This window comes from Humulus lupulus, chromosome 4 (genome assembly GCF_963169125.1).
Source record: "Humulus lupulus chromosome 4, drHumLupu1.1, whole genome shotgun sequence".
NCBI lineage: Eukaryota > Viridiplantae > Streptophyta > Magnoliopsida > Rosales > Cannabaceae > Humulus > Humulus lupulus.
In genome coordinates, this window is record NC_084796.1 from 149,947,468 (window position 1) to 150,019,556 (window position 72,089).

The window sequence follows — 72,089 nt, forward strand, 5'->3', positions numbered from 1 at the left end:
CCCGAATTTAGTATTAAGGCTGAGTGCCTTGTTTACGGTGCTGGAGAGAATAATTAGATTAATTATGTGGAATTAATTGAATAAATGTGTGAGTACGTCACATACATGATTTACGTGGTTGAATATGTGGATATGTGCATGTTTACGTGTATTACATATGCATGTGGGTTCGTTATTGTTAATAAGGCCATGTTCGTAATTTTGACTTGTTGAGGGTATAAATTTGAGTATATGTGTTAAATGATTGAGGATCTGATTATTTTGTGAATGCATTTTTGATGTCGGCTTAAGGCGATTGTAACGCCCTGGTTACTCCAGGACCGTTACTGTGAACTTTGAATCGTGCTTAACTCGCTAATCGAGCTATTTGGTTATAAACGTGGTTGTAGCTTTTATTAATAGGTTAAGGTGGAAAACCATGTCGCGGCCCGCCTCCCCAAATAGAGACGGCCACAAATCCATTTCCCCAACACAGGGCGCAGCCGTCCTTCTTCATGCCACGGCCCAACAACCCAGCAGCTTCTCCCTCCCTCTTCAATGAGGTTGAGTCGTGGTGCTTTGAGAACAGATCCGCGGCCCCACTTGAAACTCAAGCAAAAATCCCTGTTTTTCCCCTTTGAACTCATTTCAAAACCTCTTCACACGCCCCAAGGGCAAAACCGTCCTTTTACACTTATCTCGTTAATCATAATTAACACTCTCCAATTCCCACTATTCTCAAATACCAATAAAATCATATCCCTTTACCCTTTAATTCCCGAAAATGCTCTAATCATCGAACTACCCCGAAACTCACCCCGAGCCCCGAATTCAAACCTGTTATGACCAAACCGTTAATTTATATTCAAATATTGTGTCATGCCGAATGGCTCAAAAAAATCCACATTGTGATGTGGCATCAATAATAGTTCACCAACATGCATGAAAATACACAATTACGCCCTCCACAGGTCAAATTACCAAAATGCCCCTATCAAGAAATGTGGACCCACATGCATGCATTTAACATCATATTATAATATAATTGAGATAAATATGCACGAAATCATTTAATGGCATAATAAATTAATTATGGCCCTCCGGCCTACTAATCTAACCATCAAACCGCATTAAGGATTTCAGGGCATTAGAGCGATCCTACGGAGTGGATTAACGGAATAGTTAGATGCTGGTCTGATGTAGTATCAGGGTGAGCATAGTGTTATTTTGGGGAACTTAGTGTACATTTGAGATTCAACAGGTAACGGGTAATTATTTAGTGATTATTTTGGTATGTCGAGATTAATTGGGAAATTATAGGACTTTTTCAGGATTAGTGCGAAATGGGAGACAAAGACTGTTTTCCCCTTGTGGGAAAGGCGGGTAGTAAACCTCGCTGTGAGTACTTCGCTAATCTGCTCCATTGTGTTCCCTCGAGCCATGTACTGCAAATATATCCACATAATAATATGGTCTCAACCATTTATCACATATAACTGCATTTATTCCCTTAACGGGCCAAAATTACAAGTATGCCCTTATGAACAGTAGAGGGCCCACATGCATATTTAATAACCATAAACATTCATTTAATATACTCACATAATCATATTAATCATACATGCCATCAATTTCACACATTTAACCAAATAAACACATACATAAACCAATTACCTGATCCCAACACGCTAATGAAGGTGTTAAACCCTATTACCAATTTTGGGTCATTACACATGGAGTGAGAGTGTCGTAGGGCATGAAGCTCAGGCAATGGTATCCCCATTTGTGGGATCAGGTAGGGGCGAATGCGCAGTAACCAGAAAAAATGTCCCCTGATAGTTCTACTACTCATGCTCCTGAGTGTGCATTTGTCTGTCAAAAATGGACAATCATGGATTGTAAGAAATGATGTAAGATAATGAGAAGGTAACAAATTGGTGGTTGATTTCATGTTTGTTGACCCATAAAAGTTAATTTGTTGATAATTGAGTGGTACAATTATTAATTTTGTACATGAAAGGCGTAATCATACAATTTATTTTGTGAGTAATGTCTCTATTTTGTGAGTAATGTCTTAATTTTGTTCATAACGATGATTAAAAATTTAGTTTTTGGTTCTATTTGTACTGCCTTCAACCTATATATAGGCTAGGTCAAATGACCAAAATACCCTCCATGCTTAATTCATCCTTAAAGACCCCGAAGGGCAAAACAGTCATTTTCCACCTATCTCTTTAATCATAATTAACACTCTCAAATTCCTGTTATTCTGAAAATACTAATAAAATTATATCCATTACCCTTTTATTCCCGCTAACTCTCTAATCATCAAATCACTCTGACACTCACCCCGAGCCCCGAACTCAACCCTGTTATAATTTGAATTCGAAGATCGTCTCATGTCGAATAGCTTGAAAAAATCCACATTATAATGTGGTCTCATCAATAGTTCACCTACGTGAATACAATTGTACAATTACGCTCTCAACGGGGAAAATTACCAAAATACTCCTGAGAGGAAATTTTGACCCGCATGCATGCATTTAACATTATCTTATAATATATTTCACATAAACATGCATGTAATGGTTAAATGAGATAATAAATCAATTACGGCCCTCACGGCCTACTAATCTGACCCTTAGACCTCATTAGGGATTTCCAGGCATTCCGTTAGTGAATATTTATTAGTGACTTTTAGTTAGTAAATGTACTCATACACTTCATCGAAGCGAATTTTTTTGTTTTTTGGAACTTCAGTGGTATGATTTATGTTCATAATCAGCAAAAGCTTATTAGTATGGTAGACATATGTTTAATGTGTCCACTTTATGGTTGTTGATGAGAAAATAGGAAATAGGTGTTTAATTTGTGATTAAAGTCTTAATTTCACGTGTTCACCTTTGAAGATTCAAACTAAAATTGCTTTATTGATACAAAAGTACAAGATGGTACACAGTTTAGGCTTTACTCCAAAGTGTAAAATAGATATCTCTTCTAAACTCCAATGGCTCAACCAAGTTCTGTGCGAAACCTGTAAAAGTGAAAGAAAAAACAAATTCAATTATTAAGTATCAAATGAATAAATGAAAGAGAGGGAGAGAGAGGGAGAGAGAGAGAGAGAAAGAAACGTTGCAGGAAATGATAATAGAGAGAGAGAAAGAAAACTAAGGTGCAGTGATAATGCTATAATTAATTCCCAACATATATATTTATATATGCAAGCGGTTTGTTAGATAGTGTTAGTGGTAGTGGAAATAAAGTGTGTGTGAGAGAGAGTGTGCAAGTAATTGACAGTTTTATGGTTAGGTATGTTTTATTAACATAGTAATGTATTTATATTAATAGTAATATATATTTAAAATTATTTAATTTATTTTATACATAGTTAATTTATTTGATCTTATACGAATACAAATTTTTACATGGATACGTATAGATGTATTATTTTATATAAATTTAGATGATTAAAATATGGATATATAATTATCTTATAAAAAATTAATTATTAATATGTTCAAAATAAATATGATTTATTAAGTTTTTATATTTTATACTTTTTAACTATCGATATTTTAGTATAATAATATTAGTGGTTGAAATACTTGTATTGCTACAAAATAATTAGTAGCAAAATATAATTAAAAAAATTACTTTTTTTCTACCAAAAAACTAGTAGCTAAAAATTTGAGTTTTGCTACCAAAATAAAATGGAAGCAATTAATATATAAAGTTAAAAAATTTATATTTTGGCACCCATACATTTAGCTACCAAAAGAAATTAGTAGCTAAAATTATTCATTAGCTTCCAATAATTTTGGTAGTAAAAATAATTGGCGTTCTATTTTTAGATTTTGCAACTGAATTCTTTTGCTACCATAATTTAGTAGCAAAATATAACAAATTCCTACCAAATATATTTGGTAGCTAAAACTTTAGTAGGTAAAAATTATTTTCTTGTAGTCAGTAAGTATAGAATAGCATGGCAGGGTAAATATATCATATCCTATCACTTGTTTTAATTGTTGAGGTCATTGGTCAACACAACACATTATGTGGGATGTTAGGTGAGCAAAAGATTGCAGTTGGAAAATGTTCATGATAAACTGAAAAAATTCAGTTATCCTATTGTTGTACTCAATAACTATGCCACATGTTCATCCTATACTATCAATATACTATTTTAAATAGACCCTACGCATAGGGTACATATTGGTACCATCATCCTACCTCTCTTCATCAAACCCTCATACTCATAAAATGAAGTTCACTACTTGCAAATTTCGGCCAAAGCTATTTGCTCGAATATTTTTGTTTAAATCTCATATATTCCTATTTAACTATTGTTGCATGTGCAATATAATGGATTGTGATTCATCAACAGACTCGTGTAATCCCTCAGTTCTCCCTGACGTACAACAACCCCAACCACACCCGCCGAAGTGGGAAGAGTTCACTCATTATAGGATAACAACCTTGCCAGCGGAACCTATACAATACATCAACGATCTTCATGAGAAATTGGAGGTGAAGGCAAGCGAAATATTTTTTATAAATTTAGAGAATTTTAGGTTGGAACAAAGGACCCGTTCATTGAAAGATAGGATATCGCAATTGGAAGCCCAAGTGGAAGAGAAGACCAAGGAATTTGAAGATCATAGGTCGGGTTGTATCATGGCTGATTATCAACGGATATCCCAGGCTATTGAAGTACTTAAGACAGAAGCCATTACCAGATACCAAGAGTTTCTGGATCTGAAAGTGAAGAAAATCATGGGTGGTGATGTGATAATGGATGGATGTCCGTGCTAAAGAGAGGACTCTGTTGTTTCATGTACATGTGGTTCTTCCTTGTTCAAGTTAGATGTGCGTTCAGATGCAGTTGGCAGGTTCAGGCGACCGATTATATCAAAACTTGTCGTAAATCATAATCTATTCAGTTGACTACGATTTTGTAACATATTTATCTTATTAGTTCTACCCATGTTGATGATCAACTCTATTGTAACATATTTATCTTAATTTAATAAACTGTCTTTTAGTTGCTTAAACAAAGTGTAAGTAATTATTCTTATACTTGTTCATTGCTCAGGTTCATGTGAATACATTTATTTTTAGCCAAATGAGTAGCTACTACCAGCCTACTAAACGTAGGAGTCTACAAGCCACCTAATGCAGAAGCATCACTATACCATAGACTGCTCAAGGAACTGACAGCCGACTAGACAGAGAATGGAGTTGGATGTTGACCCTTAAGTATGGTAGTTGAATTTTAGTCTATAGCTTTTGCTGATGTTGGTGGTCTATCAAAAATGGTTTAGTAGCAGGATTAATTTAAATTGGCTTCGGTTAAACCATTGCGCTATGTTTACAAGGAAAATTTGTCAAATAATGCCAACTCCAATAAAGTGCTACCACACATGCATTAGTATTGGGAAAATAGAGAGGATACAGAAGGTGACATATCAAAAATATTGGATAATGACATACTAAGGTCAACTAAAAGAGAAAAGGTGATAACCCACATACATAACATTCAACTACTAGGTGATACATCTTAAGCTTTGGCTTCTTCCCTGTTGTCAAAACTCGATGTCCTCCAACTCTTGGAAGCAATGACTCATAGTGTCTAATGGGTCCTGCATTCGACCAATGTTCTTGTAGTTCAATCCTTTCTTTTCAATTTTTGCACGGACGAATTGTACATTCTTCATAGCCTCATCAAACTTCTGAATCTCCTCACGAATGAAACGATCAACATCCAATGCTTCTTTCTTCTCTGGTTCTTTGTACGCTGGTTTAGGAACAACCTCCCGGGGACCCAGGGTAGTTAACTTCATTCCTGGTGCCACTTCGGTCACTTGAAGGTTCAATGACTAGGGTACATGAAGAAGGTAGGCATTCCTGCTACTACCCCATATTGATTTCACGCGTTCATCGGCCTTTGAGGCGGATTCAGACATGTTGACATCCTTCACCTCAGTTGAATCTTTGTTGGAGCTCGCCATGACGTTCTCCAATGGGAAAATCTTATATTAACCTCTCGGAGTCAGAAAGAAAATGGGAATGGGATGCTTGTGTTGTTTGCGTGCATGCAGTTAGTGGGGATTGCAAGTTCTTTGGGCATTATATAGAGTACATCGCCAAAGAATAACTTTTTTAATAAAAAAAATTCCGAATCATGGAAAAACATGTGCCACCACCTTTTCATTTAAAATTATTGGTTCTTGGAAAGTAATTTTTAGCTTAGCAACTTAATTTTGATTTAAACGGATGTGCCATATAGTCTTAAATATATATATTATGTTAACCACTAGTTTGGAGTACGTCCCATCATATAGATACTGAAAATATATATGTAAGGTTAAATAGTTCATATGGTCGCATTATAATCAAGTATATGATAGTGAACTAGTTTTTTAAAGGGAAGTGTTAGGTGAACAAAAGATTTTTGTTTCAGTGTTCCTTAGATATTCACTTTCTTATGGAATTCCGAATATTCCACCCATTATTATGGGTGAACTTATTAAGTGTAGTGAGTACTCCAACCAAATAACCAACTAATGGGTGGGGACCAATTTCTTCACTTCAGATACAACAAAATTATGGAAATTCCAAAGACTGAAGTATCAGTTGTCCATACCCTGAAGATATTGCGGGCCCACGTCTTCAATACCCTACGTATTGGACAATAAATGATCATGTACTCCATTCTTCAAAATATCACCTCCTCCATATTGATTTCTCAGTTAGTTTAACATATTTACCTTCAACTCTCTTTGCAGACGTTGGCAATGGATTATGATTCATCAATTGACTCATGTAATATTGAGGTGTTCCCCGAGCTCAACCGAAAACGTCTAGACCCGCCGGAGTGGGAAGAATTCAGTCACAACAGAGTAACAAACCTACCCCCAGAACCTATACAATACATCAATGATCTGCATCAGAAATTGGAGCAAAGGGAAAGCGAATTTTTTTTTATAAATTTTGATAATCGTATGTTGGAACAAAGAAACAATTTCCTGGAAGAGAGGATCACAGAATTGGAAGCAGAGATGGAAGTTAAGACAAAAAAATTAGAGGAACTTCGGTCGGGTCTTCTCACGCCCGAGTATCAACAGATGTCCCGAGCAGTGGAGGAGCTTAAGAAGGAAGCGGTTAGTAAATACGAACAGTATCTTCACATGAAAGTGAAGATTATAGTCGGACATGATGTGCCAGTGGATCGACGAACATGCTGAAGCTATTCGAGAGAAATTGTAGAGCGTGTAGGTTGGTGACTCTTTGTTGAAGATTGAGAATGAGGGTAGTGGACTCGTTTATTTTGTTCATTTCAACTTCTAGTGAAAGTGAATGAGGAATCTATATTAATGACTTAATTATTGAAGATACTACCCTTATTAATAATTTTTAATTATGTGTTCCAGAGACTTTAGTTATCGCAGATACATCCTTAATATTGACGAATGAGTATTTTTTTATGTAGTATTTTTAGTGTTGGTATTGAGTACAAAATATCTGTAGTCCAAATAAACTTGGATTAGCTTAATAGACATCATGGCTAGTTTTAGGTAAATGAACACCTATTACGACCCTACTGTCCATAGGTCTGTAGAAGTTACATAATTAACTGAAAACTTACATAAACATCGTGTGGCGCAATTTTAAATATTAACTGTTAATGGAGCTGATTTCATAGATGAATAGTGGGGTGGTACGATAATGTAAGTTAAGTGCCAAAAAACAATTACTCAATCACTGAAAGTGTGTGAGGAGTGATAGAGTTCTTTGTCTAAAAATATGGGCAACCAACGGGTAATGGCGTTAGGTTACTATTAAACATTGAAACATATAACATACTCTTTTTCATATATGATTTAATTCACATGAAAAATGGATCATTCATAAACTAGGATACTGGTGTAGTTTTAATTTTCCCAGGTATTTAACACTACTATAACAAAATGCTTACATGAAATGACTACTATCATCCTAGTTAGGCCCAATATTAGAACTAGTGGGAATATCACTATACCACTGATGGAATTGAAGATTTTTGTCTCCAGTGAAGCTCAATTGAGACTGCATGAGGTATAGCCATGGTTCTGCTTCAGTGGGTGGACTATTACAAGAAGGTTCGTAATCTTTTTCTATTGTGTGAGCTGTGGGATTAGATTTGCAAGTAGCCTTATTATGCCCTAACTGGTTGCAGTTGCGACACCTATTTTTGCTGGATCTCCCATTTTCTGTGTCCTTCTCTTTTGATTTTGACTTGTTTGTTTCCCTCCCCTTTGTTCTTACCACAGTTGGGTCTCGGATTCCTCTATTGGCGGGGTGGTCGCGGCTGTTAGTAGGAGCCACATTTGAAACTTGGTCTACAGATTGGACCTCCACTGACATTGACATAAATTTTTGTTCCATACGTGACATTTCATTCATTGCCTCTTCAAAATTTTCATTATGTTTTGTGGCATAGTATCCCATTGCATTGAAACGCGAAGTTAAAGATCCCCATCTTGTACAAACTAGCACATTCGGTGGCACCCTTGAGTGGGATAAATTTTTTAACCCAATCGTGTTTTTCGCATTCTTCTTCCACTGGTCCTTATAAAGAGATTCAGGAATGCATGGTATTTTGAGGTGCTTCATAACTGCAAATATATGTCGACATGGAATTCCATCCGACTCGAACAACATACACGTACAGTTTATATGACCATCGACAATATGGTAGCGTACCCTACTTTGTACAAGTCCCTTTGGAAACCGCGTCAGTGAGTAGAACCTGAAGTCAATGGATACGTTGGTGGAGTCCACTAAGTAAGCCAGGGCACTCGTGATCTGTTCCTAAACTTTTTTGTACATGTTCCTTGTCAAAATCGAAGCCACCTATTCATAGGATTGTCGGAGGATGTTCGATGGTAATTGTGGCTACTATGGTTGCTGATGAATTCGTCTTCCCGTTCTGTGTGACGAATACTTTGTATGGCCTTGTCTACTTGGCCAACCAAATCTCTAAGTTTCAGTTTGCTCGTCAGGAAGTGGGACAAGTAGGAATTAATTGACTCTGATCTTTGAGCAGTTCTTAGTCCCTCAAAGAAATGCCCTCGTAGGAAACATTCTGCCCAACTCCTCCTACTATTGTAGGTAGTTGATGCCCATCAACTATCCTCAAATTCGAATTCCGAAACCATTTTATTCCATGTATCCTCGAAATCTTCCTCGGTACAGTATTGATAAAGTAGTTCATTGAACTTGGACTTGAATACAGGATGAGGCCCATTAATAGTTACATTATTCTGAAGATACCAAGCACACAACTGGTGAACAGAAGTTGGGAAAACTTTTTGTATTGCTTTCGCCATAACATGATCACCGTCGGTGACCACCACAGGAGGTGGTTTGTTTTCATGCACTCTAGACATTCCTCTAAAACCCAAGTATATGTCTCCTCGGTCTCGTCATATAGCAAAGCAACTGCAAAGACTATTGTCTTGTAATGGTGATTCAACCCGACAAAGATAAGCAGGGGCTTATTGTATGAGTTCTTCTTGTAGGTGGAGTCGAAAGCCATAATGTCCCCAAAATAAGCATAATCACGACAAGAAATTCCATCAGCCTAAAATAGGTCTGCCAACCTATTTTCTACATCAATTGTGTGTGTCTCAAAAAAGTCAGCATCAGAGCGGCCCATACATGCCAAGTACCCCAATGCTCCTTCAGCGTCAGTTTCTTCTTCGTCTTGAACTAGTCTTTGCCGACCATTCCAATTGTAAAGATCCTTTTTCAGGAAGGGTACATACTCACATCCTCCTCTTTCTTGTGCTAGGTGGTTGAATATGTGGCAAGTGCGTATACCTGATCGTCGCATCGACATTACCTGGGCTCCGATTGACTCTGGTATGGCTCGATTAGATCGCAAAAAGTGCAATTCCCTTTTCGAAGCTAATTCATGATTATGTTTCGGATTGAAGTCTTTCGCCACCCAAGTGTTTTTCGTCCTATCCAAGTTCACGCGTAGAAGTGCGAGACACCCCGTTCTTGTGATAGATCTTGGTTTTTTCTTACAGTTTAGAAGGTTCGTCCACTTTTCGCATCGAAAACCTTGGTTTGAGCAAACCCAATTACGTTGCCACGGGTTGTTTTCATGGTCACGTCGAACATCTTCCTTGTGAACACTAAACCCCATCCATTTCGAGTATTCGGAAAAAAATTCTTCCCATTTATCGAGACTTTCCAAGTGTTTGCCTATGATGTCTTCTTTTGACAGATCATGTGGCTGCTTGTTGTAAATTTGAAGTTCTGCAAGTGTTGTGACCATTTTATTCTCCACATCTTACATTTGTATTTGTCTACCTGAGTAATTCAAAAAATTAATAATTTATATGGTAATCAGTTAGAATTTTTGGGGCGGTAAATACAACAAGCATCAAGCTGCATTAGGTGGTTACTTTTGTTTTTCTTAATAATTAATAAAAAACCAAAAAGATGTAAATGAATACCCTGACGAAATTTTTATTTTCATCTTCGTATGTTTTGGTCAAATAACTTATTTTATTTAATTGCATCATGGGACATGTTATATACAATATTATAATTCAAGGGTTTGACCTACCATTTCACTGCCTCAAAGAAAGAGTTATTTAAGTGTACATTAATTAACATTCAACTTAATATGGTGGATGAGGTAAATATACTGTGTACTTATTTTATTGGAAAGTTGTCCTTATGTTTACAAGGAAAACATATCTTTTACTTGACCTTACTATAAAGTTATTGTAAAACAATAGAAATAAAGGTCCTTCTAATTTTTTTAAAAATGACCATTTTCGGTGGTCATTTAGTTGATCTATATAGGTGGACCCCATTCTTAGTTATGTCACGTAAAATAAAAACAAGGGGTTTGAAAAAGAGAGTTCAATAACATAGTTGAGCCATGTACAGAATGCATAATATGAAATATACATTCATCAAACTTTTAAGGGCATTGATCAGTACGACCATATAATTAAGACACTGACTTCAAAAGACCTTCAATGGGTACTTCCATTACCGAAAACCATTGATTATGGTAATCTCAGTACCTGGAGGTGATAGATACTTAAGCTTACGTGAAAATAATTACAAGCATTAATAAGAAAGGGGAAATGGACTTAAACATACTACAACATGAAGATAGGACTCGTAGTAGTCCAATGTACTAAGGTAATAACACATAACAAAATGCAGTACATGTAGAAAAGATTAGTCCAAGAAGATGATGTCTATGTCGTTTGGTGACTGATAATTAGCTTCAACACATAACTCACTACTTAGTGCCTCTTGGCGTTTCACCATGGAACCAACATGGTCTATTATTTGGCGCTGCTGAAAAAGGAAAGAACTAATGTCCATTGAATCCATCCTTAAAGTGTTGCCTTTCTTAGCAACTACATTTTTTAAAGTTGTTAGCTTCTCAATCTTTAAGTCCTTTTTGAAGCAGTTTTTGCACTTCCCTCTAAACCCGGCCCTTGGTGTTTTCTTCCCTGCATGAGTTGGTGAGATTGTGTCCCCCAGACTTACTGAGGACTGATTTTGGTGGGGTGTGATTTCACTAGTTTGTGTGGATGGAAGTGGAGTGGGTATGGAATTAACAAGGAAGGGAATTGAAAATTGTTTGGTTGGTGATTCAATCTCTATTTTCACTTTAACATCACCAGGGAATAGATTCACGCATAACTTAGAGGGTGACATGGTTTGGTAATGGTAGGAATGAAGATAGTAGTACGTGGGGGTATATTTTCTCTTAGACTGGTTCACTTAAGCAACTTATAAATACATATATATACACATATATATAGTGAGCATTGTGAAAGATCTAGTGTGTTCACTAAATTCCCGCCAAAACACTACCTATGGATCTAGGAAACAGTGAATGAGAATAAATTGATTAACCCTTAATAATGGCCGATTCTTCAATTAACTCTACTAATGTATTGTTTTTAAAGATGTTATATGCAAAACAGATGAAAAGTTGTAATGGTTTCGCACATTATCAAGTGGAAACCTCACTTGTCGCCTAGGTCATGATTGGATAAAAGTATGGGAATAGTAAGAGAAACTCTGACCTGTATCTCAATGTGGCCCCATGCAATCTTCAATGTGGATATCGGCGATACTATTACAAACTAAGGCTATAATTTTGCGCCTTAACAATTAGTGGAGGGTGTACGGTAAATCATGGAAATAGAGTTTGAGAACATCCTGCAACAAGAGAGGAGGTGATTTTATGTATAGAAAACTAAGAGAGTAGTTCAATGCACTTGTGTCATGAATACGTCCTCCTCGTAGCTTAACATTTTTGCATATGCTCAAGATCAAACCATAGGTTTACATAGAAAAACCGCAATGAAAATGGCATTTTCATCATACATTTAGTTAGCTAAAATTAAAAATATGATAACTAAAAAATGGAAAAGTATAAGAGCTAGCGAAAGTGTAAGGTTTGAAAAAAAAAAAAGCGAAGCCAACATAAGTAAGTGTTTTATGCAGCAATGGTTTTTGATGAAAGTTGGTGACATATACCTCTTAATTTATCTTCAACAACTTACAAGTAAAAGTGAAGAATAAAAAACAATGGGCCTTCCTATCACACTGCATCAACAAAATCAGAGCAATGGGTTAAGCTAGTGTTTTTTGAGATTGAGTTCACGCATGTGACACCTATATATACAATTTATCTTCGTCATTTAATGAGATGGTTGTTGTTTGTTGTGACCTGTTATGTGGCATTAATAATTCATTGAATTGGACAGGCTGATGTATTGGGTGCATTTATTTAAGTAAATAAGTTGAAAAATGTATTCTAAGTAATTTATATAAATTGTGTTAGATGCTATTTTGAGTAAGTAAACATGAAAAAAAAAACTTGATTCTTCATAACAAACATTCACATTAAATACTTACAGTAGTTACATGACATCATATATTAGGAAGAAGTAAACATTGACCATGGACAAGGGTTGCAATGGTCTTACACATCAAGGAAAAGAGTCTTCTGAACTCATTAAAACAGACCAGCAACACTAGGAGTTGCGAACCCAAAAAGAACATTCTACTAGTGTGGTTGCTCGAGCCATGGACCCAAAATCAAATATAACACATACACACAACTACAACGTACGTAGTATAAAATTATAAATATGTAACTACTGCATGGGTGGCTTCTGACTTGGGACGATAGTTGTGTTCTTTGCCATGTACCCGGTACGGAGCTCCTCGATCGTGGCAACCATGGCTTGGAGGTCTTTTCTCCATTCACTTGCCATTTCCATGGACTTCTTCTGCATCACCCCTAAAGCCATTTCTAGCCCATGTATCTCTGAATTTAGCGTAGAGTAGTGCATGTTTGTGGCGTTGTACATATTCTTCAACTCACTCCGCTCGGTTGCCAACCTCAAGTTCTCCAACAATATGTAGTTGATGTATTCCATTTGCTCAAGTCATAATTCATCAAAGTATGGGCACCCAAATACATTACCATCTCCAGGGGGTGTATGATCCATGGTAGATAGAAAAATAAAATTGAAAAGAGGAGAGGGTAATATGATTCAGATAAAAGGTGAGCATAACACAAGGGCTACACGTATATATATATATATAACTTGTGGCCTATGGAGTTGATGTAGTGCATGCTAGTATATGATAATGTGTATACAAGTTATACTTGGTAGTGATATTTGATTTATCAGTAAATGAGGCACCATATATTGCATATGATCTGAATTAGGTGATAACACACAGGTAATAATGTAATGACCCACTACTCTAGACTTTTGAACCATTAACGAAACTATACATACAAATCCTTAATAAAACTTACATTTGCGAAAATACCATAACTTTATTGGAAACTTGTAGAAATAAGAGTCACTTTCATAAAATAAGTAGGATATGGGATCCCATTGTCTTAAAAACAAAACATAATTTAAAATAAAAGGAGTTACATAATAAGTGCGAAAAAATACATGTAAAACCATAAAACAAGACTACATCCTCGAAAATCGAACTCTCGACTCCTTGACTCCATTCCCCACCGATACACATTCTCCCAAGCATCCACGAATCTTACCGCCACTATAGCTATTTTCCTGCACATATAAACAAAAAGGAATGAGCCTAATGCCCAGCAAGGAAAAATCTAACACATAGTTCCTATACATAAATTTCATAAGAAACATAAAAACTTAACATAACACTTATAACATACACATACTATAATGGCCATTATTACTTGGGGTCCCATAGACTAAACAAGTCATATGCCCATTAGATTAGTGGGGTCCTACTAGCTAAGTAGGTCATATGCCCATAATCTATTTGGGGCTTGTTAGTCAAATGGGTCATATGCCCAAGCCTACAAACATACATATTTCATAACATATTTTATAACATATTTCTTAGCATAAAACATAAGATAACATAAGCATATAACATATAGATTCTATCCTATTTTCCTTACCAAAGTTACCGGGATGTGAGGACAGAGTTGGGACTTTTGGAACACTCCTAAAACCATATATAACAGGGTGAGTAGATTTGAAGAAAAAGAAATGAAAGGAATGGAAGGACTAAACCTTTGAGAAACATACTTACCAAAACCTTTTTGCTCAAGAACTTAGATTTCCTAACCAAAATAAAAATTAAGGTTAGAGGCTGAGTAGAAGACTATGAGAACTTGAAAGAAAAGTACAGAATTGAACTAGAGTTTTGGGTTACCTTGAAGACTTGTAAGACCAATCTACACCTCAAACCGAAATACTATAAAACCTTACTTCCCCAAGTGTTTGATAAGCTTATGATGATTAAGCTTATGATTTCCGCACCCAAGTGTTTAACTCTCACACTCACCTAGCAACTTGCAGCCTCTGAACTTAGAGTAAAAGGTGAATAATGGCTGGGTACTAGGTCCTTGTTATACCCAAAAATTGGAGAATGCATCCTAGGAGGCTAAGGAGAATGCATCTAGGAGAGTGCCTCTTAGGAGAGCTAAGGGGAGTGGTCCTAGGAGACTCCAAGGAGGATGTGGTCCTAGGAGACCCCAAGGAGGGTGTGGTCCTAGGAGACCCCAAGGGTGTGTAGGAGGCAAGCCTCCCAAGGTTTTCTAAGTGTTGGCTCGAACGTGTCCAAGGTAAATAGCTAAGGAGGAGGAGTCTCATGCAAGAGAATGGAGACTTAGACTTTCATAAGGAAAGTCTATACAATGTTCGATCGGACATGTTTGGGAGATGCTAAAGAAGGTTGCCTCAATATTGTCCAAGGTGAGGTTGCCTCAATGTTGTCCAAGGTGAGGTGCCAAGGAGGTTGCCTCGGACCACCTTAGTCCGAGGAGAAGCCAAGGAGATTGGTTCAAGGAGGAACATGGCATGCTAGAGGAGAGTGCATGTTAGAGGAGAGAAGTGCATCTCCTACCACCATGCACGTTCAACCTACCACCATGCACGTTCAACCAGCCCTTGCATGGGTAGCGAGTAGGAGGTGGACCAACTAGCTAGAGGAGACTAAGTCAGATACAACTTCAACAACATGCGCGGGAATCTCTCATTCTTCCCACAAATGGGGAGTTTGTTACATTTTGAATGTTGAATGTTTATTTGTAATATAAATATAATAAATATAGTAAAATATCCCTATTATAAGGGGATATCAGTTGAGGATCCCATCTCTATAAATAGAGAGCTTATGAGATGAGAGGGGGTCCCTTCTGCTTATTCTTTCTAGAGAGATAAAATTGGGTCTGTCTATTCTAGAGAGAGAAAGTGCTGAAATTAGAGAGAATTCTTGTATTTTCACAATTTATACTGAAGAAACTCAGTTGGCATAGTCCATCTGATCTTGAGTATAGATTTATAAATCACAACTCTAAGTGGATTAGGCTATTACCGACAATCGGGGCTGAACCACTATAAAAATCTCCTGTGTTCTTTACTTTTCTTGTTGATACCAACTGTTGTCGTTTTGATTTCTCTTGAAGGCTTGTCGTATTTGACGTTCTCATGTCGTTGGCTAAAAACGCGGTCAACAGTCCTATTTATAGAGTTTAGGAATGAATGGATCTTAATTTTACTTGAATAAAATAATAGCTTTTTAGGTGAAAATAATTTGAATTATTGTTCAGCAGAGGCTGAAGACTCGTTCAAAAAGATGCTGGACTTATCAAGAGGTTGAATGGCTAAATGGAAAACGATTTCAAAATGTTTCAAAATATACTGAAGGAGGCGATATATCGCCCCCTGTAGGCGATATATCGCCTGGGCCAGTATGCCCGAGGCTGTCGTGCATCGTCTCATGTTTTCCGTATCTACGTGCTGCGATATATCGGCACACGCTGATTATTTAAACACGAAATTACACATTTTTAGCTAAATTTGAATGGGGTAAACAGCCTTGACTAAGCCCTCAATGTATTCAAAGCTGCTGACTGACCTTAGAGCATTCAAACTTTACCTTTATTAAATTTAATCCTCAAAGTACTTAATCCTTAATCACCCATTCATAACATGTGCTTAAAATCCTATTGGTTGTTGTCTAAACCTTATAGTATAATAAATATTATCCTTAATATCAGTCATATTAATCAAACCTTAGGTTAACATTAATATTCTTAAACTATAGGTTAAACTTAGAAAATCTACAAGTACTACTATGAGTGTCCAAATAATTCCCGGTCTGAACCAAAAATCCACAGTCATAAAGATAATACTATAAATGCTATAATACTACTATCTAACTAGCTAAGTAAAGTTCTTGGACTCTACAAATAAGTCAGTTACTTGAATATTTAACATGTTGACTTGTCCGTATGTGTTACTTACTTCCATAAGGTATGACATTACTTGACAAAAAAAATTCTCAAACACGTAACCCGTTATGGGAGTGAGTCAAACGTTGATTGGCATTTAACTTTTAATATGTACAGTTAAAGTAATTAGCACACCGTTAAGTTTTTTTTGTTATATAAAAGGCTGCCCTTATGGACCCAATATATATAAAAATGGGCGTTAAATATCTTCTCTTCCATCATTAAACTAAATTCTCAATAACACCACATGGAGGCAGACATAGTTGGGTCCACCCAGCCAATAAACTAATATGGTTCTATGTGTTGTATCTTTCTCCCCCTTTACAAGTTATGTGTGCTATAAGAAGAAGTTCAATAGTACACAAGGGCCCACGTAATGGATCTAATTGAGATGTGTCATCAAATTCATCATTACAAGATATAGAGCAGGTAGTTGGAGTAGACCCTTTATTGAACATTTATCACTTGATAAAAAGAATTTAATTTCGGAACCAAATATCAATATTATTTTTTTGTTTTGGTTGCAGGAATTGGTTATGGATTGTTACTCTACTGTCAATTCGTGCAATGTGAAGGTGGTAGCTGACTTACGGTGGGGAGAAGCATATCTCCCGGATTCGGAACAGTCAAGTGAGTACAGACTCACAACCCTCCCACCTGACCCAATCAGATACATTAATAATCTAATGAAGACATTACACGAGAAGGAGCACGAGATTTTCTCAATCAACCAGGACAAGCACCTATTGGAGGAACACAACAAGTCAGTGAAAGAGAAGATATTGCAGTTGGAGGCAAAGCTTGGTGAGAAGACGAACAAGCTACAAGAATTGATCCATGATGCAGTGTACTCATATGAGGAGTGGAAAATATATTATGAATGACTTTCGCAAGTGATCCACCACCTGATGGAGGAGCCTATAAATCGATACCAAGAATACCTAGAGCAAAGAGTAGATAACATTGTCGGCCATGAGGTGTCCATGGATAATGGAAGGGGATAACCACAAATATTATCTACCTCGGGACGATTACTTTTTTAATATTGAGGTAATTAGAAATACTTGGTAATCTTATTGTTGTTTGTTAAGTCCTTGCTTTAAGTTAGATGTTGTAACTAAGTTATTGTAAATTATAAATTAGTCTACAACATGGAGTTTTAGGACTACTATAGGGCGGTCTTGAAGTGGTCAGAGTACGATAATGAGCTATATTTTTTATTAGGAAGACAAAAATTAGATTTTGGCTAGGTCATAACTTATTGAAGATGAGATTTTTTTTTAGAAATTTAATTTTTTTTTTTTTGGAGTAGTTCATTTGCCACCTTACCTTGTACTGTTCCAATTCGTAGCACATATCAATACATTAGGAGGCTATTGTAGTAGTGGGTGGACCTAACACAAAATAACAAGGGTTTATACTCAATGTCAGGAATATATTTACTCTTCATGGTGTACCTGATTTTGTGGGATACACTGGCAAATCAATGGATTTGGGTGCAAATCTAAGATTTTCATATTCTTCTGTGGGGGCCACCAAAGTAATGTACAATTGAAGGAAAAATCCTTCATACTACATGTTTACCATGTCAAAAAAAATTAAAAAATAAGAAATTTTAAGATATCAATTTTGAGTCAGAGATTGAACCCTCAATTTTGTTATATTATCTGGTATAAAATCTTACAAACTCTTGTGTTGCGGATGGAACCAATAATAACTGTTTTTTATTAAATTTTATTATTGTTCATTCATATAAGCTTAACTAAAGAGGTGGTTTGTTTTGACTTCAAAAATTAAAATGCAAACATTACCATTATTAAAAGTTAAAGAGACGAATGCCTTGCCATTATAATTTCCAAGAAGTTCCATATTATCATCACATAACCCTAATCTGGGCCATTTCTTCAACTATAGGCATTGTAGGAGTCAAAGGAGGTCACCTATATTGTTAGTTTTTGTTGATGACCTAAATTCAAATATTGTGACATTCTTCTTTACACTCATTATCCCTCCCAGATTTGTGAAGGAAAAATATGTGCAGGAAAGAGTAAATTGTTTGTAAACAAATACTAAAGTAATAAAGTTTTAAATTTGATGGTTGCGCCTACGAAATATAGTTAATTTAATGGTAAATGAAAGTAGTGCCAAAATTGTACAAGGCGGGCGGATGGTGGTTAATTTCAATCAGTTCTTCCTCTTTCTCTTACCCAACTTGGACCAGTGTTTGTCTCTAGCCTTTTTCGTTGATAGCATGGGAGGTATAGCCGAAGCTTTTGGAGGATAACAATACCATTCTTTTAAGTCAGGGGATTTCTCAACGCTACTTAAACAAGCTTTATAATAATTCACTGCGTTATCTTTCACTCCCAATCGAAGCCTATTGGACTCACAGGTCAAGATATCTATTGCAATGTCGAGTCTAGCAGCATCCTCAACTTTCTGCAAAATCAGAACAAGGCGCTTAAAAACTAAAATCTAAAACCACTATTTTAGGACTTATTTAATAATGCGTTTATAAAATATTAATTAACTAGTAAAAACTTACATAGGACTTTGGGGGTGATTCCCCATCCACAATCCACTCCATAAACTTCATGACAAAAACACCACAGTCATGACCATTATCTTGTTGAGGTACTTGACCAGAGGGCACTACACTAAAAAGGGAAAAAACGGGACCACCAACACGAGCACTACCCATGGTCGTATGAAGCAACACGTCAAGCTTCTTTAACTATATCAAAGAAGTATATGTAGATTTAATATAATGAAAAACAACATGTCACAAGACTATTAGTATACTCAGGAGACACCCATACAAGTTTGCTTAGTATATGTGTCCTGACCCGTGTCCTATATTAACCAGACACTGAGTCCCACACGCTTGCATAACCTTTCTGGCAGTGTATAACGGCTAGTATCCAATGATTGTTTTCGACATCCTTCATTGGCACTAGGATCTAACAAGAAGACAATAAAACTCAATTAGCTAACTCACTTTGAGAAGGCACTAAGTGGTAAAATAAATCTAATATAACTACCTTCTGCACTTTCTTGAGCAGCATATCAAGATTTACATTGGTACCAAGAAAGCCAGTGTTGTCGGTGTCCCAAAAATATGCACCATTATGGCATTGCTGTTTCAAGTTATTTGATTGAAATAACTTTTTAAATTCAAAACAAAAAAATGGAATATTGAACCCAGGAAATTCAAATTTGTATTACAACATACCAGGCCGGGCCAATAGGTTGGGAAAATCAAAGTTTGAGCATCGTCATCTATTACACCATTAGGGTTGTCTCTATATCTTAATATACACCCAAAAGCATCAATAATCTGCAAAGCAGTATGAAGTGTCAAATATTTTTCTCAACTTCTTCATATTGAAGAAAAAAAGATTTGGGCAATGTGCTACAAGATCATAGTTTCGTTACTTCAACAAAGGTGAACTTTAAATAGAACAGTATTTACCTTCATGTCCACCTCAGCTTCAGGTCTAAGGCTTCTGAAGTACCACCCTCCAACTGTCCCATTACATTATCGACCAACACGTCTCTGAAAATTATTGACTTCATTAATGAACAAAAGTGTCCTCACATGATTGAAACAAAGGAAAAATGGTGATGTCAATAGCCAAAAAAATTATTCACATAAGAATTTATCACCTACCGCAACGACAAACTAAAGTCAAATAGGAAAAGTCCAAGTTCGAACTTGGACTGTGGTAGGGCTACTTTCAAATTGAATGCACCAATCTGCCTGCCTTTGCTTTTGTTATACTTAAGAATCATATCCTGAAATGATTTGTCCATTTTGTAAAGCTCTTTATCTCTCCTTAAAATAGTAGGATCGATCTTCACGTTGTCACCGTCCTCTATTTTGTGAATAACAGGAGTGTATGTGGTACCATACACACTGGCTTCGTATGGAATGACATCTTCTGGTACAACTTCAAAATTCAAAATACCCAAGTCCTCCTTCTCCTTCTCCTTCCCTTCCATGCGAAATTTAGAAGCATCATCTTCCAAACCAATCTCATTCTCAACATCTATCTTCTCATTCCCTGAACATGATAGTACACCATCAACGTTCTGGATATCATTGTAAGGCCCAACATCAACATTGTACTTGTCTGAGGGTAAAACAGTTGGTTCATAATCATTGAAATCATTTTCTATTGCCCCTTTTTCCTTCTCGATATTAGAAATTGAACCCTTTCTATAAGAATCTTCAAACTCATTTGGACGACCTATGCCGCACTCCAAAAGCATGGGGTCAATTGTCATCTTATGTTGGCTCAACTTTGTTTTCTCATGCAAGTAAATGGTTGGCTCGATTGGGTCTTTAGTCAACTTCCCAAACTGCACACACTTAGCAGCCTCTTCCTTGCTAATATGGGGGGAAGCATTCCCGGGAACCATTGAACTTATCGCAGTATTGAAACTTTGATGTAATCGTTCGAATCCTTTGTCGAAATACAATTTCATCTCCTCTTTAAAATTGTCAATTTGAATGACGTGATGATTTGGAGTACTCAAACTTTGTTGTAAGCGTTGAAATCCCATGTCCAGTTCAATCTTCATCTCCTCTTTAAATTTATCCATTTCATTCTCCTTAGCAATCAATTTCTTCTCCAAAGATTCAACCATTACACACAAAGACGATATCGTGGCGGGTAACTTCAATTGATCGACTCCTTCTTGCAATTCAAACATGGGGATCTGAAAAAAAAATTACATAATATTATTAACTTAGACATATTATAGACTTTGCCATCATAACAACAAAGAAAAAAATGACTAAATTTTATCCCATGCTTACTGTATTCGACTCAAACCCCCCTTCCTCTTCAACCCAGTCAAGCAAAGCCTTAGTATCATCGTCACACCAAACACCTATAGGGCATAGGGACCTATCTACATACCCTTCCTTCCAAATAATATGGTGACTATAAAATACCTACAAAATGCACAGACATACAAAATTATTATGCACCATTCACCAATGCCAACATTATTGCAAGAAACTAAAAAGAAAAAAGTACCTGTAAAAAATAGACGCATCCTCCAACGAACTTCAATGCTTTGCCATGATATCGTCTTATGCTTTTCCATAGATGCGTATATGCCATTGACGCCCAATTAACACGACAAACAGCGGCAACGTCAGTTAAGGACATTATAGGACCCTCAACCTCTCGAGCAACATGTAGAGACGTATTAGGCAGCAAAAAAACACTAACCAAAAATAACAAAAATTGTCGAACAAAGGACATGTCGGCCAATTCACGACGCCTCAATTTCTCCTCCAACAAACTAACAGTATTCTTCTCACCTTTCTTGTAAAAAGATTGTTCAACAGGGTTACCATGTCTTTGTAAATCTTTGACACCATCATTAACACCCATGGTAGCACTAAAAACTTTACTGTCCAGTTTGAAGTGCTTCCCATGAACATCCAAAGATCCATCATCTATGTCGAACCTACTAAACAACCAAAATATAAGATTTCTTCTCAAGTTACAATCTTTCATCCCTAATAGTGCCCCGAATCCCAATTCTTTTTGACCCCCATTCATATGGGAAATAAGGGTGAAGATCCTATGAGGAGAGCATCTATAGTCTAATTTATCAGGTTCAGCCATTTTGAAATCCACTTTAGAAGAAAATGTTCACCTGCCATTCAAATAATAAAAGAGAACACAATGATATATGGCAACAAAATTCTTTTCAATTAATGGGGAAAAAATAAATAGACAAAGTACCAATGATCTACAGTGGAAATTAATTCAAACTCAGGTACTGCAATTGGTTATCATTAACTTGTGTATATATATTTCAAACATTGAAAAATATAACAACTATGGCAATCAAATATTTAATTTCAATCTCACGTAATACTTACTAATATACAAGTAATCAAGTAATAGATTCTTACAGACAAACACAGTCATTCTCAAGTAACAATGACTAGTGTACAAGTAACCAGTCCACTTCACTAGATAACAACGTTGAATATAAAAGTAATTGATTAATATGGACAAATACAGTCATTCAACTATATCAATGCTTCATTCCATGAAATCCCACAAGTAAGAACGACTAGATGTTTTTAAATCCTACAAGTAAGACTCAGTCCAGTTTAAATCCTAGAAAAGTTCATAGTACTGAAAGTGTACAGTTTGAGGTGGAGCGTAATGGAAAACTTGAAGAAGAACAAACTAGAAGTTGGTTACTAGGAGAGGAGGAACCAGATAAAGAGCAGCAAAGAACTGATAGCTATGGGTTAGCACGTGATAGAAGCAGAAGAGAGATTAAGCCTCCTAAAAGATATGGATATGCAGATTTAATTGCATTCTCTTTGATTGCTACAAGTGAAGTGCTAGAAGAAGAATCAAGAAGTTTCAAGGCAGCTTTAGCTAGTAAGGAGAGGCATGAATGGCTTAAGGCTATGAATGAAGAAATAAAGTCCCTGCATGACAACCATAATTGGGACTTGATTGTAAACCCTACGAACTTTAGAATAGAAAGCTGCAAGTGGATTTTCAAAAGGAAGGAATGGATTCCTGGAGTTGAACCAGCTCGGTTTAAAGCAAGACTTGTTGCTTGTGGCTTCACTAAAAAAGAGGGTATCGATTTTAATGATGTTTTTTCACCTGTGGTTAATCATAGATCAATATGAATTATTTTGGCAATGGTAGCAGAATTTAATCTACAATTGGAACAGATGGAAGTAAAAACTGCATTCTTATATGGTGAGCTTGATGAAAACATTTTAATGGCTCAACCTGAAGGATTTAAGGTCAGAGGAAAAGAAGATCATGTATGCAAGTTAAATAAGTCCTTATATGGATTAAAGCAATCCCTTAGATAGTGGAATAGGAGATTTGATGACTTCATCACCAAAATCAGGTTTCATAGAAGCAGGTATGATAATTGTGTATATTTCAAGTTCCTTTCTAACAATGATTTTGTTATATTACTGTTATATGTTGATGATATTCTAATAACAAGTAATAGTAAGTATGAGATAGAAAAGGTAAAAGAAAAGCTAAGAAGGGAATTTGAGATGAAGGATCTTGGAGCTGCAAAGAAGATCTTGGAATTGAGATTAGCCGAGATAGGGAAAGGAAACTACTGTATTTGTCTCAGGAAATATATCTCAAGAAGATCCTTAGTAAGTTTGGTATGTTTAATTCCAAACCTGTAATAACTCCAATATCTTAGCAGTATAAAATGAGTGTGTATCAAGCACCAAAGACCAATGAAGATAAGGAATATATGGATAGGATACCATATGCAAATATTGTGGGATCTCTAATGTATGCTATGGTTTGTACTCGTCCAGACATAGCTTATGCAGTGAGTATTGTCAGTAGATTTATGTCAAATCCTGGAAACTCTCATTAGCAAGCTCTAAAGTGGATTCTTAGGTATATCAAAGGATCACTTGGAAGAGTTTTAGTTTATGGTGGAGCTACAGAGAAGAGCAGAACAACTGTTATTGAAGGGTTTGTCGACTCAGACTATGCTGCCTGTCTTGATACACGGAAGTCACTCACTGGCTATGTTTTTACTGCTTTTGGCACTGCTATCAGCTGGAAAGCAAACTTGCAAAAGGTTGTAGCCTTATCTACCACTGAGGCAGAATACATGGCACTCACCGAAGTTGTTAAGGAAGCTCTATGGTTAGGAGGCATTGCTAGAGAATTGAAGCTGCAAAACCAAGTCATCACAGTTTATTGTGATAACCAAAGTGTCATTCACCTGTCCAACAACCAAGTCTATCATGAAAGGACAAAGCAGGTACACATTAAACTACACTTTGTCAGGGAAGTTATAGCTCGTGGATCAATTATAGTTCAGAAGATTTCTATTGATCATAACCCTTCAGATATGATCACCAAACTTCTTCCAAGTAGTAAGTTCTTTCACTACTTGGATCTGATTCAGCTGAAAGGAGATTAAGCCCTTTAGGGGGCTTGAAGTGCAGTCACTAAATCTGGAAGTGTTACTGATCCAAGGTGGAGATTTGTTACTTATTTGGCTCACTCAACATTCTGTTATAACAGCCTTCTATCATTTGTAAATCTTTTTTGACAGTTAATAGTCGGTTGCTACTACTATATATATAGTTTTTATTGTATAGTTTTATATGATTTCCAGAAACAGAGAAAAAACTTGTAATTTGAGACATTCTATACTAGAAGAGAGAGTAGTGACATATGTACTCAAATAAAGTTGAAGATCAAGTTCTAATAAAAGTGACTGCCCCTGGATGTAGGTTAGAGTTGTCTTGGCTCTAATTCCAACCACGTAAAAGACTGTGTTTTGCATTGTGTTTTTCCACCTCTGTTTTACTGATTGGTTTGTGAGTTATTGTGACTTTTAACTTGGTTGTTTAGTTGTGATTCTTGGAGGTTGGTTTTATGTGGTGAACTTCTTAATTGAGCCCTACAATCTTAGCATTATCGAACTCCGAAAATGTATTTCAAACTTCACAACTTAAAAAAATTCATAAATTGAAGCAATGCTCAATGCAAATTTCACTAATTTCTACATTTCAAGAAAAAAAAAATTGCCCGAATAAATTCCAAACATAAGAAGTTTCATAAATACCCAAACTCAAGATTCATGCAAATATCTTAACTAGTAATTACAAAAAGAGGATTTTTGCCAAAAAAAAACAAAACAACACCGAGAGAGATAACAACTTACCAGTAACACAACAACTCTTTTCTCCAACTTCGACACTGCAAAAGGCGAAACTCACGTAGCCGAACACTTTAAACAGTAGGTAACCACGCTCCACCCACAACCCACTCCAACGATATAGCAATGGGAGAAAGAAGCAGAACGTTACTTAGTAAAACTCGGTTGAAGAGGAAGAAGTTTTTTTTTTTATCTTATTTGCTTAAGGGCAAATGGCAATCGGTACCCGGTTGAAGGGGGTCCCTAAGGGTATATGTGTATTTTTGTATCATTCAATCAACAAATTAAAAATCAACCATTCAGTCTAAAAACTAATATATCTTATGGCTCACAACAATTATTGGACTAAGTCCTAAAAACGTCAAATGAGGGACTAATGAACTTCCCAATAAAAAATAGTTTATTCTTAGAAAACAGTGTTTGACTGTTGTCGCACACTCATAGCCTTAATCGCACTTGTAAACTGCGGAGTTGAACGTGCAAATGGCTATGGCGATGATGCTGTCGATGTCAACTCTCAAGCTCAAAACGACGTCGCTCAGTTTCCGGCGAAGCCCGACTCGGAGGTTGAAGGCCTTCTCCGTGGAGAATATTGGATATGAAGGTCGTAAGATTGGAAATGTGGATGAATTTGACCCCACAATTAGAATAGAAGAAGCCGTGACTCCTCCCACCAGTTGGTACACCCAACCTTCTTTCTTCGCCCTTGAACTCGATCGCGTCTTCAACAGGGGATGGCAGTGCGTTGGTAAATTATGTCTTTTTTTTTCTTTCTTTAATTTATAATTTGTGTGATACATGGTGAAATGGTAATCATTTTGTTTTGAAGAAACTGCAAATATTAATTCTCAGGATGTACTGAACAGATAAAGGATCCTCGGAACTATTTCACTGGCAGGTCGATTGATTTTTTTTTTTTTATTCTTCTTCCTATATTATTAGTTGGCTCACTTGTTTGCGTTGTAACAGATTGGGAAACGTTGAATTCGTGGTATGTCGAGATGATAATGGCAAGTTTCATGCATTTCACAATGTATGCCGTCATCATGCCTCAGTCCTTGCATATGGAGCTGGCAAAAAGTCTTGCTTTGTTTGCCCTTATCATGTGAGTCTTCCAATTTATGAAATTTTAGATTGTTTGAAGTATTTTACTATATATTTGGAATTGTGGTATATTTTGATGGTAAACTGAAGGTAAGAGCAAAGTAATTTGGTGTGTGTATTTAAACTAAAAAGGAAGAGATGATACTTTGTATGTATGAGTCAATAATCATGACTTGCAAGAAATTACCTTTTTTAAATGATTTAATTAAAAAGATGGAGAGAACACATATTCACTGCTTTTAAGAGCACATGGATCTCTACGTTTCCGCTATCTTTGAAGACAGTTTACTAATGAAAAGGAATCTGGATGATAAAATTCTGTTATTTATTTATATCCTTTTTATAGAATCTGCTTTCTTCGTCTTGCCCTCCAGCAAGACATCAACCTTGTTTTTTCATGTGGAAGGTTCAGTTAAAGATACCAGTCAAGTGGGTTATTCTAGAGAGGGTAAGAAGGTAATTATGATGGAGAATAGTTACTGATATCCACATTTGGGGGTGCCGATGTGGAGGGTTGGTTAGGTAATGTATTTTTTAGTGTAGAAGGTGCAGAAGAAATACAAGATTTATGAGAAATTTTTCTTGTTGTGGGGGTTAAGGGGTCCTCGAATTCTCCTAGGTCTCTTTTTATAGTTCTTTTATATTTTCTGTTCTTTATACTTTGTCAATTATTGACAAAAGACTCACTTCAATCCAAAATTTGTTTATTAGTTGAACTCTGTGTACTGTTGTGTGTCGTGGTTCCATTGTGTGCATGGTGCTCTGTGTAGAAGTCTATTTGCAAGTCAAGTACTATCTGGTTTCATTAGCGGCCTTCTTAAAGACACTATTATAGCGGTCGTCAATAGGTTATCCAAATACTCACATTTTTGTGCTTTGAGTCATCCCTTTTTGGCCGAACAAGTTTCTAATCTTTTTATTCAGATGTGATTTTTTTAAAATAAATTTCTTCATTTGATTGTCAGTGATTATGATGCAGTGTTCATCATGAGTTTGTTTTGCAAAAATGTTTCACGTTCATAATATTGTGATAAGTCATGATGCCCAACACCACTATGATTAGTGGTTGAATTTTAAACAGTCCCATTTATTACAATTTAAAATATTAAATGAAAAAAATAAAATTTAACATGACGCATCAAGTGGTATTGGATACCGTAAGAAATAGTAACTTATAGTAATTCTCTTCATCCTCCCTCTATCATGCTCCTCCACTGTTGTCACCATACCATCCCTAATTTAATGGCTAAATAGAACTGTATCCTACTTGTTTTGTTCCATAACACACCTGAACGATGGGCACTCTATTAGCCCAAGATCGACACCCTAGGTTTTTGACAATCTTTACAAACTTTAAAATCTCACTTTCTAATCCAAGTGTATCTTACAAAATAAGATAAACAAATAGACAAACAGATTTATAATAGCAGAATAAATGCAAGTAAATAAGATTGCAAACTCTAATTTTTATATGGTTCGGTGACAACTTTCACTTAAGTTCTTGAGCTTTGAAGCTAACCAAGTTTTGAGTTATACTATCGGAAGAATGTTGTGGACTTGATCAACTCTTTTACAATTGGAATGATTTTCACCAAGGTTTACTCAAAACCTTTTATAATAGATTCGGTACCGACTCTATAACGCCTAATCTTAGATGTGCTTCTATGGTGTCAATCTCATCAAAAAGGGTTGGTTAACCTCACCTCAACAAGTCACAATAGGTTTGAAGAATTGTGATACAAAAAGCAAATACTCTCCCTAAATGAAATGAATACAGTTAGAATCTTAGACAGAGATGCACAAACACTCGAATGAAAAATCAAAGTTTGGCTCAAGTGATTAGAAAATGATTTGAAAAAAATTTAAGGCACAAAATAGGACATGTTTATCGGCAATGTATATGTATTCTCTCGTCTTTATAAAATTCAAAGTGTAAGCTAGGTAGGAACAACAACTAGCTCTTTATGATCGTTTTAATTGCTTTTTTGCTTCAAATGAGATGGAGGACTGGTCGATCGGTATACTAGTTGTTGGAGAGTAACGACTATATTTCGGCCAGACTCGAATAGTCCTGGTAGACCCAACATTAGTCGACCGGTGGTTCAGTACCTATGGATCAGTTGATTGACTAGTACAAATTCTGCACAGTTCGGTCTTTTAAAAACACTTTTGTTAGAAGCACTTTATAAAATGATTTTTATTTTAAATCAAATATATTTTACTTAGTGTATATTTAAAACATGTGCTCTATTCTTATCCTGAAAAATGTTAAAATATGATGTGATTTTTTTTTTGAGCAAATGTAAGATCAATGATGAGTATTGATTGTATGCATATCAAGTTACAAGACTAGAAAATAAAATTAAACTTTCTAGAAATACTAGTCATGAAATCTTGAGACGGGATGCTTTCTTGGAATCTTCATGAAATTTGTGTTTGAACTTGATTCCATATCTTTGATTATCTTGAAATAATGATTATTTGAATTTCTCTACATAATCAATGATAGTTAGTCGCAGCATCAATAATCAAATATAATTTCTCATCATCAAAGCTAGAGAAATGAATGTCTGAGTCAACCCATTTTGAATGAATATTTGCACAACACCCATCATGCTTTCACCAAGACATTAACATTTATGTTGGTTTGTGGTTACGGAGGTGAATATGAACAAATTTGTGCCCACAAAGGCATTTTGGATTAGACAAGTTCGTGTAAGCTCAACAATGTACGAAGATTTGTTCTGACGGCCACTTCTGAGATTTGGAGAATAAATCTGGCAACATGGTCTTTTTAAAACTGAAACTGTATCGCCTTTGTTTGTTGGCTAAAAAAGTTTCACAAAAGAATTCTTCCCTGCTTTTATGGCCCTTTTGATTTCCTAGGGATGATGGGCAAATTGGTTTATCGCCTTAAGTTATTCAAGTCATCCCTCATTCATCTTGTTTCCATGTTTCCCAGCTCAAAGGCTTTGTTGGTGGTTAAGTATGTAGCTTTCCTGCAAGTGCGCCACTCTGTGTTCAACCCCAATGTCATCAAGGAATTGTTGGCTCAAAGGGAGGTTTGCTAGAGTGGAATACTGCATGGGAGTTATTCTTTTTTTTCTTTTGTCCTCCAATTCTCTATGTTCCAACCTTGGGGACAAGATTCTTCCAAAAGACGGGGAAACAAGTAAATTGGTATGGAAAATAGTGGTTGATAGTCACATTTGGACGTGCTGATGTGGAGAGTTGGTTCAAGAATGTCCGTTTTAGCGTGTAGGATGTGGAAGAGGAAGGGGAGATCATAAGCAAGATTTAATGATTTATTTAATTTTGAATTGTTTTATTATTTCTAAATGATTTAAATATATTTTTAGAATTCATAAAATAAAATAAATATTTAATTAAAACATTAAAATTATTTAGGTTTATTTAAATTTAATTAATAAGATTTTAATTAGTTTTTTAATATTTTAATTCCAAATTTTAATAAACAAATTTAATTAATTAAAACAAACAAAATTTGGAATTAAAATATTCAAAAACTAATTCAAATCTTATTAATTAACTTTAAATAAACGTAAATTATTTTAAAGTTTTAATTAAATATTTATTTTATTTTATGAATTATGGAAATATATTTAATCATTTAAAAATAATAAAACAATTGAAAATTAAATAAATCATTAAAATGAGGGGTATTATGGTAATATTAAAAATTTAAACTCATGGAGGTTACCAAATTATGTAATTTTTGCAAACGAGTTTGTATTATGATAAAACACAGATTACAAAATGAGTATTTATCATTGAAGGAAATAAAATTTCCCAAACTGAAAGAATGTTAATTAATCTTTTGTGCCCTATTAAGACCAATTTCTCTCCAAACTTGTTATGTGGTGTGTATCACAAATGCTTCAATTTTTATTTTTTTTTTTGTAAACAGTATAATTGCTTTGGATACTTCAAGTTAATTTCATATGGCAGACAACGTAGATGTTTCCAAAACGTATAATTTGCATTATTGTTTGTTATTATTCTGCAACATATTTGTTCAAGGCTTAAACTATAGTTTCTGAATGACATTTATAACTGAAATATCATTAGTTATTTTTGTCTGACCACTTTGTTTCTATCCCCCTCCCCTTTTTTTTCTTGTTTTATTAAAAATATTCTCTCAAACAATAAGGCATCTCTTTTGCAGGGATGGACATATGGGTTGGACGGACCACTTCTTAAAGCCACTAGAATAACAGGAATTCAGAATTTTAACGAAAATGTATGCTGTGTTATTGTCATCGCAAGAATCTCTCTCTCTCTCATATGAAAATCATCAAATTTTGGTGATGATATAGTCTGTCTTTCTGACCGTGGTTGGCAGGAATTTGGGCTAATTCCAATAAGAGTAGCTACATGGGGACCATTTGTTCTTCTTAATATGGAGCAAAAAGTTGACAGTAATGTAGACGTGGCAGATGAATGGCTAGGTAGCTGCTCAGATCTACTGACTAATAATGGAGTTGATTCCTCACTAAGTTATATTTGCAGACGGGAATATACCATCGAATGTAATTGGAAGGTATGGATAAACTTGATTCACATGAATTTATGTGGTATGATAAGGTTCTTTTCAAATTGGAAGGTATGGATAAGCGTAATTCACATGAATTTATGTGGTATGTTAAGGTTATTTTACTCTATTTTGTATGGTAGTTCTAAAACTGTTGTCCCTTATTTCAGAGAAAAAAAAGTGTTGTACCTTGCTCCTAATTATATTTCCCCCTTTCAGCAGAGTTATTATTCTCATTGTTGAATAATATTATTTTAATAGTGTTTTTTTTCCTTTGTTTACAAGATAATTCTCATGAGTGGTGATTTTTTTTTTGTTTTGCTGCAGGTGTTTTGTGACAATTATTTAGATGGAGGATATCATGTGCCATATGCACATAAGGGCCTTGCAAACGGTCTTAAGCTTGACTCCTACTCTACCACAGTATGTCTTACTATCCTCGCAGAATTGTAGTTTGGTCCTCTTTGTGCGTAAATTTCAGTGTAGTTGATTGACATTTGTGATATAGATATTTGAAAAGGTTAGCATCCAGAAATGTGAAAGTGGATCAGTAGAAGGCAAAAATGATTACGATAGACTTGGATCCACAGCTCTATACGCATTTGTATATCCCAATTTCATGATTAATAGGTATTTTTGTGCGTTGAGATAGTGAATTTTCAACTTATTTCTTGTTTCTATAGTTTGTTCTGGTATTTTATATTATGGAAGAGTTATCAATAAGGCTTTATGGTCTTTGTTGTAGATATGGTCCATGGATGGATACAAATCTTGTACTCCCATTAGGACCCAACAAATGTCAAGTTGTTTTTGACTATTTCCTTGAACCTTCTCTTAAGGTAAAATCTTTAATTATCTTTACTTGACATTACTTGAAACAATGTTTTATTCATTATTGTTATTTTTTGTATTTAGACTACAAAGGTTGACTTAGAACCTTAAACAATATACAAATGTTATTACTAAATATATATGAATTTAGGACATTTATTTTGGTGATACGTCTTGATATTACGAATGTTAGATAATCTTCTTTCAACTTTCTTATGGGCACAGGATGACAAAGCTTTTATAGAGAAAAGTTTAGAAGACAGTGAAAGAGTCCAGGTAAGAAATGAACATAAAAGGTGCTAACCTTTGTAGTTAAGCTTAAAAGTTATTCATTGCATTTGGATTTTGCGGATTGTAGATGGAAGATGTCATTTTGTGTGAAGGTGTGCAAAGGGGTCTCGAGTCTCCGGCGTATTTAGTTGGCAGATATGCTCCAAATGTTGAAAAAGCCATGCACCATTTTCATTGTTTGCTTCGTAATGGCATAACAAAATGATGGTGTGCTTGCAAACAAGAATCATACTCTTCAATTCCGTCACATGTTTGATGTTTCCGAAGTGCCATGTCATGTGAATGGTGGATATTGTACATAGTTGAATTGTTATTTTGGGCTGAAGTATCTGTGAAGTAGTGCTTCTAAATTCTAATGAGCCCATTGAAACTAACGAAGAATAAGAAAATTAAAAATACCAATCCTCTATTAGTGGCTTGTCCATGTGACAATTTATGTGTGTGCTGCCATTTCAACTTTGGATAAAATTGTTTTCCATGTATGCTACAGTTTTTTTTTTTTTTAAATTCTTTTCATTATGATAATCCGTCGAGTGCAATGATACTGTGAATTGGTGAAGGATTCACATGAATCCAAACCTTAGTGTTATCTAGACCAAATGCAAGTTTTGATAAACTGGGACTGCTTGATTATCTTCCTTAGGAGCAAACCTTAAACTTATATAAGGAAAAAAAATCTGATTAATATATAACTTACAAAATCTTAAAATTGACATATCATCAAGAAGATGTAACATACTATCCATAAAGACTCTAAATTATTAATGGAAACTCCTTAAAGAAGAATACCATTTGAGAGCCATCAAAACTGCTCGACTCTCCATTATTGCAGATGAACAAATGATGGAAACTCCTAAAGAAGAATACCATTTGAGAGCCATCAAAACTGCTTGAGTCTCCATTATTGTAGAAACACCTTTGAAGCAAAGAGCCAAAGCAGCAATAGTTTGACCTCCGCAATCTCTGACTATGGCTCCAATACACATCTGTTCTTTTTAACATGAAACAGCTCCATCAACGTTGAGCTTCAAAGCCCCATCAAGAGGGAGCCATTTACTAGAACTTTTGTTCACTACTACATATTTTTTCTGAAGCTATTTGGATTTAATAGCACTCTTATATTCCTACGAATTTTTTTGAGCTCTAGCAATCCAAAAGACCATTAGTCAGCCTAACATTGGTTTAAGGATGTTTTAGACCTAGTTGGGATGGGTTAACATGAGATGTTTTAATGTAACTATTGTGGCTCTAAGTTCGACTTCATGGTATGTAATTGCTCATATGGTTTAACGACACTTTCAAAGGGAAGTATCCATTGGCAGTAAAGGACCAAAGGTAAGAAAAGTGGTCATTGTAGCACAGTGTGCGCACTTGAGTGCACAAACTTATTGATTGAATATGACTCAAGGTACATGATAATTATTGCTTGACTGCTTCCATTAGATACATTTACATGTTTGGTATGTTCAATATGTTGCAAGTGTTACTTGTTGTTTTGTCAACTTTGAAAAAGCGTTGGGTGGAGTGGTATAGTTCTAAAAATTAGGGGTTTGAGATTGTGGAGTTCATGAGGTGGGAGCCAATAGCTACCAAATTTGTGATGACTTATGTGATGTTTATGATAATGCATGTTTTGTAGATGATAACATGTGTGTATGAATTGATTATGATCTATGTTTATGACTAATGATTTTATGTTAGTCACTTAGTTATGTAATGGGACTATATAAATGTTTAACGCCCAAAATGTGACTACCACTAAGCGGTAGTTATAGTAAGATCGGGCGGTCAATCCACAAGGAGGTAACCTAAAATCAAAAGATTAGTAGAAAATAACACAAAAAGTTAGTAACAAGAACTAAATAAAATTGTAAATAGAAAGAGGTTTGAGATTTTGGTATTGTATTTTTTATAAAGTGATGAAATGAGATAAGTGAAATAAAGGTAAGATGAAATCAAGAGTTTGAGAAAATGAAAGGTTTCAAGAATCATCCATATGCTTGTTTAGTTACTTGGTTACTCGATTTACAAAAATACACAAGTAAATAGTTCACATCCCAACATTTTCTTGGAAAATCTAACATTAAAATCCATATTCTTTTCTAACAAAAGTTCATTTGAGTTATAAAGTTCTTTACTTTAAAAGCACAATGTTAATCTTATGAAAAATCTAAAAATGACAAAATACCCAAAGACAATAATGCAATAGAAGATTAGACATAAAATTAGGTATCAATATTACTTTTACTAATTAGAAGTACATAGAAAGAGCATGACTAATCATATATACTATTAGCATAAGTAAATAAAGATAACAAAATAAAGATGAAGATGAAAGAACATAAATAACTCAAAAATTTTACATTAAGAGCATAGTAAATCAAAGTAGCAAAATAACATCACTAGCATATGGAATCATCCCTAACCTTCCTAGGAAGATTAGGCCATTATGCTCATAATTCTCACAAAATTCTAAGAACAAAATATGAGAAGAAAGTGAGTAGAAATTTTGCTATAGTTTCTTTACTCTAAAAATTACATACCTATTATGAAGAAAGAGTCCCTATTTATAGAAGGAGAAAATGACTAAAAAGAAATTAAACAACAAAATGAGGTTTACAAAATAAATCTGAAACATTAATAATAAAATATGATTTTAAAAAAATCAAATCTTATTATTAATATTACCCTAGCTATTTTTGTGTATAGTCAAAATGCCATTTTTTAAAATACTACAAAAACATGAGCTTTAAAGCTCAAAATGACAATTTTACAAGGCCCAATACACACAAAATATGGGTTGAAGGTGGCTGGTGGCAGATGTGGGTTTTGACCCATTCCCAGTCAATGGAAAACTGCCACGTAAGCAGCTGGCTGGGCTTGGAGGAGCTTTAGATGGGCCTGCCGATTGGGGTATTTATGCATTGGGCTGGCTTTTCGTTGGGCTTCGGTGGGCATACTAGACTTTCGGCTGAAACATGTTGAAACTCACATTGAAGGAAGCTGCTGAAAATGGATGGTGTTGGAGGACACGTGGCGCACTGGGAGCAACAGCTGAAGGAAAAGGTTGGGACGTGAGCTGCTAGTGCTGAAAGGAGCTAGGCCGAACTGGTGATGGGCTTCTCCTTTGGATTGGGCCAGCTACTAAGTAAAAAAAAATACAAATTACTCTTTCAAAAATGCTAACCTTGATTAATTCTTTTCATTTTTTTTCTTTTGCTTTTATTAATTTAAAAATGCAACATAAATTAAATTAAAATTAATATTTTCCATTAAAGAAATATATCGAAATAAATTTTAGGAAACATTAATTAAAAATTAATTTAATTTAAAATTTAAGCTTAGTAAAATGTCATTTTTAAGCATTAATCAATAAAGTTGGTAATCTATATAGCTCTTCTTGTTGGGTGTTAGGTCACGGATACTCTATGCTCCAGGTAAGGAAAGAGTTTGTAACAAGAGTAATGAGTAAGGAAGAGTTGATTGTATGTTAGGGACTCAGCTGACCTAAAGTGGTTGGGGTTTATTAGGAATGGTGATTTTATGTTTTTACTTAAAGTTTAGTAATAAATAATGCATGTCAACCTATGTTTCACTTATATCAGATAAAATGATAAAAGTGAGAAGAATTCAAGCTAAAAAGATAAATGACGCAAAGATTTATAGTGGTTCGACCCCAGGTGATGGTAATGACGTACGTCCACTTAGTGTTCTTATTGATGTAATAAAAACCTGCGATCAGTAAACAAGGGTTTACCGAGTTTCACAAGCTTAACAAAAGATACAAGGTATTGTGTGAAAATAATAATTCTCTCTCTCCAAATCCTCCAGCCCCCTCAAATGAACCCTTTGAGTCTTATTTATAGGCTCAAGGATCTCCTTCTAGGCTGATGGGCCTTGATTACATTTAATATCAGAGTATCTTAAATAATAATGAAAATTACAATTATTACGTAAATGCGAGATCACATATCAATAGAAAGTATCTAATATACTGTGACCAGCCTAGTCGCCCATGAGATATGCCTTCTGCCTAGTGAATTCTCTTCTGGTAGATGGTCGACCAGAATGTAACTACTTAACTTGTCATGCAAATCCCACGTGCATACTGGTCTCGCCACGTCATTAGATAAATATTTTGGGGTAAACATTTGCCCCCCAAGTTTATTTCAATGTGACAAGCATTTAATAAACTTACTTGACCAGCGATTCGTCTGACCTGTCACATCTGTCAGCGTCTTTTCGAAAAAGTAAGTAATCATGACTTTTATAGTTTCCCAAAAATATTTTGACGGCTAATGCGATTTCCCATGCATCGAAACCTTACCCCCATCATTACCTCTTTAACTGCACCACGATCAGTATAAATATATTACCTTTTTCACTTTCCACTTTTTACTGAATCCTTATCTCTCCTTAAGAACTCAGAAAAACTTCTCTAGAAAAACCCAGAAAGCTTCTAGGATTCGAGACGCGTTCGATCAGCTACGAGCAACAACCTTCGTGACTTCTAGAAAACCGCAATCGAAGTAAGTTTTTGAACTCATCTTCTCTATTATACAATCTAGAATAAATTTCCTAAGTTTTCTGGTTTGGGATTTTAATGTTCTTGAGAAAAAACTTTGGGCAATCGAGCTCATATGCTGAAACATGATAGAATAAGAATTTTAGGCATTAAAAAGAAACATTAGGTGAGGCTTAGAAATTAATGTGGGAAATAGGAATACTGTTTTGAGGCCTGAAATCGAAGTGAAAATTCGATTTTACTGTTTTCAGAAAAACTAAGTTTTTCCCGCTTGTTTTTGGAGTCAAAAAGTTTTCTTGAAAAAACTTCTCTTCCACTTTTTAATTCGTTTTTCCAAACTGCCAGCATGTTTTTAGTGTTAATGTTAAGATGTTGCAGGTTGTATAAAAGCTTAACTTTTATACACGAGCAACATTATCCTTACATTTCTTCTTCTTCTTCTATCTACTGGTCGTAGAATCTCATTTCCTCTTTACTCTTCTTAGATATTCATGCACGATCCTTGGGGAGGTGAGAGGCCAATAGACGACGATCTTCTTGCGTTGTTGTTCGAAGATCAAGAGAAATAGTCATTTCCTTTCTTTGACTTTCCATCTTCACAACAAAACCCCATGACCAGTTCTCCAGACCGTCAGCCACACATGGGTCGTGTTAAACACATAGCTCGTAGGTAAAAGAAAACCACCCATTCTCCTTCTAACCAACCAGAAACCGACACTGAGGGTCCTTCAAATGATCATCAACCTGTAAATTTTGCACCTCTGGAAATTCAACTCAAAGCCCGGCCTCGCGATGGCCTTCGACCAGAAGTTGATCGGTACGTCGCGCCTCCTAGTGTCATATCAGCTAGGACGGTGACAAGATACCTCAAGAAGTCAGTCTTCCTAGGGTTACCTTAATCAAACCTACCTCCGACCAACGAGAAACATGTCTGGAGGCCCCTTCAGCGCCTGGTCGAGGTTTCACATTGAGGCAGGGCCAATCTTGCCTCTGCACGAATTTTTTCAAGGGGTGGCCAATTACTTCGAGGTCGCCCCCTTCCAAATTACACCCAACAGATATAGAGTACTATCAACACTCTATATCCTTTACAACCATAAAAAGGGTCTGTGCCTACACTGCACGAGATCAATTATCTTTTCGATCTCAAATCCAACCCCAACCAAAACAACACGGGTTTCTTCCACTTCTATCACTAGTAATCTGCTCGCATATTCCTGAGTGACATCACCTACAAGTCCAACATAGGAAAGTACTTCTAGGAGTACTTCCTTACGACGGACCTGGTCGCCACAACTTGGCCTTCACACGAGGAGGTAAATTTCTTAATCTCTGGTCGTTTATTTTTTATCGGTTTTTCCTTCACCATCCTTAGAACATTGGTGTTGTGTCTAGGTCCATGGTACCGACCAGACCCCACTCCAGAGATGGAGATGAGGGCTGCTGCTCTGGCCAGCATGATGAACATCAAAAAGAGCGTCAAGGAGCTGGTCACTGAGAGCAATCTAAGGCTGGTCGGACTTTTGGCACCTCACCAGAAAGTGATGGAGTCCACTGTGGGGAGTGTTACTAGAGAGGAAATCCCCGAGAAACAGCAAGATGTATCACAACCCCAAAGGCGACAAGCAATGGGAGTGACCATCCGGGAACCATCTAGCAACCCTCGGGCTGCTGCTACCCCTGCCCAACATGGGAGGGGCAGGCAAAAACTACCAAAGTACACCGACCCTGTACTTGAGTCTTCTGATGAGAATGGTATAGACTTCTCACTCTTAGATAGCTTGCCCATCCCCTGTCATTTATTTGATAGGGATGGAAACTTTAAATTTACGACCAGTAATTTTATTTCAGACTTCTTCGAGGTAGAGAGTAAGTGTAGTTGTAGTTCTATAAATTATGTATCGACCAGCAAAAATAGCTGGGGTATATTACTTAGAATTTCCCTTTTCATTATTCCCTTACTCCTTTAAATTACATTGTCTGGTAGTTTGTTTTTGTCTTGCAGTCATGCCTTTTAAGGACACTTTCGACATGTACGCAAACGTCGAAGCTCCCTGTTGACGCGGTTCTTCGCCGACAGGTAATTAAGAGAAGAAGAGAAAGGGATTAGTACTGAAAGTAGAACCGTCACAGATACGAAATCTTAGAGAATGAACTAGGTGACTCAAGACACGTTTTTTAAGTGGTTCAAAGGTTAAAATCCTTCTACTCCACTAGTCAATATTATTGATGTATTCTAGGTATTTGGTTTACAAAGTATATGGCTCTTCAGAGACTATTTTTTCCAACCCCTATCAACTCCCAGGGTCTCCATATTTATAGGAGAAGGCACCTGGAAGTTGGTAGGGAGGTCATCCCGTGACCTTACCATTTGTCATATCAACTCTGTGACATTCATGATTAATTCCTAAACCTGACACATAAGTGTGGTCTAATCAGCATGGAAGGAGATAATGGGCCGCACGGCCCAACCCAGCTGTGGGTGTCTGAATGCGCACGTTCCTGATGCGTGCCCGGAAAGTCAGGGAGATATCGGACACGTGATGTCAGATATATGCACGTTTATCTTGCGTGTGTTGACTTCGTAGAGGGTCAGAGCTTCATGGGCAGCTCGTGCCATGAGAAGCTCGTAATACGAGCTTCTCCCCTGATCTGACCTTCGGCCTTCTGATTCTGGGCAATTTGGGCGAGCTAATATCCTCGGCCTGTGGGCGCCTCGGACTAAACTTGATTAATCCGAGGCACGACCTTCTAATTAGCCCGTGGGAAAACCAGGGCGTACACTCCCGCATGCAGAAAGAAAGCGAGTAGGAGGCACCTTAGGGAGAGCAGTAGTGATCCCTCCAAGAAAAGGGCTTGAAAAGAGGACCCTCCAGCGCCCACTCCTTTCAGGACCATGACACCTCCTCCTCCTCCTCCTCGCAATAGTGCTCCTCCCGAGTAGGCGGGGAGACCCTCGGCCACTGACCTGCTGAGTAGCACCTACAATGTTACTCACAAGAAGCTGCAAAGGCTATCCAGTCACCGTCGTAGCCAGGAAGCCTTCCCCCCCGCTCACGAACAACCAGGTTATCAGCCGCGGGCTGTTTGAAGTCCTCAGTGTAAGTGTATTTCTTCTTTTTTATTTAGTCGAGAAACATTTTCTCTAATTGCCCCTGACTGGTTTACTTTCTTTTTCTATTCGCAAGGTATCCTAACCATAGGGCATAGTTGGCGTCGAGCTGAAGAGATCGAGGCCAGACATGCTGAGGAGATTAAGGCGGTCCTTGCCAGCTTGAGCGAGGAGTTAAGGAAGTGCCAAGAGTCGGTGGCCAAAGTTATTGCCGCCAAGGATAAGTTTAAGGAGGCTTCGGATATTAACTTCCAAGAAGCAACCAAGCTTCATGGTGACCTGGTGATCAGCCGGAAGGAAACCGCTGAGCTGGAGGAGCGAGTTAAACTGCTCGAGGAAACCAACTCTCGCAATCTGAAGAAGTTCAAAGGAGCAACCTTCAACTGCTTCTAACTCTTCGGGAAGACTATCTTCCCGAGCAGATGAGGCAAACTGAACTAGGGAAATGTGTTGCTCCTCTGGTGGAGGAACCAAAAGCTCAAGAATCCCCTGAAATCTCCTTGGCGATTGGCACCGAAGTTGTTGAAGAGGATGTGGGGACAACCGTCGACCAGCAATCCCAGCCAAATCCTCCTGCTACTCAGTGATTTAAATACTTTATTTTTTTTATATTTGTAACTAGAACATGCGAACTACGGTTCATAAACTTATTAGTCTCCGAAGCTCAGACTACGCCTTTATAACCTCTTTATTAAACCACTGCCTGAATTCCTCTCAACCCTTTATAACAACAGTTTGAGTCTAAATACCATTTTGGGGCATCCTTCTGCCACAACAACTTAGCGCACCCATTCTGTCACAACCTATCATTTTCATGTAATCAAGGACGAGATTAGCTATGCTCATCCACTAATCAATTCTTAGGCAAATCCAAACCTTCCTCATAACCAGGGAATAATGCCTTTAAATCTTTCTATATGGTACTCTTATTTGTCTGTATCTTTAAGTTAAACTAACACTGGTAACCCTACTGTCAAGATGTACAAGGAACCTCCTTCCCCAGAAAACCTGTTGTTTCACCCATCTAGTCTCTTCTATCAGACCTCATAGCTTACTCACATACCAGCAAACGTCTGCTGTGACCTTCAGGGGCAGATGGAGGGTTCCAATCCCTATCTATCATCTACAACCCCTAATGTAACGCCCTGAATAGCCAAGACCGTTACATTGTGTGTTTATAAAAGTGCTAGACTTGCTAATCAAGTCGTTTAGTTGAAAATGTGTTATTGAAACTATTGTGGAACTAGGGTTAAAAGATTTTGGCCTCAAAAGCCGCATTTCCTATAAATAAACATATTCTGTTTACACGGGATCCCAAAAATAATAAGATAAAACCATTTACAGTAATTCAAGGTTTAAATACTGTAATTAGCCACTCTAAGGCAAAACAGACTGATAGGCATTCCTTGTCCTGATCCATTCCTCGGCCATGGCGACCGAACAACTGACTATGTACATTCAGCCTCGCAAATCTCCATCTTAGGACTAGTCCAAGTTGCCTTTGCCTTTACCTGCACCACGTAGCACCCGTGAGCCAAGGCCCAACAAGAAAACACAATAACAGAGCATAAACAATCAACAGACAATCCAATATCTCATATCACATAACCATATTCTCAACAGCTTAAGCATTTATGATAACCAAGTATTCATCATACCAAACATATCAATAATCAATTCACAGATGATAACTAGGGTTAGCGCCCCTCTGTTTATCCCACTGACTCCGGCCTGCTTAAACCGAGCTCAGTGAATATTAAGCTATCCTCGGCTACTAGTGGCCAAGCCGCACCCTGTGCGCAAATATTGTATACGGCACCCTTAGGCCGTTTATCACATGTCCCATGGCATAATACCATCATTGACATTATACAGATATCGGGAGCACTTAGTCTCATCGCAAACGAATAACCGGGTGCAGTTTTCTTACCTTTAAATTCGCTAGCTTTGTTCACTTTGATCCTTGAGCACGATCCCTCTTGAGCCCTAGCGCACACCTAGTCACAACCATAGATCATAATCATCACCAAACCTCAAGTCCAAAACCTAGACTCGGGACCAATCCCGAGCCCTCGGGAAGCTCTAATTCCACCAAACGGGGTGGTGGAATCGAACCCTGAACCCCCGGGCAAAAACCCTTGAAAATAACTCAAAAACCCCTTTAGGGAAACATGGTAGCGCTACAGAGCTCTAAGGAGGGCGCTACAGCACTACAAACAGAGCCCAAAATCTTCCCAGGACAAATGGCCTAGCACTACAGCGCCCAAAGGCTAGCGCTGTAGCGCTAGTCACAGACAGCCAATGCTACACTTTTCCTTCCTGCGATTTCCCCGAGCCAACCCTTACCAAAACTCTTCCAATCCTCAACCAAACTTAAAAACAAGCTTATTAACATACTCCACTCATCCCAAGCATCCCAAATACACATAACCCAACCACATGCATCCCTAAACATAGAATTCACCATAGTTGAACCTAGAGTTCAAAAACTCAGAAACTCAGCAAAACCATAAATCACCAAGCTTGAAACTAAAGTTCCTTACCTCTGATGAATAAGCTTAGCTTAGGTTAACCTCCTCACTAGCTTAGCTTTCACCTCCTCAAAGCTCAGCTCCACTTTCCTAGAATTCCCCATCAAAACTCAGCTCAAAACCACAACTATACCAAGAACCAGAAACTGAAGAAACCTCAAAATCTTACCTCCACTGAATGAGTTGCCCTGCCAATTCCTCAAGCATAACTCAGAAACCTAATTGCTCAGCTTAATCTAGCCTCCCTCTGAACTTTGCTCCAGGAAACCTCAAGAAAAATAATGGAGTGGAGCCTAAACCGACTTTGCTCCTTACTTTCGCAAACTATTCCAAAGAGATGAGTGGCATCACACCCCAGTAGAAAGAGCCATCATATTCCCTTCATCCCCAAATGTCTTGGCCCCAATAGCTGCTCGCATGAATCGTTGAACATACCCCTTCAGGGTTTCTCCTTCCTTCTAGCAGATTTCGACCAACTGATTGGCCTACGTTGGATGTACCCGACCAGCATAGAACTGTCCATAAAACTCCTTTATGAACATTTCCCAAGAAACTATACTGGCCGGAGGGAATTTAAAAAACCACTCCTTAGCAGTTTCGGATAAAGTTGTCAGAAAAATTCTGCACTGAGCATTGTCTGACACCTTCTGGATGTCCATCTGTATCTTAAATTTGTTAACGTGAGATACGGGATCTTCTAATACAGTGAAATTGGGCAAGACTAACATTTTGAATTTTCTTGGAGTCTCTGCCACTGTGATTCTTTGCACAAATGGAGTGCCCTTTCTCCGATCAAATTCAATATGAGATGTCTAGTTCCCAACTAGTTGCTGGACGACCTGATTTAAAGCATCGAGCTAGGCCTGTACGGCATCTGGTACTGTTGGAGCGACCGACGCTGGGGGGAAATACTCGTCGTGTCTTTCCCTTCTATCATTGAGGATGTTCCTCAGATCTTCCTCCCTACGCCTTTGCTCGCTTGCGCCTAGTCGATCAAAGACGTTGGGCTATTTAGGTTGCCCCCCAACATTTTGGCTTATTGGTCGGTTCTCCCTTGGTGGGGGGTTCTGCTCTTCACCCCTCTCTTCTTGCCGCCGACCAGTATTCCTCTTGCCAGAATCCGCCTCATTATAATCATGGCCATCTCTAAATTGTGATCGATGACGGTGCGACCTGCTGTTCGCACTATTTCCCTCTCTCCCTGCTGGGACGTCCCGATAGGTAGGTGGAGGCCTGTGTTGGTTGGTAGGTCCCCAGGCATTATTATGTCGTGGGGGACCCCTGACTGCAGAGCCTGACTCCACCTGCCTTCTACTCGCAGAAGGATGTTGTCCTCTGCTCAGAGGGTTTTGTTCCTCAGCCGTTTGGCATCTGGGGCTTCTAGGACGTTACCCAACCCTATTCTACCTTTGCTACTGGGGATAATCTTGATCAGCATGAGAGGGTGGCTGCTGCTCAGGAACCTGGAATGGCCTCTCCTGTTGAGCAGCAGGGGGTTGTTCTGGCCTCTGAGGGTTTGTTGGTTGTGGCGGATTGTGGTGATACTAGGGATGATCTGATTGTGGATTCTGTTGTGGGTGAGTACTAGGTGGCTGATCCAATTGGGAGGTAGGTGCAGGCTATCCTCGGGCCAACTGAATGGCTGCCTCTAGGGCGGCAGTGGCATCCCTCTGTCGGCGGTCCATGTCAGCCTGCCGCATATTCAGCTCTTGGCGCTGCCTATCAATTTCCCTTTGTCGTAACACCATTGTTCCAGCTACATTCTCTTTATTAGCCCTTAGATTGGCTAATTCTTCTTGCAGCGCAATCAAAGTCGTTCTCAAAGTTTCAGCATCCATCTCATCCTCTTCCAATTCCACTTATGGCTCATCTTCAGCTACGACTTGTGGAGGAGGTTGAGTTGGCACATTACATGAGGTTTGCCCAGTTTTCCTAGTTGTTTTCGCCATTTTTCTTCCTAGAGGTCTTGAGAAAAGCTCTCAATGAAAGCACCAAAATGTTAACCCTCGATTTGGTCAACAACACAGAGTCAAATAAAATGATAGAAGTGAGATGAATTCAAGCCAAAAATATAAATGACGCAAAGATTTATAGTGATTCGGCCCCAGGTGATGATAATGACCTACGTTCACGTAGTTTTCTTATTGATGTAATAAAAACCTACAATCAGTAAACAAGGATTTACCGAGTTTCACAAGCTTAACAAAAGATACAAGGTATTGTGTGAAAACAATAATTCTCTCTCTCCAGATCCTCCAGCCCCCTCAAATGAACCCTTTGAGTCTTATTTATAGGCTCAAGAATCACCTTCTGGGCTAATGAGCCTTGATTACATTTAATACAAGTGTATCTTAAATAATAATGGAAATTACAATTATTACATAAATGTGAGATCACATATCAATCTAAAGTATCTAATATACTGCGACCAGCTTGGCGCCCATGAGATATGCCTTCTACCGAGTGAATTCTCTTCTGGTAGATGGTCGACCATAACGTAACTATTTAACTTGTCACGCAAATCCCACGTGCATACTGGTCTCGCCACGTCATCAGATAAATCTTTTTTGGGTAAATAGCTAGTAATAGAGATGATTACCTTCAATCCATTAGTGTGAGGTTAGATGGGAGAAACTATTCGTATTGGACTTGTGTGACGAAAAAATTTCTCAAAGGAAAAAAGATGTGGGGTTATGTTTCTGGAGTTGTGAATAAACCCACAAGTGACAAGACTGGTTATGAAACTTTATTAGGAAATTGGGAAGTTGATAATTCAAAAATTATCACTTGGATAAACAATTAGGTTGAACCTTCAATAGGTACCCAATTAGCCAAGTATGAAACAACGAAGGAAGTTTGGGACCATCTAGCAAGACTGTATAATCAGTAAAATTTTGCAAAGCAATATCATTTGGTATTAGATATTAGAGCTCTTGAACAGAAAGATATAAGTATTCAAGAATTCTATTCAGTTATGACAGATCCTTGGGATCGGTTGGCACTTACCGAATCTGTAGATCTACGAGCTTTTACACCTTATATTTCTCGTAGGGAGGAACAACGATTGGTTCAATTTTTAATGGCACTTCGTGGTGACTTTGAGGGACTTCATGGCTTTATTTTGCATCGTACTCCACTTCCTTCAGTTGATTCAGTAGTCAATGAGTTGTTGGAAAATAAAATTCGTCTTAAGTCTCAAGTAGGAAAAGGCATCCTCCCAGCACCCAGTCCTTTTGTTTTGGCAGTTCCTCCTAGATCTTTTACTCACCATGAAAGTAAACCTCACACAAAATTTGGGGTTGATGAATGCATTTTTTGCAAACAAACGGGTCACTGGAAGACTCACTATCCTAAGCTAGTAAATCGTGCACCTCAGCGACAATGACATCAGTTCAGACCTCCTCATCATGGTAACCAGCTGCCTCATTATGGTAATCAACCACATTTTGGCAACCAATCACAATCTAGACCATACTGTCCACCACAATTTAATGTTGCTACTACTGTACCTCTATCTGACTCATATGATTTTGGATCCTCATCCTCCAACTCTGCACTTGTTGCCCTATCAGAATAGTTTCAGAAGTTTTTTACCATGTAGCTGCATGCCATGTACACCTCTTCTTTGATAGGTCAGTCCCCTACTAGCACTTCAGGTATGACCTCCTCTACATGGATTTTAGATTCTAGAGCTTCTTACATTATGTCTCCGCATTCAAAACCTTTTGTTTCTTTGTGTCCTACATCATCTATTCCTATCATGACTGCTGATGGTACTCCCATGCCATTATCAGGTGTTGGTTCTGTTGTCAGTCCTCATTTATCACTACCTAATGTTTATCATATTCCTAAGCTTTCACTAAACATTGTATTTGTTGGTCAATTGTGTGATTCTGGCTATTCAGTGTCTTTTTCTTCTACTTATTGTCATGTGTAGGATCCACAATCTTAGAAGCCGATTGGCATAGGTCGTAGGCAGGGAGTTTTATATGTTTTGGATGAGCAGAGATTACCGGTATTTGCAGCTCCTAGTGTTGATCTGTCTTCTTTTCGTTTGTCTCCTTCATCGTCTAATTTTTTTTGTGGCACTCTCACCTTGGTCATGTTTCAGCTTCCCATTTAAGATTCTTAGCTTCTTCGAGAACCTTAGGGAATTTTCAACTTCATGATATTTCTGATTGTAGTGGTTGTAAACTTGCAAAATTTTCTGCTTTACCATTCAATAAAACTACTTCTTCTATTGCACCCTCTCCTATTTCCACAAAAGGAAGGTCTCGATATTATGTTTCATTTGTTGATGATCACACTCGTTTTTGTTGGGTTTTTCTTATGAAACGTCGTTCTGATTACTTTGATATTTACAATCGTTTTCGAGCTTAAGTAAAAACTCAACATGCTACTGCTATTAAATGTTTTAGATGTGATCAGGGTGGCGAATATACTTCAAATAAATTTTGTGATTTGCTTGCTTTAGATGGAATTGTGTATCAAAATTCTTGTACAAATACCCTCGAACAAAATGGTGTTCCTGAAAGAAAGCATAGACACATTGTTGAAACTGCTCGTTCTCTTTTGTTGTCATCTTTTGTTCCTAGTCAGTTTTGGGGAGAGGCAGTTCTTACTACACTCAACCTAATTAATAAGATTCCGTCTTCTATCACTTCAAGTTTGTCTCCTTTTGAAAAACTATATGGACATATTCCCGACTATTCTTCCTTGAGAGTCTTTGGTTCTACATGCTTTTTCCTTCGTCCTGGTGTTGAGCGTGCAAAATTATCGTCACACTATGCACTTTGTGTGTTTCTTGGTTATGGTGAAGGTAGAAAAGGCTATCGTTGTTTTGATCCAACTTCTCAAAAATTATATGTATCTCGTCATGTTGTTTTTCTTGAGCATATACCTTTCTTTTTTATTCCTAGCACTACTCATAGCTTGACCAAATCAGATCTTATTCACATTGATCCTTTCTTTGAGCATACAAGTACCTCTTCTCATCAAGTTCCTCAAATTGTAGAGTCTGAATCTTCTACTTCTCCTATAGTCCATTTTCCTCTTCATTATTCTCACAGGTCTTGAGCTATTGATACTGGTACTTCGCAGCCTGACATTTCTGATGCACATCCGCCTACCGCTGGTCAATATGCTCCTAAAATTGTGGATCCTCCTCATTATCCTCATTGTACTGGTAAGTCCACTAAACTACCCAATTTTGTTTATTCGTCTTATTCTACTTCCTTCACTTCGTTTTTAGCTGCTATTCATTGTCTCTCTAAGCCATTATCCTATAGAGAGGCAGCTACTGACCCCATTTGGAAGCGTGCTATGAATGAAGAACTGTTAGCTTTGCAAAAATCAGATACTTGGGATTTGGTACCTTTACCTTTTGGTAAACGTACAATTGGTTCTCATTGGGTCTACAAAATCAAGACCAAGTCTGATGTGTGCGTTGAACGCTACAAAGCTAGATGAGGAAACTTTTGCCTCGGTTGCAAAAATGACTACTATTCATACTCTTATTGCAGTTGCATCTATTCATCAGTGGAATATAACTCAGATGGATGTTAAGAATGCTTTCTTGAATGGTGATTTGAATGAAGAAGTTTACATGGTTTCTCAACCTGGTGGTCCTCATAATCATGGAGAAGTTTGCAAGCTTAAGAAAGCTTTATATGGTCTCAAACAGGCTCCTCGAACATGGTTTGAGAAGTTTTCTATTGTTGTCATCTCTCTTGGATTTTTCCCAAGTGATCATGACACAACTCTCTTTGTTAAGTGTACCACTACAGGCCGTATTTTTCTTTCTTTATATGTTGATGATATGATTATTGCTGGTGATGATGTTGATGGAATTGTAATGTTAAAGTTTGAATTAGCTCGTCAGTTTGAGATGAAAGATTTGGGTTCTCTGCGATACTTTTGGGTATTGAAGTTGCTTTCTATTTAAAAGGTTATCTTCTCTCTCAGTCAAAATACACTACTGAAATTCTTGAGTGAGCTCGCCTTATTGATACTAAAATTGTTAACACTCCTTGTGAGCTCAAAGTTCAGTATTCTCCTTCTGATGGTACACCTTTGGAGGATCCCACCTTATATCGCACAATTGTTGGTAGTTTGGTCTACCTCATTATTACTTGTCCAGACATTGCATATGATGTTCATATTGTTAGTTAGTTTGTGTCTTCTCCTACTACTATTCATCGGGCAGCTATTCTTCGTATTTTGAGGTATCTTCGAGGTACTATCTTCCAAAATTTGTTATTTCCATCTACTTATTCCTTGGAGCTATGGGCATATTCTGATGCTGATCATGGTCGTGATCCCACAGATCGTAAGTTAGTTACTGGTTTCTGTATCTTTTTGGGTGATTCTCTTGTTTCTTGGAAGAGTATGAAACAAACAGTGGTCTCTCAATCTTCTACTTAAGCAGAATATTGTGCTATGTCATCAACAACCAAAGAGATTGTTTGGTTACGTTGGTTACTTGCAGATATGGGTGTTGTTCTTTCTCATCCCACTCTTATGTATTGTGACAACCAAAGTGCTATCCAGATTGCTCACAATTCAATCTTTCATGAGCACACCAAACACATTGAGATTGATTGTCATTTTACTCATCACCACCTAAAGCATGGCACCATTGCTTTGCCTCTTGTTCCTTCCAATTTGTAGATTGCAGACTTCTTCACCAAGTCACATCCTATTTCACGCTTTCACTTTCTAGTTGGCAAACTCTCAATGCTTCTTGCTGCAACATTGTGAGTTTGAGGGGGGTGTTAAAATAATTATTAATAGCTTATAAGGCTAGTTTAGTCTTTCTCTTTGTAAGAGTTATTTTAGTCTTTTTCATGTTATGACTTTAGTATAAATAGTATATTTTTCTATCATTGTATCAACCCTAATTTGCAATAAAAAGCAGTCACTTTTCTCTCCTCATCTCTTTGTCTTCTCTCTTTTTGTTGAATATTTCACAGGAAGCTGTTGCAAATGCTTGTCTAAATCAATCAACAATTCTCTGATGTTCTTCCTTTGTCCATCCAATTGTTTTTCTAGCAACTGATATTGTCGCCTTACTTCGAGATAGCTTTCCTTTCTAAAATTGCAATTAGATCTTTTTGAAGGGTTAGAGAAGATGCATGTTCAATACTAATATTGGCGGAAGGATTAGGAAAATCATTTCTATAACAAATTTCCCTCTTAAGGAAGTTGATTTGGAACTTGCTATGTAATTATGACCATGTATGCAGAAAATAAAAGTCAATAAAGAAGTATAAAAGTAAGAAGCTTCAGTAAAGAAGTTCACAAAAAATGAATCTTAAAAGAAAAGACACTTGCAATTGTAATTCTTGAAAAAATGAAAAAGGTAGTGAAGGGTCAGCTTGGAGAGTGCCATCATTAAAAGTTTTCCAACAATTAGCAAAAAGATCGTATTCTAAAAAATTCAAAAACGACTCTTCAAACGAGGAATGGGAGAAGGAAAAAGAATTTCCATCATTCTCTAGCAATGAAGCAGTTGGAATTCTTGGATTATGGAAGGATTGAGTAAATGGGACCAGGTCAGAATGAGAAAGGAATGATGAAGTGGGATGAGGAATTGAGTAGGCTCTGGTTGGTTTGTCTGAGGCAGTGGATTAAACATGTGTTTTGTTTACATAATTGTCCGGATTGGAGAAATGAGTCTTCACTATTGCCTTGAATGAAGCTCTGTTTGATTCACTTGTTGTAGCAAGGGGGTAAGGAAGGGCATGACTTATCAACGTAGGTGATAGTGAGTCAAAGTTGGAGACTTCGAAAGATGTGATAGGGTTAGATGGAACAAGGTGTCACTGCAAAAGAGGGATGTATGGGTCATTTGGAAAGGAGGGCCGAAAATTAAGAAGTTTAAATTCTCAGAACTTGGAGCCAAAACTCTTTTTTTTTCTTGAAGACTTAAGAGTTTCAACGTTGGAGAAGAGGGATTAGCAGAAACGAAGGTCTTTAAATGCTCGATGCATCAGCTACATAAGGACTCAATGTCAGTGGAAAAGATTATGCATGGAAAAATATTATACAACTTAATCATCAATAAATCCAAGAAAGTTTAAACAGGCAAAATATTTTAATATATGAGGATGGAATAGGGCTCAAGTACTCACTGCTTCTTCGAACCAATGATGAAGTATGTCATTTTCCAAAATAATTATTAATAAAGGCTAGAGCAGGAGACGTAGGAATCATCCATCCGGGCTCAAAATCATTTTCATATGTGAAAGTAAGTAGAAATATTTGAAGATAGAATAAAAATGGTAGTTAATGTAGTGAGATCACTTTTGGAAAAAAAAAACCTAGCAATGGGAAAAGCTTCAGAGAGGATGTGAAAAGGGAACCATTCACCTTCAAGAACAAAGAGGGTTTCCTTTGAACGAGGAGGTGGTTCTTGATAGTCTTTAAACAAGGAAACAAACCTTGGGGGAAGAAGGCTATACATATCTATTTGAGAGTATTCTTTTATGAAGAAAAGACGAAAGAAATCCCTGGTAATGATGGGACCATCTTTCAATGCACTAAGGATAGATGTGCCTAAAATTGTTAGTAGGGCATTAGCTGTGAGTTTCATAGGATGCTCTTTGAAGATTGAAAGTATGTGAACAACTAGAGGTAAAGGAAAACATGAGGCTTTAATGTATATATAGCCAAGTATCATTTTTGTTTCATAAAGGATAACTTCGATCTTTCTTTTGAGTGTTTCATCCGACTTGAGGCATCGAATTGTGTAGCATCTTGGAATTTTACTTAGCTAGATAGTAGTAGTAGTAGCTTAATATTTTAGTTTTCGTGGTTATTGGTTCAAGCCGGGATTTAGTTGGAAACTAGTAGAGATAGTTATGGATTTTATAAGTTTAGTCTATAGTATAGAAATATTAATTTTATCATAAGGTTTGATTAATATAGTTGGTCCTAGAAATGTTATATATTAAGAACGTGACACTTGTCACATGCATGTTTATTAAGGATTTTAGATGAATAAATTAATAAAGATAAACATAGGAAGTCTAGAACATTCCCTTAGCTGTTAGGATTACGTTTTACTCAGTCAAAGTTGTTTAAACAAACTTCAAGTGTTCTGAAAGTGTGCAAAAACGTGTTTGATATATCAGCGTATGCCGATATATCGCAGCTATAGGAGTCGATATATCGCCTATGAGTGATACAGAAAACACGTCGACTTTGCACAAACAAAAACACGAAAGCTCGGGACAAAGGGGGAGGCGATATATCGCCTATAGGGGGAGATATATCGGCTTCACTTGTATGTTTTGAAAATCTGTGGAATCCGAGCTAGAAACAGCCCTTAACAACTTGGACTTGCTCTTGAACGTTTTTGACCGAGTTATGGGCATTTGTTGAGCAGAAAATTCAATTTTGTATTCAGTTATTTATTCATTTTAAAATGAGTTAGTTTCACTCCTTGAACTCTATAAATATGACCTTTTACTCAACCATTTGTATCATCATTAAAGTATTCTTCAGAGCCTCCAAGCTGCTAAGTTCATTCTAGAGAGAAACACTAGAGTTTTGGGGTTAAAAGGTTTCCAATCTAAGCTTTTCTAAACACTTGGGAAGTAAGATAGAGTGTGTTTACGCGGTTCTTCGACAACAGATAATTAATAGAATAAAGAGCGGGATTAGTGCTAAATAATGAACCGTAATAGATGAATGATCTCAAAATAAAATGATAGCACGAATATTTTTTTAGGTGGTTCAAAGGTTAAAATCCTTCTAGTCCACCAGCCACTATTATTGATATCTTTCTGATATTCTTTACAGGGTATTTCTTTGCAGATTAGAATCCAACCATTTGCAACTCCCAGGGTCTCAATATTTATAAGGAGAGGGCACCTGGGGGTTGGCAAGGGAGGTCATCCCGTGACCTTCTTACCCTTCATGTCACTTCTGTGACATTCATGATTAATTCCTAAAACCTAACAATGAAGTGTGGTCTAATCAATAGGTAAGGGGGATAATGAGCCGCACGGCCCAACCCAGTCGTGGGTGCCTGAACACGCACGTTTATGTTGCATGTCCGAGAATTCAGGGATGGATCAGACACGTGATGTCTGATATATGCACGTTTACATTGCGTGGTTGACTTTATAAGGGGTCAAGGTGTCAACTCAAGCTCGCACCTCGAGCTTGATGTACTCTCAGCTCGTGGTGTCCATTCTTCTGACCCGACTCCTTAGTAATCTCATTAAGCCTTTGGTTACCTCGAGTTAAAGAGGTAGGACCTGGTAACAGCAGCTTCGGGTACGTGGCATCCACGTGGCTGATATAATTATGCCCTTTCTCAGCTCGCTAATAGCCCGTGAATATTTAGGGCATACAGAGTGATATTTCAGTATTTGAGGTGTAGATCGAAGTTCTAATCTATCAAATGTATTCTTTATCCCCAAGTTTAGTTTATTATAGTTCCTTTTATTCTTTTCATTTTCTTCCAAATCCTAACTTGTTGTAATGGCTTTTGGTTAGGTGTTTGAGTTTCTTGAAACTTAAGGTTTCAGTAAGTTCTTATCTTGATGGTTTAGATATTCTCTTCATACTCATTTCTTTAGAAAATTTATGGCTCTTACTGTTTGGTTTTAGGAGTTTCCAATCTCGCTCTTGTCTCCAATATTCCAATTTTCGGTAAGGAAAATAAGTTAGATTTTATGTGTTATGATTATGTTTATGTACTATATATGTATGTAAGTATGTATGTATATGTTTTATATTGTAGTCTTTTGGGAAATGTAGTTGCTTAGATAGCAAATAAGCAAATTTCAAGATTTTTATCATTATCGTAGACTATAGTTATAATTTATCCTACCTCGAATAGTAGCAAGAGGACCTAGATGGTTTATCATATACTATATTGTGTTTAAACCTACCTCGAATAGTAGCAAGATGACCTAGATGGTTTCTATCACATACTACGATAATGAGTTAATGACCATTAATATTGTAGTCCTATATTTTATGATTTACGTTTTTACGTCATATGTTTTATGATTTATGTTTTTAGACTTATGATTTATGATATGTTTTAGTAGATTTTCCTTGTTGAGCATTAAGTTTATTCATTTTTATTTTAGATGGTGCAGGAAAATAAGCTTGGAAGGCGGGATGGATTTATGGTAGCTTTGGCATGTGTATTGGGCAAGAACTGAATGAATGGACTAATAAGAAAGATCGAAGATGACGTTTTATTTCAAGTCTTTTTTATTATGTATTTATGTTTTCCCGCATTTAGTATTTGAACAATCACTATTACAAAAATAGGCTTTCCTGAAAGTTTTTAACTGTCGCTATAGAACAACGACGACAGTCGACTAACTGTCGTATTTGCCTATGCCAGCATAGGGTAGCTACGCTGACAGTTAAAAACTGTCACTGTTACGGGCAACGTCAACAGTTATTAGGTGTTGCTGATTCTGGCAACGCCGAAAGTTATTAGGTGTCGTTGTTACTGGCAACGCCGACAGTTAAAAATTATCGCTGTTGTATGGCAACGCCGACAGTTATTAAGTGTCGTTGTTGCTAGCAACGTCGACAGTTTTTAGGTATCTTCGTTACTTGCAAAAAAAAAAATTAATTTTTTTAAAAAATTATTTATTTTTATTTTAAATTAAAAATTATGATTTAAATGAAACATTTATATACAAATCTAATAAATTATAGATTAAAATAACAAAACCTATACAAAGTATTTACAAATATAATAAAACTAATATTGGAACAAATATAACACTACTACTTGACTCAAAAATCATATAGTCTTGTCTATAAACATAATCGACTTGACCTTAAAAAATATATAACTAGATTTATGATATTCCTCAATAGAAAATAAAATTGGAACGAAATCACCGATCAATTTTTCTGGTTGAGTCGCGGACAAAGTCGCTCTCTTTAAGACGTTTTGCAGCTCTGCCCTAAGTGTGCACGACAGTCTATCAACCACGTCGTCCCCAGGATAAAACAGCCTCTGTACGATTCCTCCCTGCACCGAGAAGATCGTTCTTGTACGCCCTTATAAAAATGCTCAGAGAAAATTCATAGAACCCAGAAAGAATAAAAAGAACTCCCTTTTTTTCAAAATTGTTCGATCCAACTTATACACATAAGAAAATCCCCAAAACGTCTAAAAATATTTTTCCATTAAATCAAAGGAGGATATAAACGGCTAAAAACATTTAATCAAAATAAAAACCATTTTTTTTAAAAAAAATGAACGTTTTAAAATTAATTTAATTAATAAAATGATAAACATTTAGATACTTTTGTTGAAAAAATTAAAACTTAAAAATACGACACCACCCACCCGCCAGCCAACTCAGCTCGGTCGGACGGACGGTGGCGGCGCGCGTGGTGGTCAAGTGTGTGAGTCCTCACCCATTCGCACAAAACTGGGTACCCCTTGGGGCACACCCCAAGACATAGCATTTGCAACTTATATACACTCTACGAAGAGTGTTTCAATTCCATGTGGGATTTTTCCCATATCACACACAACTCTATTGTTTCAATTGTAATAATTCAAAAAAAAAAGTTCCAACAATCCTCCACTTGAATTTTTAAAAATATTTTCTCGAGCAATTTCAGAATCTATAAGATTGTGCATAAACAAATGTATCTTTCGATTTGAACATTTGCGTAGTGAATGCGATTTAGATTATATTAGAGTGACACGTAGTCTTGAACTCTATTTCTAACATTGTACCACGCACCAACCTTTCAAGGGTGTAATCAAGAAAGCCCGTGCGTTAATGGCCATGCACGTCTATCCCAGTATAGTGAATGCTCTAGAAATTTTGCCCAAATTCCATAGGAAGCAGCCCCACTTCCACATTCACATAGGTGAGTCTATCAAGAGTACTCCTGTAGCTTGGTACTCCACTTCACATAGAGTATAGATCTCATTAAGAGTTTCTATTAACTCATCCTCTCATCGCTTCAGGAATTCACGATTCTATTTGCTTTAATGGAAATAGCATGATTCAACTCATATTACTTCACAACTTGTTATTACCCATTGAACCTAGTTCTCGGGATCTCCAGTCTTTAGGTTGGGTTACCATCATGAGTAATTCATCATTCTAAGGGCAATAGTCCCATTCCCTTCGATGTTTTATGGACTTTCTCTCTAGCTAATCCTTTCGTCAAAGGATCTGCTAAATTATCATCAGTGCGTACATGATCCACTCTAATAGCTCCTGTTGAGAGAAACTCTCTAACAGTACTATGCTTACGACGTATCTGTCGTCTCTTACCATTGTAATAACGATTCTGAATTTTTGCAATAGCCGCAGTACTATCGCAGTGGATCAACACAGGCGATATCGATTTTTCCCATAAAGGGATCTCTGCTACCAGGCTTCTCAGCCAACCTGCTGCTTCACTAGTTGTAGCTAGTGCTATCATTTCAAACTCCATGGTGGATTGTGCTAAAATAGTCTGTTTCTTAGATTTCCAAGAAACTGCTCCACCAGCTATACTAAAGATATAGCCACTTGTTGCTTTGGAGTCATCAGACAGAGAGTTCCAGTCTGCATCACTACAACCTTCAAGAACAGCTGGAAACTTCTAATAATGTAATCCAAGGTTCATGGTTCTCTTTAGGTATCTCATGACCCTTTCAATAGCATGCCAATGCTCTATACTAGGTCTGCTAGTAAACCTGCACAATAATCCCACGACATAGGCAATGTCGGGTCTCGCACAATCAATGGCATATCGAAGACTGCCAATGATGCTCGCATAGTCAGATTGTCTTACACCGTCACTAGTGTTCTTAAATAACTTTACACTTGGATCATATGGTGTGCAAGCAGATTTACAATCAAAGTAATTGTATTTCTTTAGAATCTTCTCAATATAGTGAGATTGACCCAAAGAAATTCCCTTTTCGGACCTAGTAATCTTATTACCAAGGATTACATTCGCTTCTCCGAGATCCTTCATATCAAAGTTAGCACACAACAGAGATTTCACAGCATTCACAGCATGGATATTCGAACCAAATATGAGCAAGTCATCTACATATAGACATACAATAGTGCAAATGTCATTATCAGATTTATAATATATACATTTGTCACTTTCATTCACTTTAAATCCATGTGAAATAACTAAATTGTCAAATTTCTTATGCCATTGCTTAGGTGCCTACTTAAGACCATACAGAGATTTATCTAACTTGCAAACCTTATGTTCCTGGCCATGGATTACAAACCCTTCTGGTTGATCCATATAAATCTCTTCTTCTAATTCACCATTCAAAAATGCAGTCTTAACATCCATTTGGTGTACAACTAGATTGTGAATGGCAGCTAGGGAAATCAAAACTCTAATAGATGTTATCCTCGTAACAGGTGAAAAGGTGTCAAAGAAATCTATGTTTTCTCTTTGCCTAAAACTCTTGGCTACCAAACGAGCCTTGTATTTTTCAACAGTACCATCAGGTTTCAAATTCTTTTTCAAGATCCACTTACAACCTATAGGCTTACAACTAGGAGGTAAATCAACTAAGTGCCATATTTTGTTAGACTCAAGAGAGTCCATCTCATCATTTATTGCTTCTTGCCAGAGGTCAGCATCTAAAGTGCACAAGGCTTCTTGGAGGTTAGCAGGATCCTCCTCTAATGTATAGACACAGAAATCAGAACCATAATCTATAGCAACTCTAATTCTCTTACTTCTCCTAGGTTCTGATTCTCTATCCTCAATATATTCATTATTCCTAATCACAAGAATGTTGCTAGTAGATGCGCCCCCATTATTTCTCAATATAAAAAGGAATCTATGTTCATAAAAATCAACATCATTTGATTCCACAATAACATGCGCATTTAAATCATAGAACCTATATGCTTTACTATTAATTACATATCCAATAAATACACATTCATAGGCTCTACTTGCTAGCTTAATTCTCTTAGGATCAGGAATACGAACATAAGCCAGACAACCCCAAATTCTAAAATAAGACAAGTTAGGTTGCCTATTTTTCAAGATCTCATAAGATGAAACTTTACTTTTAGACTTAGGAACTCTATTCAGCACATAATAAACAGTCAAAAGAATTTCACCCCACCAATGAGATACAGCACCAGAATTCAATAAAATAGCCACAACAGATTCAGTAAAAGTTCGATTCTTTCTTTTAGCTTTACCGTTCATTTCAGATGAATATGGTGCAGTGGTTTCGTGCACAATGTCATGTGAATTATAAAACTCAATAAACATACTTGAATTATATTCAGTTCCTCTATCACTACGAAACCTTTTAATTTTCTTATTGAATTGATTCTCAATTTCAGTCACAAATAATTTGAACATGTCAAGCGCATCACTTTTATTTTTCATTAAGTACACATAAATAAAGTCAAAACAATCATCAATAAAAGTGATGAAATAATGTTTACCATTCCTAGTTAATAATCCATCAAGTTCACAAATATCTTAATGAATTAAATCTAAACGCTCAGATTCTCTAGTAACTGACTTATGAGGAGTCTCAGTTATTTTTGCTTGACTACAGAAATCACATTTTTCAAAATCGTTATCTGACACTTTAGGAATCAGCCCTATGTTACTTATGTTCTTAATAATGCGCTTATTAACATGACAAAGTCTAGCATGTCAAACATTAAAATCACACAGCATATAAGCAGAAGGAGAAACTTTATTGGATTCAACATTTAACTTAAACATGTCATCAGTAGCATAACCATTCCCAACAAAAATACCATTCCTAGTGATGGTGTACAAATCAGCCCCAATAGTTTGAGTAAACCCAACCTTATTAAGCAGAAAACCAAAAACTAGATTCTTTCTCACCTCAGGAGTATGCATTACATCTTTCAGTAATAAAGTCTTTCCTGAGGTAAACTTAAGCTCCACATTTCCAATCCCAGCAACAATAGTGGTGTGGGAATCTCCCAACACTTTCTTATCATCAACAGCAGTGTATGTTTTAAACATAGCACGATCATAGCAGACATGGCGAGAAGCGCCAGTGTCTACCCACCACCCATCTGATCTACCAATAAGGTTGATCTCAGAAATCATAGCTATAAAAGCTTCTTCAGTCAAGTTAGCCTGCGGAGCAGTGCTTGGCTTGTTCCTACACTTACGTGCCATATGACCTGGCTTGTTACAGACGTAACAAAGAAATTGTCCAGAGTCATTCTGTTTAGGTGAAAGCTGCTGCCTTCCATGTTAGTTTCTGTTATGGTTCCAACTCTGATTGTTGTTTCAAGGATTGTTCTGGTTGTTGCGGTTGGGATTTGAATTCGAGTTGCAGTTTGAATTTGAATTCGAGTTGCGATTCTGATTCTTAAAAGTTTTGCCATTTGGCTTCAGAACCGCAGGTGTGGGCTTCTTAGGGATGCTGTTAGAGACAACAAGCACCTCTTCTTTCTAGTCTTGTTTCCTTGCTTCCTCCTCGATACGAAAGCGGGTGATCAAACTTTCTAAGGAAAATTCCTTAGTCTTATGCCTGAGAACATTTTTAAAGTCCTTCCAGGAACGAGGTAATTTGTCAATCAAAACAGCAACTTGAAACTGTTCATCAAGGGCCATACCTTCTGAGATAATCTCATGAGCAATTTTCTGAATTTCGTGAGATTAGGCCTCTACTGATTTATCGTCCACCATCTGATACTTCAGGTAGCGACTTATAGCGTATTTTTTAGTCCCCGCCTCCTCTGTATCATATTTCTTTTGCAGCGCTTCCCAAATTTCTTTTGCTGTTTTGTCTGAGTTATAATAGTCATAAAGATCATCAGATAAACCGTTAAGAATAAAGTTCTTACAGAGGAAATCGTTTTCTACCCAGGAGTCCAAGTCCTTCTGTTGCTTCTCGCGTTCGGTCTGATTGTCCTTGTCGGTTGAGGCTTCAAAGACAACCGGCTTCAGAGCAGTGAGTACAAACGCAACCTTCTTCATGGTCAGATAAAAAAAGCATCTTCTGTTTCCAACGCTTAAAGTGCAAACCCTCAAAACGAAATAGCTTGTTAATATCAACAGAAGTAGAACTAGAAAATTCATCGGTCACAACCATAGCAGAACACAACATCTTAAAATTGATATTCCTTAATAGAAAATAAAATTAGAACGAAATTACCGATCAATTTTTCTGGCTGAGTCGCGGACAAAGTCGCTCTCTTTAAGACGTTTCGCGGCTCTGCCCTAAATGTGCACGGCAGTCTATCAACCACGCCGCCCCCAGGATAAAACAACCTCTGCACGATTCCTCCCTGCACCAAGGAGATCGTTCTTGTACACCCTTATAAAAATGCTCAAAGAAAATTCATAGAACCCAGAAAGAACAAAAAGAACTCCCTTTTTTTCAAAATTGTTCGATCCAACTTATACACATAAGAAAATCCCTGAAACGTCTAAAAACGTTTTTCCATTAAATCAGAGGAGGATATAAACAGCTAAAAACATTTAATCAAAATAAAAACCTTTTTTTTTTTTTGAAAAATGAACGTTTTAAAATTAATTTAATTAATAAAATGATAAGCGTTTAGATACCTTTGTTGAAAAAATTAAAACTTAAAAATACGACACCACACCACCCACCCACCAGCTCAGGTCGGTCAGACGGACGGCGGCGCGCGTGTGGTGGTCAAGTGTGTGAGTCCTCACCCATTCGCACAAAACTAGGTACCCCTTGGGACACACCCCAAGACATAGCATTTGCAACTTATATACACTCTATGAAGAATGTTTCAATTTCATGTGAGACTTTTCCCATATCACACACAACTCTATTGTTCCAATTTTTAATAATTCAAAAAAAAAAATTCCAACAATTTACAAAGTAAATAATTGACCACTCAAAAAAGAATCTTTTACTCTAACAAAAATTACAAATAAAATAAAACACTAAATTCATTGTCAAACAACATATCTTTCTTCTTCTTGTCCTTGTACTCACCCTCGTCACCAATTGACTTTCCAAAGTAAGAATTGACTGTCATGAATTTATTTCTAAAATCATCCATGAAACATGAAAAATCACATTATAATACACCAAACATGAAAAATTATAACTAAATTTTTATTGTAATGTAAATAAATAAGTTTACTCACAATTGTTACACAACTCTTTTGCTACCAATGTCTCAGTCCAAGTGTGACAACATATTCATTGCAATGTCATTTATAGGAGTATGGTCATTAAAATTTTGAAGAGAAAACATTGAAGCATAAAAGTAAATCTAACAGAAAATCGGACAACATATCCCCTAATTTACTAGCCTAGCCATCTATCACAATCAACACAAACAAATCAAACAACACACGTTTTCATCCATATATCACGACAACACAAAAAATTCTTAGAACCTACTTCACTAATACATGCAAGTTTTCTACCTTACGTTATCACTGCAACACACAATTATAATCGCAAAACCTACTTCACTATGAATAAATATTTAAAATATTCAAACTCCTCTAACATACACTTGTATAATATGTAGAGAAAAAATTAATGAACAATATTAATATGATATGAAACCAATAGCAGCAGTACTAAAAAAAGGTCATACTATTGCACATAAAAAATGTTAATTTTGCAGCGAAAACCAAGCTATTTGAAAACAATGTAAGTAGAGGACCTTAATAGCATGTCACTCTCAAGAAAGCAATATATAGTCATAATCATCCATTATCTATGTATAAGATTAAGATTGATATATATATTTATATATATAGTGTTTTTCAAATAATTATTGTCTGTCATTATAAGAATAAAAGTTACCAGTCTTAATAATCAAAATTCAATTAAGATAAGATAGTTTAATTATTTGCCTCTATTCTAAAGTTAGGAAAGCATAGTACAGAGCTGGCATATATGCCATTTTCAATATTGGAACCTTGTATTCAACAACATCAAATAAAATATTGAGAGGACTTGATTCAAAAGCATAGAGATACGAAAAACCTTGCATAAATGACATAAACAAACATATGGCAGTCACTAAGACATTTTAACAAACACACAATGTGCAGAAATAAGAACCCATAACACAAAAACATAATAAACTACCCACCACCCACGCAAGCAGGCCACGCTACTTCAAGTTGGTCAATAGCAGCGAGTCTGTTTTTCATCACCAATTAAAATTCAGCATAGACTAATTTTTCAAAAATTTATTTTCATTTGAACCAATGAGCTCAAAGGTAAAAATCTCTTCCATAAAATATATTGGTCAAAAAAGAATCCCCAAAGGGCTTCTTTATGTAGAAAATTTTCAAACAAAAAGCCAAATAATCCAGAAAATATCATATAATAGACACTCAATTATTTTTCAGCACTTAAAACCACACTCACATAGAAAATAACACAAATCACTGTAGCAAAGATAAGACTACAAAAGAAGTAGAAAATGAATGAGAAATCTGATTTCAAACAAGTAATATAAACATTTGCATTAAGAAACTTCAGAAAATATAATGAATCAATTTATCATGTTTGTATCAGTATTCTAAGCATAAAGACATGTCTCAACAAACTAATAAATATAAGTAGGGTACTCAAGTTTATTTAACATGTTTGCTCAACAATTCATACCTTTGTCAAAGGAACCAAGAAGCAATAATACATGTTTCAATACAAGAACCCAAACCAAAGTTACTAATCTATTCAACACATTACTACTAGTCAAGCCATCAAAGAAAAATTGTTAAACAATATCCAATATATGAAACACACAAGAAGTAAGCTAAGAAGTGTCAACAATCACCATTTAAACAAGAGCATACATACAAGTAAGTCAATATTCAACAAATACATTAAAAATTTCCATAGTCTCAATCACTATCGCTTAAGTTAAAGCTTATTCAATATTCAACAAATACATTAAAAACTAAATAATTTTTTAAAAATATTTTTCCGTACTCAATAGTTTCAATGAACTAATTTTATCTCTCTAATACTTTATATCAAAACAAAATCAATAAATTAAAATTTTCAGACTAGAACAAGATTTGATTAGAATATTTATTATTATTGATTCCCTTCTTATATTTGGATTTAAGAACACTCAATTAAAAAAATATTTTGTATCAATAAAGCTTATCGCGTTGCTTGCATCACATCATTCCCATTGCTTTCTCCATCTTCTATTTAAGAGAGATATATGGTTTGGACTAACTAAGAGCAAAGACTAACAGAATGAAAGTCAGCAGCAAAACAAAAGCTGCAAATAACATAATAACACTAAATTGCAAACAAGATGGGTCCACAAATTAAACTAACCATGCATAACATAAAAACTGAAATAGAACCACAGAAATGCAACAACAAACACCCTCAGCACACCACCACAGACGCAGAGAAGGGTCAATAGTTTCAACATAACATATATACTCTGATTCGACATAATTGAATACATTAATTCATCATTAAAAGATTCAAGAATTCATGTATATTTAAGTAGTGTTGTTATTATCTTGTCTGTTTGTAGAACCAGAGAAATAACAAAGACAAGACATATATTGGGGTGCAAAATCACAACACATTCTATATTTTTATTCCTCTACCATTCACACTTGGGTCCTGCCAAACACTGTTTTCAGGCTAATCTTTTAGTTTATTTTAGGAAATCATAAATATTAATTCATACAAAAATCTATATTAGTTATACTTTGTATATTTCAGATGAGTAAAACTAATTGAGTTTTAAAAAAACCGTACATATATATATATCATGAATGAGCGTTGTTAGTTTAATGACCCAAAAGATAAAATATTGTGAAAACATAAGAGATGGTATTGTACCATTGGTTTTACATTTATTGGTTGGTTCCTAAAACTATAATCACAAAATAGTTAAACATTAAGTAGAGTCTAATGAGAAAAAAAAAAAAAACAATATGATACTTTTGCTATCAAGGAGCTAATTTTATATATAATAAGATGTATTATTATAAAGAAACCTTGCCCATGAGACGAAATTGAATTGGCCATTAAAATTGGCCTTTTTATTCTTAAACGATAAAAAAAAATAAGTCATACAAAAACAATAAATTTTACCATGTAATCACAGAGCAAAATTAATTTTTTTCTAAATTAAAAATCATCAACACTTACAAAATCCATGATGAATAATAGAGTGAAACAAAACTAAACGATACCCAAAACAAAATTCATCATATATTTCGAACGTATCTATATATATATAATAGAATATATACATACCAACTTAAGGGAGTAATGGATAAAGATCTGACACAAAAACTGTAGAAACATACCCACCCAAAGAAGAAGCCGAGAGGTATATGCCGATGTACTTGTGAGTGGGGATTTAGTAGGCGATAGTTGCTGAACCGATTTTAGGTGAGACTATTATTGAAATTACATTAGGAGGAGTAGAGCTTTAGGTTCGACTATCAGGTATTAAAGAAGAAAGCCCTAATTTCATGGAGGAGAAGAGCTACAAGTACGATGTTGAAGCGCGAAAGAGGAAAAGAAGATAGGGTTCTCTCTTAGTGAAGTGTATAGGTGTTTACTGTTTAGTAAAGTGTATAGGCGGGAATGTATTATTAAATTAAAAAATATTATACTTTAGCGCTTTATTTTTTACTCAACCGCGCTTTTACTTCCAAAATATATTGAGTGAGGGTGCAGCTGGGAGTGATAGTCATTTTGGTATATATAATAATAAGTTTATTGTAATATTTTAATTAACACTTATTAGTATATATATATATTTCTTTTATCAGTATAGTTTTTCAAACTTCTCTTCTACTAATTAATATTTCAAATATAATATAATTAATTTAAAAAATACAAGATAATAAAAAAATTCAACAAATAATTTTATTTGGATTAATTTTTTTATCTCATTAAGTTTATTTGGATTAAAATTTTATTATTCATTAATTATATTTTTAAATTTTTTATTTGAATTTTGACGACATTTTATAACTGTCGGCATTGGGCTTCTATTAATTGTCGGGATTGAGGTCAATAGTGACAATTCTTAACTGTCGGCATTGGTCTTAAATTAATTGTCGGCGTTGTGGTCAATAGCGATAATTTTTAACTGTCGACATTGGTCTTGAATTAACTGTCGGTGTTATGGTCAATAGCGACGATAATAGTCTCGAATTATCTGTCAGCATTGGGGTCAATAACGACAGTCAAAAGAAACAGTGACAATTATTAAATGTCGACGTTAGCTTCTATGCCTACAGTTTTTAAGTGTTGGCGTAGAGTCCCGCTAAGCAATTACAACAGTCAACAGAGTTGACTGTCGTGTTGGGTGTCGAGAAAGCCTAGTTTTGTAGTAGCAAATTAATTAAATGTTTTGTTTTCCTTATGATTTTATGTAATAACAATGGGATCCCGTATTTTGGATTTTCTAAGAAAGTTCTATTATTTTATGTATGTATTCCAAAATAATAGTTATGTCTTAGTAGTTTTAATGGTCCGAGTACTTTAAGTTAGTCGGGTCATTACAAATTGAGACATTGTAGGCATATGAATTTTCAAGCGTTTGTAAAGGGTAGAATATTTCATTAATTTGATAGAAGGAGACCTAGAAGCCTTTGATTGATCAATAAACTTTGTGAAGTTTCATGAAAATATGGAAGGATGAAGAAGTTGAAAAAAAAAGAAAACCTATACGATAAGAAAGAGAATAATTTGGCAAATTTTTTTTTGAAGCATGGGAACTCCGTATGAACATTGAATGAAATGTGATTGTTTTTGCGTGCTTTAATGAGTTGAAAGAGGAAGGGTTGATGTAAATTCTGACAATTAAAAAATCATTTGATTTAGAAGTTGTTCCTTAATTGACATATGACAACTATCAAAAAAGGAAATGGAGCAGTTGCATAAACCAAGTTTATCCATATATTTAAATAGGGAAATTTGCGGCAATAAGACCTATGTAGTCAGATTTGTTGCAGTTAAATGCCTATGTAAAAATTTTGGCGGCAATAATGCATCCTGTCACTCATTTTGTGCAGACGTTGGTCCATGGGCCGTTAAATCTGACCAAGAACTTACGTGGCTATACCTGATTGGTTCAATTTTATTTAAATATATTAAAAAGTTATTAAAAAATCATTTGAAATTTAAAAAAGTAAAAAAATCAAAAAATATAAAACAAAATAATTATATTTTATGTATTTAAATAAACCTATTTAGACTTTTTTTTTTTTAAAAATTTCTGCTCTTCTTTGTCTCTCCCCTCGTTCATCTTCCTCTTCCCCTAATCTCAAATACCATACCTCACGTTGACCTTTTTCTTCCCCTAATCTCAAATACAACTCAAATACCAGACCTTCGTCATCATCATCATCATCATATTATTCTCCTTCTTCTTCATCTTCGCTATTTAGCCCAGACCCAAATCCCATACACCCAAACCCCACGTTTACTCTCAAAACCCAAATCGAGTCGACGACATGGACGAAGCACATAGTCTGGTCTCTAGGTGGTCTCGACGTCGGATGCCCACCGCTCTCCTCTCCAGGCGGTCCCGATATTTTTCTTCTTAGTTGTGTTTGACTCCGTCCTTCATCGACGACTTCGATTTCTACCCACAGACTCCAAAATGTTCCCCGCCCACCGACCCAGATTTGTCTGATCTTAATCCCATTGATTTGTTTGTAGTTTGAAAAAATTGATTGATTTTTTTGTAATTTTTGGATTTGACAAAGAAAGAATACAATATATTTTTATATGTTACTAACTTTGTGATTTGGGCAATTTAAATAAATTAATATAACTTTGGTTGGTCTGATGAGGGACTTAGATTTTTTTTTTTTCAGCAATTTTTTCATTTTGTTGCATCTAGGGATTGATTTATATTAGATTGGTGAAAAAGATGGAATGAAATTTTTTTTCTCAAAGGGATTTGTTTAGCATGAAAGGGTCGAGTTATTTTTTTCTGTTCATGAGTAATTGGATTTTTGGGTTTGGTTTAATTGATTTTTTTAATTAAGGTTTTATGATAATTAAAAAATTTAGTTTAAATTTATATTTTAAATATATGAAATAAAATTTAAATATTTTTGGATTTTTAATTTTAAATAATTTTTTAATATATTTAAATAAAATTCGACCAATCAGGTATAGCCACGTAGGTCCCTGGTCAGACTTAACGGCCCATGAACCAACGTCTGCACAAAATGAATAACGGTAGGCATTATTGTCGCCAAAATTTTTACATAGGCATTTAACTGCAACAAATCTAACTACATATGTATTATTGCCGCAAATTTCCCTATTTAAATATGTATTTTGGATATATTTAAATACGTGTTGTGTTATGATAAATTATACTAAAAAGTACTAACATTTATTAGATGTTGAGAAGACGTTCAGAGAGGAAGAAGCTACTCTCTTGCTCTTCCAATTTTCTCTTAGTCTACTGAACTTAAGCATGGAGGGTTAGAAAGGGATGAATCATGATGATCTAGGCTATCAAAGTTTGTTACTTCCATCGCCTTTGGCAGAATGGCGTATACATATAAGGATAAGTCATTCTTTACTCTTAACCGACTTATTTTGTTTATGTATTTCACTTTAACGGGCGAGAGAATTAGGTCCTTGAATTCATTATTCACTCATTTTATGTTTTTTTATCCAAAGATCTTTAAGAGAATCTTGTTTGACTTGAGTGTGAGTGTCTTTGTTCAGGTACACCCAGAGGTTTCTTTTGATTTCTTTCGAGACATGATGAGTAAATCAATAAAGAACATTGTTGATCTATCCGGTGATTTAATCTATATCACACCCATGTCTAAAAAATATAGATTGGTATTGCTTGCAAACTTTATGAATCAAACAAACAAGAAAAAAATTCTTGACTATTAGGAGGTAAAGACTTTTAGTACTCGACAAAAAGGATCTAATTTCACAGTGAGCCAAATGGTAGTTAGATTTGATATTATAGATAACTAATTTAGATAAACCACAAAAATACCTCTTAGGAAGATCGTTTAAGGCTATCTATGTCCCACCTAAAGCAATGATGAAAAAAGTCACTTTATCACATGGAGGATGGGTGTAACATCTCACATTTCTATGCCTAGAAATTACACAAAACAATATTGAAATTGAAAAAAAAGAATTTAATTAAGAAATTTATGGAATTAAATCATGTATAATTTAATAAGTTTTGAGACCATAAAGAGATTTTAATCTTCTTAAATTATGTTCTTAATTATTGGAATAAATAACAAGAGGTCTTAATACTAATAATTAGAATTTATTAAAAATTTAAGGGTTATGTTGAGATTAAGTAAGATTAAAATAATTATGATTTAATATATTATAAAGTTATTTTTTTTAATAATTTGGTTTTAAAAGAGAGAATTTTGTTTGCACAAGATAATTGAACCAAAATATTATTTAATCTCAATTGAGGAATTTTAGAAAATAAAATGAGCTTAATAAAAGGTTTATTTGAAATGAATGTGGACATTTGGGGTCCAAATACAATTTTGGAAAGAATGTTATATTAAAATAGAAAAGAATGGGGGAATCAAATTTTTTATGTAGATTGAGTAAAATGGAGTTTTTAATTGAAAAACTGGTAGCGTATCTCTCTCCCCACGCCTCCTTCGATCATTTGCATGCTTTGAACTAGACCAGACAACATCTCTCCCGATGCCAGGGACTGATATGTGTTGGATGAGAAGCAACCTTGTGTTAGGATTTATGACATGAAAGCATGTAAATACATTTTATTAATTTAAATAAAAGTACAATTTTATTAAATTTTAATGTTATAATTTTTGTTTGAATAATTTATATAAATATCAATAAAATTTCATATTCATTTATGAGGATATAATCTTGTATTAGTACAAGAAAATTATGATCATATACAATGAATAAAATAGTTAGTAATATATTAAAGTAAATAATCTTTAATGAATGGTTACTAGTACGATTTACTAAGCATACAGGATGCAAGTAATTTAGATTTGGATTAATGATGTGGATAGACATCTTGATAAATGTACTGTATATAATAGAGATTATATATGACATGACCGATATTAATTAACTATATTTATAAACTTGTTGTTTGCCATAAAGATTTAATTCTTATCATAATAGATGATCATTTGTAGATCAGTCTAAATCCTGAGTAGTCATGAACTCTTGTTTTTGCTTATTGAATTTTTTGATTAACTCGTTAAGGTTTCTTAGTATAATGAAGCTAATAACTTTTGTTTTGGAGATTCAATTTCATGAATGGCTAGGAACTTGATTTAAAATATTGGAATCCATACTTTAATAATGGATTGAATATTGGTTCCTTTAAGGGTTAATTCTAGAACTGAATAGTTATTGAGCTCAAATCTATAATTTCATTATAGATTAATTATTCGCTAGTGAATTATGGTACTTAAGGAACAATAGGTAATTAGAAAGGTAAAACGGTAATTTAAACTAGCTTTAATTAACAAACCAATAATTTGATGACAAAACTATATTTATTGATTATATCAATGGGCTACAAAGACAATTATGTAAATACTTAGAGTGAAATTCCATATTTATAGTGGAGTAATCATGGAATTAATAAACTAGATTAAAGATTTTGATTAATAATCTTGTTTATTGGAGCTTCAAATTATCGGTCCATAGTCTCCAGGTCACATCTTTCCTACACTGTCAATGGTAATGATGCCATAAGGAATATTTGTAGAGATAATGACTAAATTGCAAAGGAATTAATTTTCTGGGACAAGGAAATAATTATGTGAAATTGATTAATTATTTAATTATATAGTTTTTATTTTGAAAAACTATATGTCAAAATAAATATTAATCATGTTTGGATTAATATAGAGAGAGATTAATAATTATCTTATTATAATAAATTTATAATATGATATTTATCTATTTAATTAAAGTTGATGTTTTAAGATAAAGTTAATTTTGAATTAACTAATATTTATTTTGGGATAAATATATTATCTTAAATATTGATTAAATAAACAAATGAGATAATCAGGGAGAGCCACTAAGTGGCTCACGACACTCACTGTATTGCACAATGAGTAGCGCCTATCAGTGATGTTTTCTATCCCTGTGATTTGAATTTTGAATTTGAAATTAATTTTTTTTATATAATTATATTTAATTTTTCTTTAATATGATTCAAATTAAATAATTAAATAAGTTATAACTGATTAGTTTTATTTTAAATAAAATAGGGATTAATTAAATTAGTTAATTATCTTTATAAGCCTGAGAGAAGCGATACTTTCAAAAGATATAAGTTTAAGAAATTATTTTTTGACTATGAGACTCTCTTAAGAAAGAAACGATAGAATTTCCTAAAATTGAAATGCTAGAAATTTCTATTGTCTATCTCATGTCAATCCTCTCTAGATCTCATGTGTTGTGTAACGCTGTAACGCCCTGGTTAGCCAAGACCGTTACACTGTGTATTAATAAAGGTGCAGGACTTGCTAATCAAGTCATTTAGTTAAAAACGTGTTTCCTAAGGTCATTAATGCGTTAGAGTTAAAAGGTTTTGGTCTCAAAAGAAACTTTTCATATAATTAAACATTTAAGACATGGGATCCCAATAGAGACAGCATTTAAAAGTCTTTTTACAAAATTTTCAGCGTACAGACAACCATTAGCCATTCTAAAGGCAAAACAGATGTTTATGGTTCTCCTGTCCCTGTCACCCCTCAACCGTAGCGGCTGAGCAGCTGTTCATGTACATTCCGCTCCCAGAGCACTCTAAATCAGGGATGATCAAGCTTGCCCTTGCCTTTACCTGCACCACGAAGCACCCGTGAGCCAAGACCCAGCAAGAAAACGTAATATCACAACACAAGTACTGATAATAATCATAAACCCCTTTAAGCATGTTTAAACACTTAGCAATCCCTAATTAAACATATACTTACTGACAAAAGCATGAATTCATAAGCTAACAATTAGCCAATCAACATATCATATTCAACAGTCAACCACAACAACCAGATTATACGATAATTAGGGTCGACACCCTTAGGTCGCACCCTCTATTTACCCCACTGACTCCGGCCCGCTTAAATCAAGCTCAGTGCATAATATGATGTCCTCAGCAACCAGTGGCTGAGCCGCGCCCTGAGCGCTAGTGTAAACATCGACACACTTAGGTCATTTGTCTACCATTTGCATGGTATAATACCATCCTCTATAAGGCATACAAAACAGGGAACCCTTAGTCCCATTATGAATCCACAACCGGGTGCAGTTTTCTTACCTTTAATTTACAATTGCTTTTGGTTACGAGAAATGCCCCTTGAGCACGATCTGCTCCCGAGCCCTAGCTTTTACCAAGTCACAACCATGATAAGGGATTCCATAAATATTCAAAAAAAGGTTTTTGGATAAAGTTCTAGCTCCCAGGACATCGAATTCCACCAAGGACGGTGGTGGAATCGATCCCAAGAATTCTAAGTTAGGTTCCCAATCTTTAAACCTCCAAACAACCAAAAATTCCCTTAAGGGTCGCAACCCCTAAAACCTGCGCCGCGGCCCTCCCCCTAAAACAGAGGCTAGGCCTCTCTGACCACAGACACGTGCCGCGGCCCTGCCCTGTGGCGCCGCGACGCTTCCCCACTGCAGAGCCTCCTTGGCTCTTCTTTGCTTCGTAGGGCCGCAACACTCTTGAACAGAGCCGCGGCCCAGCCCCTCGTGCCCAAAAAATCCACCATTCCTGACATCCCAACCTTGCTCAAAACCACCTCAAAGCACCCTAATTCCAAAACCCATTGATCACAAAACTTCTAACATGATTCTAGCAACATAATCCAACAAAAACCTAGCTTAAAAACTCATTAAAATCCCATTTTAATTTTTGAAACCCAGAAGCTCAAGAACATAAAAACCACTAATGAAACACCAGAATTCAACCATTAGATCATAGATTCAAGCTTACCTCCACTGCAGAAACAACTCCCTTAACGATTTCAAAGCCAAAACCCAAGCTTTCTAGCTTCAATTCAGTCCTTAAATTTCAAAACCATAAACACTTTAAAACCCAGCTAAAACACAGAATTCTAATGATCAAGGGTATAATTCAGTTCTTACCTTAGTCCTGGTTGAATCCCTTAGTTAAAATTGAGCTAATCCCTCAAAACTTTAGCTCAAATAATAGAGTTCCAGTTGTGACTTGCCCAAAGTCAAGTATTAAGCCCCGTTGTGACTTTCCCGCTAACTAGCTCCCTAGGATCGCCTCATGTCGCATGCTGCAGACTTACCCACATAATAATGTGGTTCTCACAATTATAGCATATAATCACATATACATTCATATAACCATACAAGCATGCTTATCATATAATCATGTGTTAATTTAATAAACACAGACATGAGCCACTTATGCCCTCCCGACACACTAATCAAGGCCCTTAAGTCATATTAGTGATTTTGGGTCGTTACAAACGCCCTACTACCTTAGACTCGTTACCATGTGGTTTTAAAATGTGTATTTGACTCACTAATCGAGGTGTTGACCAAAAAGTGTAATTAAATTAAAACAAAGACTCATTTGATAAAACTCCCATAAAAAAGATTTAAACATTCATTGAGATCATAAAAG

General features: G+C 35.9%; 1 protein-coding gene across 1 annotated transcript; it reads left to right on the top strand.

Moving 5' to 3' along the window:
• Nucleotides 1-25,905: 25,905 nt before the first annotated feature.
• LOC133830902 (choline monooxygenase, chloroplastic) lies at nucleotides 25,906-32,794 on the top strand. Its single transcript, XM_062261018.1, has 10 exons — nucleotides 25,906-26,282; nucleotides 26,387-26,432; nucleotides 26,504-26,639; nucleotides 30,825-30,899; nucleotides 31,002-31,199; nucleotides 31,518-31,613; nucleotides 31,699-31,820; nucleotides 31,936-32,029; nucleotides 32,247-32,297; nucleotides 32,380-32,794. The coding sequence occupies exons 1-10, from the start codon at nucleotides 26,018-26,020 to the stop codon at nucleotides 32,515-32,517; spliced, it is 1,221 nt and encodes a 406-aa protein (XP_062117002.1). The 5' UTR covers nucleotides 25,906-26,017; the 3' UTR covers nucleotides 32,518-32,794.
• Nucleotides 32,795-72,089: the final 39,295 nt, after the last annotated feature.

What these genes read in the sequence shown, in the direction of transcription:
- LOC133830902 (XM_062261018.1), top strand. Translation starts at nt 26,018, where the DNA reads ATGGCTATGGCGATGATGCTGTCGATGTCAACTCTCAAGCTCAAAACG. An exon ending in CAGGGGATGGCAGTGCGTTG is followed by an intron (nt 26,283 to 26,386) that starts GTAAATTATGTC and finishes ATTAATTCTCAG; the next exon opens with GATGTACTGAACAGATAAAG. An exon ending in CGGAACTATTTCACTGGCAG is followed by an intron (nt 26,433 to 26,503) that starts GTCGATTGATTT and finishes GCGTTGTAACAG; the next exon opens with ATTGGGAAACGTTGAATTCG.